The sequence below is a fragment of the Ochlerotatus camptorhynchus genome, unplaced genomic scaffold (assembly GCF_037179485.1).
Source record: "Ochlerotatus camptorhynchus isolate MF236.1 unplaced genomic scaffold, CSIRO-AGI_Acam_v1.1 ptg000462l, whole genome shotgun sequence".
NCBI classification, from domain to species: domain Eukaryota; kingdom Metazoa; phylum Arthropoda; class Insecta; order Diptera; family Culicidae; genus Ochlerotatus; species Ochlerotatus camptorhynchus.
Window position 1 is genome coordinate 1524 of NW_027040948.1, and position 64772 is coordinate 66295.

The following is a 64772-nucleotide window of genomic DNA, read 5'->3' on the forward strand; positions in this document are numbered from 1 at the left end:
GAGGTGGAACGTACGGTTCAATTTTCTTTGGTTCTTCTTCGTTTTCAGCACAGCATCCCAGGCTGCATCCCAGTATCGACGACGATACATTAGCCAGAAGACGCCTCTTGCTGCTGCTTGGTCCAGAGTTGTTCGACATGATTCTAGCTATCGCATTGATGACCTTCGCCGCCTTCTCACATGCGTAGTCGACGTGGCTATTGAAGCTTAGTCGGTCATCGAGTATCACTCCAAGATACTTCAGCACGTGCTTTGATGCAATGGCGTTCTCCCCGACGGTAATTTCTGCTCGCTGAACAGCTTTAAAGTTACTGACCAATAGCACTTCCGTTTTGTGGTGGACTATCTGCAGCTTCGCTCCTTGCATCCAGTTGGAAACCGTGTCGATCGCCTCGGTTGCCAGCATTTCCACCTCTTCCAACGTCTCGCCTACTACCACCAACACGACTCCTTTGGGCAACTTCAGCGTTAGCACGCCGTTGTACATCACGTTCCAGAGCGTTGGGCCAAGGATGGAGCCTTGTGACAGACCCGCCGTGATCCGGATTGATTTCTCTCCCATGTCCGTCTCGTAGACTAGAACCCGGTTCTGGAAGTAACTCCTTATAATGCTACACAGGTAATCAGGAATCCTTATTCCATGCAGTGCTTCGGCGATGGCCTCCCAACTGGCGCTGTTGAATGCGTTCTTCACGTCGATCGTTATCACGGCGCAGTATCGATCTCCTCTCCGCTTCTGTTTAGACGCTTTCTCGGCACTCTCGACCACTGTCCGAATTGCATCCACCGTTCATCTCCCTTTCCGGAATCCGAACTGCCTCACCGACAATCCATGCTCACTCTCCGTGCATTTCGTTAGCCTGTTGAGGATGATCTTCTCCAATAGCTTTCCGACTGTATCCAGCAAGCATATAGGCCTATACGATGCTGGATCCCCCGGCGGTTTTCCGGGTTTCGGCAGCAGCACTAGCTTCTGTATCTTCCATCGGTCCGGGAAGTGACCTTCATCCAGACACTTCTGCAGCACTATCCTTAACATGTCCGGAACGCCTGGATCGCCGCCTTCAACGCCACGTTGGGGATTCCATCAGGACCGGGAGCTTTCTTCGTCTTCAGTCTTTTCGCCACTGCTACGAGTTCCTCGTTGGAGACTTGTCTACCTTCGGTGTTGTCTGCCTCTGCCTCGCCGTACGGTGTAGGTGGCCAGGTCATTTGGTCGTGCTTCGGGAAAAGTCCCTCCACGATGACTTTCAGCTTGTCTGGGCACATTTCAACGGGCATCGTTGGACCTCTAATCTTTGCCATCGCGACTCGGTATGCGTCGCCCCAGGGGTTGGCATCAGCGTCTTGACACAGCTCCTTGAAGCAGTTTGACTTGCTCAGCTTTATCTCCCGTTTTAGAGCGGTCTTTGCTGCTCGAAACACCACCCTTCGCTCTGCTCTGTCTGCATCAGTTCTTGCTCTCTGAACGCGCCTTCTGGTTCGGAGACAACTAGCGCGGAGGGTGCTAAGTGCCTCGTTCCACCAGTAAGCTGGGCGCCGTCTGTTCCTTGGTTCCAATTTCCTCGGCATGGTTGTGTCGCATGCCCTCACTAACGATTCGGTCAACTCATCCGCGCTTTGGTCTGGGACGCTGCTGTCTACCCGGAGAGCTTCTACAAAGAGGTCCTTGTCGAATGCCTTCGTCTTCCACCTCCACTTGCTTACTTTCGTTTTCCACATTGCCATAGGTATCCGTTGGCCAAAGTTGTACCTAATCGCCTGATGGTCACTATGAGTGTACTCTTCACACACTCTCCAGTTCATACTTGTCACTAACGACGGACTGCAGAAAGTGACGTCGATAATGGATTCCCTACCATCTTTGCGGAAGGTGCTGATGGTTCCTTCGTTGGCCAGACAGACGTCCAACTTGGCCAGAGCTTCCAGCAGGCTATACCCTCTTGCGTTGGTACATCTGCTTCCCCAGTCCACTGCCCAAGCATTGAAATCTCCTCCAATGACGATTGGTCTCAGTCCGGTGAGCTCCCCGGTGAGTCCATCTAGCATCTGGTGAAACTGCTCCATTGTCCATCTCGGGGGTGCATAGCAACTACATACGAAGGTTCCATTAATTTTGGCGATCACAAAACCTTCGTAAGACCTCGTCACCACTTCTTGTATGGGATACCTGCCCATAACTTGTATTGCCGCCATCCCTGCTCTATCGGCCACCCAGTTATCGTTATCGGGAGGGACTCGATACGGCTCCGCAATCATTGCAACGTCGCACTTTGTTTCCGTTGTCGACTGCCACAACAGTTGCTGTGCTGTGTCACAATGATTGAGATTTATTTGGGTTATCTCCATTACTATTGGCCCGCTATTGCCTTTTTGTAAGCTGGGCACCTGAAACTTCCCGTCATATGACCGTTTCCGTCCTCCTTTCTGCAGAGCATGCACCTCGGTTGCTTCATACAGTCTTTAGCAACGTGCCCCTTCTCTCCGCATTTCCTGCACAGATCCGATCTATCAGGGCCTTTGCAGTTTCTCGCCTGGTGACCAAAGTTCATGCACTTAAAGCATCTCTGGTAACCCGAGGGATAGCTTTCAGGGGACATACTGACCACCCAACCTAGACTCGTCCTGTCTTCAGCAACTCGTTAGCTGCGTCCGTCGCAAGTCGTATCGACGCCGTTTGTGTACCACCGTACGCCTTCCTCAACCGGATTGTCATAGGCATATCTCCCAGATTGCCTTGCACCTTCAGCGCACATCGTACCTCGTCTTCCGTTGTGATCTCATCCAGATCCTTGCACTCGACCACTGACTCCTGGGATAAGGCTCTTACGTTCGCGTCCTCACCAAGAGATTTTTCGACGAGTTCCTTGAAGGCTGAACTCCTCACCGACGGGTCCTTCTTCAGCTCGAAGAGCATCTCGCCTTTCTGGGTGCGCCTGGTTTTCACCACGCTCTCGCCCAGTTGCTTCAACTCCGGATCCTCTCTCACTTTCCGGAGGAGTGCTGCGTATGTCGTTTTATCTTTCGCCTCGATAACCAGAGCGTCGCCCTTACTTCTCTCCCTACGATGCCTGGGGTTTTCCTTCTTCCTCTCTTCCGTCTTCTTCTTCTTCTCTTCCTCTTCATTCTTCTTTTCCTTCTCCTCCTCCTTCTTCTGTTCCGTCTTCCTTTTTTCCTCTTCCTTCAGTTTTTTCCTCTTCTCCTTCTCATTGTCTTCTCCATATTCTTGCTCCTTGTCCCCGTATTCGTCGTCCTTGTGTTTTTTGGGGTCCTCTTCGTCTCCTGGCGTTTCCCTATCTCTTTTTTCCGGACGTGGTTTCGTTGGTCCCTTCGGCGTCTCCTGCGCTACAGCCAGCATTGCATTCTCCTTGGCCTCAAGCAGAGCCTTTTCGGCCGCTTCGGCTCTTCTTCTCCATTCTTGCAGTTCCCGATCTGCCACAGCTATGCCGGATTTGATGACCGTCGCTAGTAGCTTGACCTCCTTGTGTATGTTGTTCTTATCCTTCACGAACACATAGAGTTCTTCGATCTTCTTCCTAACCTCCGTCATTTTGGTTCTCCCAAGATTTCGGTGTGAATATTTGGCATGGCACCGCACCTAGCTGCTCTCCTTGGGGTCCATGCTGTTCCACTTGGGGTATGCTACTACTGGGACTCGCTGTGGTCACCTGGTTTGACGCTGGTGATCTCTGCAGCTTTCCGCTTCTTCGTTTTCACTGCTGGATTTCGGCGTGAATATTTGGCATGACACCGCACCTAGCTGCTCTCCTTGGGATCCATGCTGTTCCATGCTGCTACTACTGGAACTCGTGTGTGTGTGTGTGTGTGTGTGTGTGTGTGTGTGTGTGTGTGTGTGTGTGTTTTTTCATAGTAAGGTTTAGGAAAGCTTCAAGAAGCCTGGCCTGTAGTGAAGTTGGCACGGTGTGGTATCCACTAGCTTCCTAGTGCAGCTCCACTAAAACCCATTCCTTACTCTCTCCTTTGCCTGGATCCCCCCTGGACCACTGTGAAGCGACTACTTCGGGGGGTGGCTGTGCTCATGCACTTGTCGTACTCTCAGCGCTAGCTGGCGTTGCTGTGTGTGTGTGTGTGTGTGTGTGTGTGTGCGTGTGTGTGTGTGCGTGTGTGTGTGTGTGTGTGTGTCTGAAAATCTCTACAAATTTCATTCAGAGAATTTTAATATGGGTTCCATGGGACATATGCAAGTCTTTATTATGCACTATGTATTATTATTGTTGTTCTTACAGAAAATGCTTAACCACATCTGCATTGAGTGGCCATTCAATTCTTAGCTAAGTCCATTTAGCGACTCCCTGGGCATAGAATTTGATTGCACTTGCCACACAATTATACTAATGCAAAAATGGCACAGGCATCGAAAGCTCTCAATTAAGTTGAGAGCACCCAATAAGCTACCATGCGATAAGCACTAAGCTTGGCCCTTTCAACAAATGTTTTTTGATCACTCTGGTATTCTGGTTTTTCCAGTGTTTGATTAAACGTCGGATGTTAGGATCAATCAATTTCATCTGCAACTGCAGGCACCCCCTGCTACCAGCAGTTTTCCATTGTTATTCAAGCAGTAATTGAGCGATACTTTATGTTGCAAGTAACTCATCAAGCTGATGCAAACACAGATAAAATACCAATCTACCTAATTCAACTGATGACAACCCACCCAGATTTCCGGAAAGCTCCTTCGGCTGAGTTTATGACTCGAATCGAACTGAATAAATTGCCAGTCTTAATTGCATCGGTGGTACAGGCTACCATTCAACATTGAGTACTAATTGTCTTCGAACGACTTCGATACGATCCCAAAGTGGCCCCAAGTTAATTTGATTGTTTAATCTTCAGTTTTCAGATCTCCTCCGTCTGTCCGTCCGTCCGTGCAAGTGCGGTTCGTTACCTACTACAACTGTTGTTCCATACATCGACCTAGGGCCTCTCTCATTCGCCTTCAAAGGATATGATGAAGCCCCCCCATCCTCCAATGAAGCACACAAATCGTTTAATTCTAATGAAATTTATATCGTTCCACATAGAGCTTGAAAGACATTTCTCCTGTCTTGTCCCGCTGACTGCCCGGACGACGAAGGATTATTATTGTAGTTGTTTAGGAGGAGTCAAACCGCTTGCCGATGGATGGCGTGGCACGCTTTCTCTTTCAATATCTGCGTTGCTCCGTCAGCGTGACGAAGCGCAGGAAGAGAGGTGGTACACACACGAATGTGCCATGAATAATCATGATGTCATGGGCATTTAAGGAGTGATTAATAGCACTCATTCATTTTCATTTACGAGCACCCCAAACGCTGTTTTTGCCACCGCCATCATCGTCGTCATCATCGTCATAGCTTCAGAGATCATATTTGTCGTGCACAGGGAAGCGAGAAGAAATGCTGCCTGGTTTGCCATAAACTATACGAGGAATTTGCAGCTCGGCAGCCAGAAGTCAGGGAATTGAAGATATACATCAGAGAGCCAGGGGATAAGAAACCCGAAGCCGAAGCCGGAGAGCTTCCTGGAAGCCACCGACGGCGTAGCATCTTCCTTCCGGGTTTACTCTGGGTCTCGGTCTGAGAATATATGCATGCGACACAGGAGCAAATGTACGGCCCACTCGAATGGCTGTGGAATTGTGGGAGTTGCCAAGTACCTAAATCATTCCGGCGGCCGATTGGAATTCATGACCCCAGTGTTAGGGCTCTCGAGGACATTATCGGACGGAGGATGAATGATGGATCCGAGTGATGTGGGTGAAGATGATGAGCTGTGGTGACTTTCCCCATGAGGCGTAACTGTATGTGAGTTGATTCGAAAACTGCAAACGGGCTGAACATTAAACGAAGAGCTGCTTATCGAGAAATTCAACGTTCCAAGAAGGTTGCCAAGTAGTTCATTTCGAAACTTTTCCTATAATCTAACCAAGGCTCGTTCTTCGATAAACTAGTCTATGAATAGTTAATTCTCTCCCAACAGTAGATCCACACATGCATGATCGGAAGAAGGGTGTATGACTGTTGAGGGGAAAAGTTTCAACCCTCATCCACACCCGGTCCCACACACAGGATGGCTAAAGCCAGTCGGATCTGGTCGTTAATTAAAACGTTTGCTCTCATCAAATTCACCGAAACCGTTGGTAACTCCGCTCTTCATGGGACCTTCCTTGCCCTGCGCCTGCTGTACAAAAGGATGACGATGTGTGACTGAAAACTGCCAGCGTGCCCATAATGGGTCGGACTCACAGTTTTCTGCGGGTTAAATCGTTATCCTGCGCAACCCTCATCCCCTTTTCAGCTTGGCTCGTCGCTAAGCTTCAGTTAATTAAATGATGTTTCACGCTAGTTTGCGCCATTCCGGAGAAGAGCATTCGTTCGTTTTGGTGGTGGTATAACGAGTCTGTTGGATTAACTGTAAATGAGTCGTTTGGTTTTGGTTCTCCGTATGGAAAGACCAAATAAATCAGAAAATTGGAAGCTTTTCCAGCCAGTTGCTGAGCTGGACGTGTTCAGGAAATGTTCCGACGAGCGTGTTAATGAAGTGCTTCGAAGCACAATGGCCAGTGGAAATAACTCCCGGTCACGCGAGGTACGGTTGGTTTAACGTTGAAGGTCTTGCAAACCTGGCGAGCGATTGAGGCGAGCTATAATTGGTGCTCTCGACTGGCGGAAGGACTTTTGCAGCAGAAGAAAGCGTGTTATTATTAACTAATTAACCTGATTTTTCAACATAAAATGCAAATCAAATTGTACTGAGTGTCAAACCAATGATAATTATGCAAATTTTCAATCACGAGAAATGTTTTCCGAATTCAATTATACACGATTCAAAGTTGCAAACTGTTATTGCGTCTATCATTCTAACGGGTGAGGCATCGAGTGGTATCCCAAGTAACAATTTTAGTTTTATGACGGTTCTGAAGACTATGATTTAGACGTTTAGGATGATTTAAAATCTCGATAAATCTTGCATTGTTTCTTGGGATGGAATCTTCTAAATTACCCAATTAAGTCAAGCTACTAAAGCACGCTAGTTTAAAAAAATCCAGCTGTAAATTCCGAAATATTCCTTAATAGCAGCAAGCTCCATTGAGTTTAATACGCCAGTCTCGAATTAACCTCGATTTTGCTAAGCACCTTGTATTATCCTTAATTATAATCTCGGATTTCACTATAACCCATTAACGCCCGAATTATTTCACATTCATAACAAACACAAATATTTTTTCTGGATTGCTTCAATATTGTCTAAGAATTCTTTTAACATTGATCACTATTTTTTTTATAAAACACGGTCTGTCATATACACCTAAAAATATAAAAAAATAGAAAGGTTTGTGTCTGGGGGCACAAACGGAAGCTTGACGTAGGACCGCTAGTGGACGGAACATGTGAAGAGCATTTAGTTCTTTTAATTGATCGATCATCTATTATCTTAACTATTTCCGTTTTTGAATTGTAGCCGTACCAAGTTTGTAGTATTTTTTTTCAAAGAGAAAGTTGATAAAGAGAATCGTTTAAAATGACTTGCACCCCTGCTTCCAAGATCAGACCGGAGATACGTTTGACACCGCCACGGTGAGCTAGACGACGGATGGCAGTTATCAAGAAAAACCTTGCGATGACACTTGGCACCTTCTTTACCAAGACCTTTTCCGCCTTTGTCACGACCAGTCATTGTTGCTTGTTAGGTAGAAGAGTGGACTACCTAACCTGCCACCACCTTCCTACTGCTGCTATTGCTGCTTCTGCTGCCTGCTCACCACGCCGTCCGAAGCGAAAATGAGTGCTTTTTACATCTTTTCAGGTTAAAGCAGAATGATGTGCAACCAAATGGTACTCGATTATGACGACTTGGTTTGGGAAGAACGTTTATTTCATGAAAAAAGTGATACAATTATCACTTTTTATTTGTACATGGGACATTACCACATTTTCGATAGTTTCTTGTTGAAAAAAAAAACCATTCGAGAGCATTGCTATTGATGCGTGGGAATATTTCTGATCGATTGGTGATAACATTATTGATATTGGTCCAGGGGCAGCTGAATTATTAATGTTCAAAACCTTTCAAAATTTTGTTACATGTTCCATTTTCAGTTTTCACAAATTGTACCCCCATAAAGAAATCACAGACGTGGTCCTTCGTAAAAAATTAGTCATTAAATCTGTTGACAGCAATTACATTTTTGAGTGCGCATCGATACATTTCAAGATTATTAATTGTAATTAAATAAATAAATAAACGAATAAATAAATAAATATATAAATCAATAAATCTATAGATAAATGAATCAATTGATGAATAAATGAATAAATAAATAAATAAACAATTAAGAACGTAAATAAATAAACAAATTAATTAATAAAAAACTAAATAAATAAATAAATAAATAAATAAATAAAAAAAATATACCAAAATTAATAAATAAATAACTTAATCAATAAATCGATAAAATAAATAAATCAATATATCAATAAACCAATAAATCAATAAATCAATAAATCAATAAATCAATAAATCAATAAATCAATAAATCAATAAATCAATAAATCAATAAATCAATAAATCAATAAATCAATAAATCAATAAATCAATAAATCAATAAAGCAAAGAAGCAATAAAGCAATAAAGCAATAAAGCAATAAAGCAATAAAGCAATAAATCAATTAATCAATAAATCAATAAATCAATAAAGCAATAAAGCAATAAAGCAATAAAGCAATAAAGCAATGATGCAATAAAGCAATAAAGCAATAAGTCAATAAATCAATAAATCAATAAATCAATAAATCAATAAATCAATAAATCAATAAATCAATAAATCAATAAATCAATAAATCAATAAATCAATAAATCAATAAATCAATAAATCAATAAATCAATAAATCAATAAATCAATAAATCAATAAATCAATAAATCAATAAATCAATAAATCAATAAATCAATAAATCAATAAATCAATAAATCAATAAATCAAAAATCAATAAATCAATAAATCAATAAATCAATAACAATAAAGCAATAAGTCATTAAATCAATAAATCAATAAATCAATAAAGCAATAAAGCAATAAATCAATAAATCAATAAATCAATAAATCAATAAAGCAATAAAGCAATAAAGCAATAAAGCAATGATGCAATAAAGCAATAAAGCAATAAGTCAATAAATCAATAAATCAATAAATCAAAAATCAATAAATCAATAAATCAATAAATCAATAAATCAATAAATCACTTAATCAATAAATCAATAAATCAATAAATCAATAAATCAATAAATCAATAAATCAATAAAGCAATAAATCAATGATGCAATAAAGCAATAAAGCAATAAATCTATAAGTCGATAAGTCAATAAATCAATAAATCAATAAATCAATAAATCAATAAATCAATAAAGCAAAGCAGCAATAACGCAATAAAGCAATAAAGCAATAAAGCAATGATGCACTAAAGCAATAAAGCAATAAGTCATTAAATCAATAAATCAATAAATCAATAAATCAATAAATCAATAAATCAATAAATCAATAAATCAATAAATCAATAAATCAATAAATAAATAAATCAATAAATCAATAAATCAATAAATCAATAAATCAATAAATCAATAAATCAATAAATCAATAAATCAATAAATCAATAAATCAATAAATCAATAAATCAATAAATCAATAAATCAATAAATCAATAGATCAATAAATCAATAAATCAATAAATCAATAAAGCAATAAATCAATGATGCAATAAAGCAATAGAGCAATAAATCTATAAGTCGATAAGTCAATAAATCAATAAATCAATAAATCAATAAATCAATAAATCAATAAAGCAAAGAAGCAATAACGCAATAAAGCAATAAAGCAATAAAGCAATGATGCAATAAAGCAATAAAGCAATAAGTCATTAAATCAATAAATCAATAAACCAATAAATCAATAAATCAATAAATCAATAAATCAATAAATCAATAAATCAATAAATCAATAAATCAATAAATCAATAAATCAATAAATCAATAAATCAATAAATCAATAAATAAATAAATCAATAAATCAATAAATCAATAAATCAATAAATCAATAAAGCAATAAAGCAATAAAGCAATAAAGCAATAAAGCAATAAATCAATTAATCAATAAATCAATAAATCAATAAAGCAATAAATCAATAAATCAATAAATCAATAAAGCAATAAAGCAATAAAGCAATAAAGCAATAAATCAATTAATCAATAAATCAATAAATCAATAAAGCAATAAAGCAATAAAGCAATAAAGCAATAAAGCAATAATGCAATAAAGCAATAAAGCAATAAGTCAATAAATCAATAAATCAATAAATCAATAAATCAATAAATCAATAAATCAATAAATCAATAAATCAATAAATCAATAAATCAATAAATCAATAAATCAATAAATCAATAAATCAATAAATCAATAAATCAATAAAGCAATAAATCAATGATGCAATAAAGCAATAAAGCAATAAAGCAATGATGCAATAAAGCAATAAAGCAATAAGTCAATAAATCAATAAATCAATAAATCAATAAATCAATAAATCAATAAATCAATAAATCAATAAATCAATAAATCAATAAATCAATAAATCAATAAATCAATAAATCAATAAATCAATAAATCAATAAATCAATAAATCAATAAATCAATAAATCAATAAATCAATAAATCAATAAATCAATAAATCAATAAATCAATAAATCAATAAATCAATAAATAAATAGATCAATAAATCAATAAATCAATAAATCAATAAATCAATAAATCAATAAACCAATAAATCAATAAATCAATAAATTAATAAATCAATAAATCAATAAATCAATAAATCAATAAATCAATAAATCAATAAATCAATAAATCAATAAATCAATAAATCAATAAATCAATAAATCAATTAATCAATAAATCAATTAATCAATAAATCAATAAATCAATAAATCAATAAATCAATAAATCAATAAATCAATAAATCAATAGATCAATAAATCAATAAATCAATAAATCAATTAATCAATAAATCAATAAATCAATAAATCAATAAATCAATAAATCAATAAATCAATAAATCAATAAATCAATAAATCAATAAATCAATAAATCAATTAATCAATAAATCAATAAATCAATAAATCAATTAATCAATAAATCAATAAATCAATAAATCAATAAATCAATAAATCAATAAAGCAATAAATCAATAAAGCAATAAATCAATGATGCAATAAAGCAATAAAGCAATAAATCTATAAGTGGATAAGTCAATAAATCAATAAATCAATAAATCAATAAATCAATAAAGCAAAGAAGCAATAACGCAATAAAGCAATAAAGCAATAAAGCAATGATGCAATAAAGCAATAAAGCAATAAGTCATTAAATCAATAAATCAATAAATCAATAAATCAATAAATCAATAAATCAATAAATCAATAAATCAATAAATCAATAAATCAATAAATCAATAAATTAATAAATCAATAAATCAATAAATCAATAAATCAATAAATCAATAAATCAATAAATCAATAAATCAATAAATCAATAAATCAATAAATCAATAAATCAATAAATCAATTAATCAATAAATCAATTAATCAATAAATCAATAAATCAATAAATCAATAAATCAATAAATCAATAAATCAATAAATCAATAGATCAATAAATCAATAAATCAATAAATCAATTAATCAATAAATCAATAAATCAATAAATCAATAAATCAATAAATCAATAAATCAATTAATCAATAAATCAATTAATCAATAAATCAATTAATCAATAAATCAATAAATCAATAAATCAATAAATCAAAAATCAATTAATCAAAAATCAATAAATCAATAAATCAATAAATCAATAAAGCAATAAAGCAATAAAGCAATAAAGCAATAAAGCAATAAAGCAATAAATCAATAAATCAATAAATCAATAAATCAATAAAGCAATAAAGCAATAAAGCAATAAAGCAATAAAGCAATGATGCAATAAAGCAATAAAGCAATAAGTCAATAAATCAATAAATCAATAAATCAATAAATCAATAAATCAATAAATCAATAAATCAATAAATCAATAAATCAATAAATCAATAAATCAATAAATCAATAAATCAATAAATCAATAAATCAATAAATCAATAAATCAATAAATCAATAAATCAATAAATCAATGAATCAATAAATCAATAAATCAATAAATCAATAAATCAATAAATCAATAAATCAATAAATCAATAAATCAATAAATCAATAAATCAATAAATCAATAAATCAATAAATCAATAAATCAATAAATCAATAAATCAATAAATCAATAAAGCAATAAAGCAATGATGCAATAAAGCAATAAAGCAATAAATCTATAAATCAGTAAATTAATTAATCATTAAATCAATAAATCAATAAATCGATATATCAATATCGCAATAAAGCAATAACGCAATAGAGCAAAGCAATAAAGCAAAGCAATAAAGCAAAGCAATAAAGCAAAGCAATAAAGCAAAGCAATAAAGCAAAGCAATAAAGCAAAGCAATAAAGTAAAGTAATAAAGCAAAGCAATTAAGCAAAGCAATAAAGCAAAGCAATAAAGCAAAGCAATAAAGCAAAGCAATAACGCAAAGCAATAAAGGAAAGCAATAAAGCAAAGCAATAAAGCAAAGCAATAAAGCAAAGCAATAAAGCAAAGCAATAAAGTAATGAAGCAATAAAGCAATAAAGCAATAAAGCAAAAAAGCAATAAAGCAATAAAGCAAAAAAGCAAAAAAGCAGTAAAGCAATAAAGCAATAAAGCAATATATCAATAAAGCAATATATCAATAAAGCAATAAAGCATTAAAGCAACTGTAACTAAGCGCTGTTCATAAACCGCTCAGACACTTTAAGAATCAATCATACATCAATAAATCAATAAATCAATAAATAAATAACCAAAAAAATAAATAAATCAATAAAACAATAAAACAATAAATCAATAAATCAATAATTTAATAAATCAATAGATCAATAAATCAATAAATCAATAAATCAATTTATCAATAAATCAATAAATCAATGAATCAATAAATCAATAAATCAATAAATTACTAAATCTTTTGATCAATAAATCAATAAATCAATAAATCTTTTTATCAATAAATCGATTAATCAATACAAAAAAATATAAATATATAAATAAATAAATAAATTTATAAATGAATAAATAATTTAAAAAAATTAAGGAAATTAATCATAAGTGTTGAAGTGACTAGCAGCGTCCAATAATTACGTAACGCTTATAGTCGAAATCTTTAACCTCTCTTCTCATTTAATGAAATACATATTTTTCAAAAATATTTTGAGATGGTATAACTTTTTTATTTCAAGCTAATTTAACATAGTTTTACTTCCTCCTCTCTTCTATGTAGCAATTCGTAACGATATAGGTGACTCTCTCCAGCCTATAAGCGTAACGTAATTTATGGGTGTCACTCTTTAATACAAAAATCGCTAAACTTCTTCTAAGTTCGTTAAGCAGCGTACTTCAAGCTGTACTTCTCCGAAGTTCTCTGAACTTCAAATAATATCGTTAACTTTCAACGAAGTTTCCTGCACCCTGAGGAGCTACGAAGTCTCTGCAGTTAATGAAAAACTCCGGAATTTCATCGTAATTCCCCAAATGTCTACTAAATAGGGAAAATGGATGTAATGTGGGCCGAAATGCCCCTAATTTTTGCCCATACATAAATGCAGCAATCGATTAAATTTTCAATAGTGACCAAAAATATCCATTAGTACCGTCCCAATTACGCGTTCATCTAGATACAATTTACAAATAGCAGATTTTTAGTGATGGGCCCAATCTTAAATGCAAAGGCCAACATTAAAGCCATTTCCCCTACACTAAATTTACATTTTTTGACAATAGGTCGAAAGGCAAAAAGTCGAATGACAAATGGTCCAATCACAACAGTTCTGAGGGAAGATGCTTAAATGACGTATACAATAGTTTAACGTTTGTTTACTTTTCATATAGCACCAACTTTGGCCACCCTTCTCCTTGTAGCGAACTTTTCTACCTGCCTGGTCACCATAAAATGCTACGTATTTATGCATCTTCCCTAAGGTGCAAAAGGTCGAATGATGTGAAGGGGAACATAAAGTCGATTGATGAGAAGAGGGACAAAATTTCGAATGGACCAAAGGTCGAATGATTCGAAGAGAGGCAAAAGGTCGAATGATTCAAAGAGGTCGAATGGAAAAAAAAACGCCGAATGACAAAAGGTCAAATGAACAAATGATCGAATGATTCAAAGAACGGCAAAAGGTCGAATGATCAGAAGGGGGACAAAAGGTTGAATGAAATAAAAAAAATCCTCATGATACAGAAAGGGACAAAAGGTCAAATGGTTCTACCGTAAAGTGGGTGACTTTGATGATACAACATAATGAGTAGAAATTTACTCTCTGAGCTTCTTCCGAAATAGAAACATTGGCTCCATATTGTAGCTTAGGGTATTTCCGTTGATATGGGGCCTTATTACGAGTGTCACTTCACGGTGAAAACGAAGTGAAGTGACCAGTTGTCACTCACGGTGAAGTGATTGCCGTGTAAATCAAATGGGAATCACTTCACCGTGAGTGAGAAGTTGTCACTTCACCGTGAAGTGACATCGGTAATAAGGGCCATGATGTATAGTTTTTATATATTATGTGTTACATATTTTACATCCATATTACAAATCAATTCGCCGGTTGGAAAAATCACTCCATCACTTATGCAATTTGTTTCCTACATAGCCGTCACAAATTCAATATTGTTTTCTTATTGGTTATGAGTTGTATGTTTCAATAACTTAATTATTTAAGTTTCACGCATTTCATTTACATACATTGAGCTTGATCAAATTAACCCCAAATCCAAATACTGATGTTCGGTCACAAGGCTAAAAAAAATAGTGCTAACGTTTTAATTTCCGTATAACTAAAGAATTGACTCTACTTGTTTTAATGAAAAAAAATTTGAAAAACATGGATTGAAAGATTCAATAGAAAGTTTATGACTAAACCTCCTAGAGTCTACTACCTGGAGAAACTTGAAAAAACGGGAATTCTCAGGGAATTTTATTTCTCATTAAAATACCTGCAAGTCTCAGGGAATATTATCAGTACTCAGGAACTTTATAATAAATTTAAAAAAATTAAAATAAAAACATTCATTATTCATCATCCACACATTTGAAATCGGAGCATCAGTCACCGCAATGTTATGATGAATACTTAAGGGGTGAAGAATAACTCCAGGAGATCTTCAAAAAAATTCCAGGAGAGATTGCCAAACAAATTAAGGTGAGAAATGTAAGATTTTTTTTAGGAAATGAAATAAATTCTTAGGAGGCTTTCAATGTGAGTATAGTTCCAAGGGAAGGAGTGAGATTTAAAAAGAAATCTGAAATGAATTCATCTCAAATTCTTTCCATAGGATTTCTTACTGAAGAGAATTTCAAGGCAATTCCTAGGAAAATTTTAAGAAAATTTGATTTGGAGGATAGTTGCCAGAAGTATTCTAACTATTTTCTTGTGGTATTGTTTAGAGAATTCAGAGAAGCGTTCCAAGTGAATTTCTGAAATAATTCCATGAGAGTTTCGGAAAAATGCGAGCCCATGATGTGGAGAACTCCAAGCAAATTTTCACGAGGAATCTCCGTTGAATATGTAATGTCTTCAGAACAACTTGAAGGTTCCCAAAATATTCCTGAAGTTAATGAAACTGCCTTGAAGTTCTTTTGTAGTTTGAAAAACTAGCCTGATGCTCGCAATACTTCTGATAATTGTTTTTAACTTCTCTAAACTTTTTCGGACTTCCTAAAATTTCCACAATCTTCCTTACGATCATGAATCTTCTCTAAAGTTTTAACAATTCACTGAATTTCACGAAACTATTTTTAAAATTGATGTAATTTTGCTGCTCTGGAATATCTCTGCTCTGAGGATATCTGTTCTTTCTTAGAGTCTTTGTTGTTGAGCTTTTTAGCGAGATCAATATCTTTCTTGAAGTTCTCGAAACTTCTCTTAAGTGTTTACAGTTCTCATGAAGCTTGTTGTAGTACCCTGAAATTAATTGAACTGTTCTAAAAATGTTTAAGCTTCCGTGAACTTTTGGGCTTACGTGAAAAGTCCTCTGAAAATCTTGGAGCTTCTTGAAATTTTCCGCTAATTTAGTGAAACTTATTTGAAATCTCCCGAAATGTCCATATAAGTTCCTGGAGTTCTCGGATCTTCCCGTAACTTCCATAGACTTTTATAAAGTGCTCGAAAAGTTTCTGAAGATGTCAGTACTTCTGTGAAGTTTTCGAAGTTGTTCTGAAATTTCAGGAACTTCTTTAAGCTCCCACAACGAAATGATTAATATAGTTCTATGAATTTCACTGCAGTTCTCAAGATTTGTCTATTTTCGAAACTAATTCATAGCTTCTTCAATAGTCTAGAGTTTCCTAACGTTTTTAAAACTGCCCAAAATATTTCTCGATTTCCTTAAAATTCACTAGACTGCCCTGAATATCTTAGTATTTTTTAAAAGAACACTCAATATAACTGGCGTTGAGGAAATTGCCTTTAAGTTAAACAATTTTCCATAAGTTTTATAAAGTTTATAAACGCTCACGGAACTTTGCCTTAAATCACTAATTTTCCCTGGAAAGTCCAGCTCTGAAGTTTTCTATACTAACCTTAAATTTTCTAAATTGATCAAATATTCCGGTGAATTTTCTGATATATATTTATAATTCCCTGAATCTTCGAATGTTTTCAGATTAATCATAGAATTCTTGGAATATCCCATAATTCCAAGGAACTCCTTGTAAGTCGCTGCAAATTTCCTTAAGTTTATGGGATTTTTGTGATGTTATCTGATCGTCCTCGAAGTACTCGGAACTTCACTGAATATAACAAAACAATCTAAAAATATCTAAAATTCTTAGAAGTGCTCTGGAATTTCTTGAAAATATCGGTGCTTGCTAAAAGTTCTAGCATTTTTTTTAAATTAATGGAGCTTCGTTGATGTTCTCTAAACAGCTTAGCTCAATTTTCGAAATTGTTTAGATCTTGAAATATCCATGATATAACACCTTTGAAATACTCTCACATTTTCCGGATGTTCATATAATTCCGAAGTTTTCGGAAATTCCCGGAAATTTTTTTGAAACTTCTTTAAGGTTTCTGTAATTTCATTGAAATTTTTTAACTGTCCTTTAATTCTATGATCTGTTTTTATGTTCTCGGAGCTTCCCTAAAGCTCTCAATTCTAATGAAGATCTTGGCTCTGTTTTAAAATAAATTGAATTCTGGTGAACACCATTAAATTTCCCTGGAATTCTCTGGATTTCTGTGAAGTTCCTGAAATATTTCTGAAGTTTTCATAAATATTCTGAAGGTCTCTGTACTGAATCTCTCGGAACATCTTAACGGTTCTCGATTTTATTTCAGCACATCATGGAATTAACCTGAATTTGTCAAAATTCACGCTTAAAGATTTTTAAACCAATCCAATTGTCTGGGCTAAAATTTCGGGGACTTTCGCTTATGATCTCTGGAATGTCCCAAACATCTCGAGATCTAGAACTTTTTCTGAGATAAGTAGAACTTTTTTAAAGTTTCCACAATTTTGCTAGTACGAAACTTCAAGACATTAAAAATGTTGTGATATTAGACTTACGAAAATGAAGTAAAGCTGTTTTTTTTAAACGTTTGCGTAAATTGTTGGTGTTGTTGTTTTACATTAAAAAATCATATTTTAACGCATTTCATAAATAGCTTTCTTATTATAAACCTGAAAATTATCCGTCAATGTTGTGTAAAAACCTGGAAAACTCAAGGAATTTTATTTAGCCAAATGAGTGTAGATAGAGAAAACCGATTAAACGTCAAAAAGCTCTATACAAGGTCGTCAACTTCAAATTGCTCAAAATTTAGAACCACATGTAGGCCTTTCCTACACACTGCAAGAAGAATGATCAATCTTGAAATAAATTCAAGCTAAAAAAAAGTTTTAAATAGTGACTGATTACAAGAAAAAGTGACCAAGTCACTAAAAAGTGACTCGCTACAAGCCCTGAAATAGTGAAAGTGAATAGTTAAAGTGAATAGTGAAAGTGAATAGTGAAAGCGGATAGTAAACTAGTGAATGTGAAAGTGATACAATAGTAGTAGAATTAAAAGGAAAAACAACGTAATAATCAGTTTTCTATTAGGGTGTAATAGATTATAGATTATAGATCGGAGCTCAAAATACAGAAGCAAAATTTGACAACACTGCTTACTAGCCACCTGCAGAAAATTAGTTCAATTCTTCAACTCTTCGAGGGATTCCTGTATTTAGAAAATATGAATCGAACATGAAGGTCGCTGAAAAATAAAAAAATTAAGCACATCTTATTTGGTACTTATAGGTCCTCGATGTGAACCGCAATATGTTCAGGATTTCTTCACCACTTCCGCTGTAAATTACCTCCAACAGCTTTTGTGATTCCCTCAAGCTCCGCAGGTAGACACTGGCCTTACACTAGAGTTTGCATTTCAGCTGGCCTCTTGTCCCGTTTATTAGATTGTTTTTGTACGAGTCAATTTAGTTTCGATCAATACACACGCCATTCAATGACCACACAAAATCCTCATCCCTGGATGAATGCACACCCGGAGCTCGGCTATTTCTATTCAACCGTCCCTTGTGTAGGTATTTTGATGCGTTCGAGTGCCAGCAAAACCTCCATTATAACTTGTCAAGTGCACTTGATCTGCATTTTTATTGACTTCAAATCGTGTTTGTAGTAGTTTTTCCATCATTCAACCCAGCGCTAGCGTTTCAATTTTTATTATAAATTCATTTCATAAATAATAGGCAACCGGCGCGAGCGTCACTGACCTGTCTCTGTGTCTGCCTCCATCTATCATCTGCCCGGGACCGCCCGGGACCGGGTAAGCACTTCAACCTGTCATATCTTGGCGCCGAAACATGACTTGACGTGCACCGAGCAATGTTTGATGGATTTGCGCCCGGTGATGTCCCGGACCCCGGGCGATGTCTGTTTTACTTGGATTAAATAAATGCTCTGCTGGTGGGGCTGCTGCATCGCTGCACTTTGGATATAAATGCATCGATTCAATTATTTTTCTGTATGAACATATTCGAACATAAACCAGGCCTCCCTGCATCCCTGGGCACGGCCCTCCTCGATGGAGGGGAGGAAAGAGAGAGAGAGAGAGAGAGACCGTCCCGTTGGCAGCAGTTTCAAAATTGGATGACTGCAGAGCTTCGGGGAGTGGAATTCTAATTCGATTGGATTCGTGTGCGAGCCCTACACGGAAGACTGGCTTAGAAGGGTAGCTGCCAGATGGGATATGAGCCACAAACTCGAAGTCACATCTACGATGTGACCTGTAACCTTTTTGTGCCAGGGTGATGATGCGTGCTTTTCTGTTCTAAATTAAATTTTTGTTCCACATAGAAACAATCCCCAGTGCAATAATTGGAAATGAACTGTATTGAGGCGGCGGACTGCTGGGTGACCGACGGACAAATGAGTGCTGCTTTGCGTGAGGGCATCGATATAATAATTAAACTGCAGTGAGTTTGACTTTTTTTTTCGGTCGCCCATATGCTGTTTAGTTCACACAAAGAAGCACACATACTTTGAGCGGGAATTCATATTCAACTCCGTGACAGGCTGTTTGGTTAACAAAATATATATCCATAGAGTACGTAGGCTGATGATTTTAGCTTCGTCCCCTTCCTCCTCTCCTCTGAGCTGTCTTCGTGGTTTATGAGGAGCCTCTAAGTTTTAGGTTGAATTGCGAATCAAAATCAAAACATGCAACACAACGTTCGATAATTCAACGACACAATCTTCCGAACCCCGATAATCCGAAAAGTGTCGAATCAAAATGTTATAAGCGAAGAGGAAATCGATATTGCACCGTGATAACGATCGACGTCAAGAATGCGTTCAACAGCGCAGCTGAAAAGCCTTGGCAATGGCTGCATAGAATGAGACTCCCTGACTACCTGTGCAGGATTCTGAGGAGTTACTTCCAGAGCCTGGTTCTGGTCTACGAGACAGATATAGCACAGATATCGATTAGGATCACAACGGGAGTTCCACAAGGCTCCATCCTTGGTCCAACGCACGCCTTTGCCTCGTAGCGCGTGTTGAAATACCTGGGAGTGATGATCGATGACCGGCTAAACTTCAACAGCCACGTCGAATATGTCTATCATGCTGAACATCCCTAGCTATTCCTAGGAATATCAAAAGACGTCTTCTGGCTAGATACTGAAGTATGGAGTGAACCTAGAAGTGTAGCAGAACCAAAGGAAACTGAGCAGTACGTTTCGGCTCATGGCCATGCGAGTCGTGAGTGCAGAACCATCTCAGCGGAAGCAGTATGCACTATCACCGGAATGATCCGTATCGACATCACCTGGCGGAGGACAGCGGGTGCTACAGTCGGAGAGAAGCCGGTAGAGTATGGAAAGTGGTGAAGGCGGAGTCTTTGGCAAAGTGGCAATAGGAGTGGAACACGGTGGATAACGGTAGATGGACACATCGGTTCTTACTGATTCTTTCACCTAGGTGAACAGAAAACACGGAGAAGTCAACCACCACCGGACGCAGTTCCTGTCTGGCCGCGGCTGCCTCAGGAAATACCTGCGTGGATGAAACACCGGAGCATGTGGTCTTCGACTGTCCAAGGTGCGAGACAGTGCGAAGTAAGATGGCTGTCCTTAACGTGGAGAATTTCGTCAATGAAATGTGTCCAGAAGAAAGGAGCAGCGATCTAGCAGCGCCAGCTAGCACTGAGAGTATGAGAAATGCCAGCCCCCTCGAAGTAGTCGCTTCAGCGTGGTCCCGGGGGGATCCAGGCAGAGGACAGAGTAAGGAATGAGCTTTAGTGGAGCTACAATAGGCAACTAGTGGATACCACCCCGTGCCAACTTCAATACAGGTCTGGCTTTTGACCCCCACCCCATTTTCTCTGCTTTGAAAGTTGATACATATTTCATTATCGTCAAAGGAAAATTGATTCAATAATTCTAATTATTTGATGGTTTAGAAGAGTTTTTACAAATAATAGCCATATGTAGGACAAGGTGGGGTAAAACGCACCCTGGCGTTATATGACCAACAGCGTTATTTCTCGTACTATTAAAAGACTAATTGATATAAATAATTTCCCAGATGACTGTTCTGCAGCTCTTCTAGTGATTATGGGTGAAACTCCATTAAATTTGTTTTGAAAAACACGTAAATAAGCGCTGATGGTCAATTATCCTATAGCACCCCGTACCCGATAAGGATTTCATTATTCTGTAATAGTTTTGATCAAAAAAAATGGGAGATATTTTCCAGATTTTGTCAGTTTCCAGTTTTTCATAGCCTAAAATTTGAGAAAGGGCTGACAAAATCGTGAAAACACTGTATACCGTTTTCAAGATATGATTTTTTGAAAAAATATTTACATTTTTACATAACCCTGTAGCGTTTGCCTCCCTTAGCTCAGTCGGTAAAGACGCAGCTAGAAAGCAAAGCCATGCTGGAGGTTGCTGGGTTCAATTCCCGGTCCGGTTTAGCAATATTTAGGGTTGGCAAATTTCTCGACTTCCCTGGGCATAGAGTATATGATTGTACTTGCCACACAATTATACTAATACAATGATGATGATGGTCCCACCTCTTACCCCTACAAAGGTTTGAGCTGGACGATTTATCTTTAAGATAATTGAATATGACATTTTAACCAGGTTGGCAAACAAAATCGAACTGGTTTCAGTTACAGATATAGATTCCCTCTAAAGTTTACAGTTGCTTCACAGCGATATAAATGTGGAAAAGCTCAGGCGTCCACCTCTTAGTTCGTCTTTTTGTCCACCTAAAATATTCATAAGTATTACAAGCAATCAAGAGTTAATGAACAATCAACAAAGCATCCTATTACACTAGTAACCCCGCAATCTGATGCTATCATAATTTTCAGCAGTGTCAGGAATGCTCACGAACCCCCAACATTTGCCAGAAAACTTACTACTAACTCAACTAACTAACTCAAGGTATCTTCCAAATAAGCTTCAAAGTTGCATTTTTTTTTATCAAATGTTAAATTCAGTCCTCTATATCCTTAATTCGCGCGCGAGGCTCAAACCTTTGTAGACTACTTTTTTTTTAATTAATCTACTATAAAATCATATATTAAAAATCCATCATCACCCTCGTGGCGAACAGAAAAAGTTTTTGCAGTGCCACAATAATTATTAAAAAGTCGTTATGACAGCTATCCATATAAAATAATCCGTTAGAGATAACTTCGTCAAGATACATAATTTGTCAATTCATAAAAAAAATCACTGGATAACTGCTCAATAAACAGCTTTTACATGTGAAATGCAGCGTCTCTTGAATTCTGTAACTGTAGTTGCACGCTTGATGTGTCTAGACATCGAATTGAAAACATTTATACCTTTGAAAAATAATGAATTTTGTGAAGCATTATTCAAAAGATGTGGTGTTCTTACTTCATCCGCGCTTCTAGTGTTATATCTATGAAAGTCACTTCCTCTTTCAATTCGATCACACAAATATCGAGGCAGCAAACCGTTAACTACTTTAAAAATGAACACCATAGTCAAATATACAATTCTTTGCTTCACCGACAACCATTGTAAGGCGTCTAACATCAAAGTTGAGGAAGTGAATCTATTACATCTCAAAATCAAACGCATTATTTTATTCTGCAAGCGCTGTAATCTCGATATTTGTGTTGCATTGGCCAGAAATAAAATGGAAGGGCAAAAATCAAGATGAGGAGAGATGATTGATTTGTATAAAAATGGTACAAGAATCAGAAGCTCTCAATTAATAACTGTGGAAGTGCATCGAGAAAACTAAGTTTGGAGCACGTAATAAGCTAATATGCGATAAGCAATAAGCTTGAAATGCGAAGATGAAAAAGTATATAAGAAACCTGTGTTGAAGTTCGGTGAACATTATAGAAGTTCAGCTAAATTTGTAGAAATTCAGCAAACTCTGTAAGAGTGTTTAGAACTGTATAGTAGTTCGGTAAATTTTGTAAAGTTTCTTCAGACTTTGTTGTAAAATAGCAAACTTAGAGGACTCTAGTGAATTTCGCAAAACATTAAAGAAACTTCGTTGACGATCAGGGATTTGTATTTAAATTCAGGGCATTTCATAACACTTCAGGGACATCGTGGAAGTTTAGGAGACTTAATAGAAATTCAGAAAACTTTGTAGATATTCTGGGAACTTCGCAGAGCTTCAAAGAACTTAGAAGTTCAGGGAACTTAAAAAAAAGTCCACGACTGAAAGTCTCGAAACAATATTGAAAACTACACTGCGAAGAAGTGGATTATTTGTCTAGGAAACTTCACATAAGTTCAGGGAAAATTATTTAATGTCACGAATCCTCCCATATGCAGGGATTTTTGTTACATTTATATGTATTTAAGGGTGTATTCGATAAAAATGGCACACAGAAAATCTTCTGTAACTTTTGAACCATATCAGTAAAAAACCTGAAAACTCGAGTAAATCTTATTCATAGTGCATTGTTAACATCTGTCAAATTTCATAGTTATTCATACAGTAGTTCCAGTCGATAAAAAAACTGTTATAACTACAACCCACCGATGGATCGCTAAATAGCTTGGAATTGCAAATACAACTGTGTCTCGTGTGATAAGAATCTTCTCGAAGGAAGGAAGGGAGTGGTCGTAAAAGTGATCCAATGCAAACATTAAAATGGCCAGGAAAGTGGGGCAACAGTTCAAGAACCGTCCAAACATGTCAATTCGAGATGTCTCTAAAAAGTTCAAAGTGTCAGTAGGTAGAAAACCATGAAGCGTGCTGGGTTACATGTTTACAAGGTGCAAAAAGCCCCAAACCCGAATAAAAAGCAAAACATCACTGCGAAAACGCCCGAAAGCGCCCGGAAGCTTTACACGAAATTACCCACCAAATCGTGTTGTAATGTGATGGATGACGACGCTTACGTCAAGGCCGACTTTCGTCAACTTCCTGGGCAAGAATATTTCGTTGCCAAGTCTAAGTTCGATGTTCCGAAGGATGTTCGAAGGAAGAAATTATCGAAATTTGCAAAAAGTTCCTCATTTGGCAGGCGATTTGCGGATGTGGTGATATAAGTGCTCCCTTAATCACTTCCGGACCAATCAATGGTGCCATTTCCACGTAAAAGTGCCTTAAGAAGTGACATTCATAGGAAGCACAAAGGATCAACTCTGTTTTGGTCTGATCTAGCATCCTGCTACTACGCTTGAAACGTGTTGGAGTGGTACCGAGCCAACGGAGTAAATTTTGTGCCATAAGATATGAACCTACCAAATTCACCGGAACTTCGCCCAATTGAAAAATTCTGGGCAATAATGAAGACGGAACTTCGCAATCATCCTTAAACTATTAAAACAGAGATAAAGTTGAAGAAAATTTGGGTAAAACCAACAAAAACATTCAGAAAATCAGTTGTACAAAATTTGATTGGTGGAGTGAAAAGGAAGGTGTGGGCATTCGGGATGGGTGAACTTGAATAAAACAAATTTTGTAAATCATTACTCATGAGTAGTTTTTCATTCCATAAAAATTTCAAGTAAATCCGATTATCGGTTTAATAATGGTGAGTAAATATGTGTGTATCATTTTCATCGAATACACCCTTTACTACTACTTCAGGGAAATTAAAGTTCAATAAGTTTCGTGGAGCTTCAGGAAAAAAAAAATCAACACAAATTGTACAATGAACAATGTAGGACAGTGAACTGTGTAGTAATGCAGCGAGCTTAGCAGCAGTTCGAGAAACTTCATAAAACATCAAAAAGTGCATGGAATTTTGTAAAAGTTCATCTAACTTCATAGATACTGATCAGAAGCTCAGAATCCTTCCTAAAAGCTCAGGAATTTTCGGAATAGTTCAGATAACTTCTTAGGACTACAAGGAACTTCGCATCAGTTTTGACGTAAGACTACGTCAGTTTTTCTACATGGGGATACACTTTGTGAATAGCGAAAATGAAAATGTGAAAACATGTAACGAAATTATGAAAGATTTTGAACGTTAATAACTCAGCTGCCCTTGGATTAATTTCAATAATTTTATCACCAATCGATCAAAAATATTTCTACGCACCGAAAACAATGTTTCCGACTGTTGATTTTCAACAAGAAACTATTGAAAAAGCGATAAATGTCAGGCATAAGAAAATCGTTTCTAGACGAAACATGTCGATGTAGCATTGCTGCTTCCCCAACACTGTCAGTCGTTAGTAGACGAAACAAGTCGAAATGGCATTTGCCTCCGATTTTCGGACGACCCCAACGACCACACCAGAGTTGTAATCTTGCAACCAAACTTGGAAGCAGGGGTGCAAGTGATTTTGATCGATTCTGTTCACCGACTTTCTGTTTCGTTAATAACTCGACGGGAAACACATTCATTGAAACGGTTGTTTGTTCTGGATGATAGAAGAGCTTAGCAGAAAAAGTGCGAAATAGGTTAGTGATGCCATGGTCATCAAAAGGGGAAATCGATGAAGAGAATTGACTTTCACCCCTCTACTTCTAAGCCCCTTCATTCACCCGTCATTATAGCAATAAAAACTAGCATCGCACCGCTTTTGGTTACACTTGCTGGTTGCATTTTCTGCTGTTCGACGTTTTCGAAGAACCACCAAAAAATATGAAAGTACACTATATTCTAAGGATACCTAAAAGCCCAATTATTTGATAAACGATTAATCGTCAAGATTTTTCCAGCTATTCGATTAAATATTTATCAAATTTCCAATTATTCGAGCTCTTGCAACTCGCCTAAAGTTTTTGCTATTGTCCTGAAATAACTGCCTTAAAAATATGGAAACTTCCCTGGAATTCTATAAAGCTGCCAAAATATGCTTGAAGTTTTCTTAACTTCTCAAGAGTTTGATCTACGATTAAATTCCCACGACTTCTTAAAGTTCATCAAAATGTTCCTGGAATCGATGGAGCTGTCTTGAATTTATCAAAACTAACGATTACAAATCTATGAACGTCTCCAACCAAATCAGGACTTTCCTGTTAAAGCTTGGGACTGCCCTTGAGGTCTCTGCGCGAAGCTTCTCTGAGGTTCTTGATTTCCCTTAAGGTGTTCGGTTAATTTTGATCCGTATTCGACACACCGATTTCGGAGGCATTTGCTTGCCAAATTTAAAATTTTTTGCACCCAAACTAATCTTTCGGGCTTAAATTTTGTGAATTCTGGCCACAAATCCAGGATTGGTTGGAATTGACCACCCAGAATCGGTGTCGGGATGATCAAGGTTTAATCATTTTTGTACGGGTGTGTTTTTAACAATAGGTGTTGTAAAATGCATCTGAATTGCTTAGAAAAGGCTGAATATGTTGGAACTTGCAATCAGAATGTACACCACTGCCCAAACACAGGCCACGGAACAGAACCCGGTGAATTTATAATTTTCATTGAAACAATTCGTGTGACACCTCAACATTCTTCAGAAGCGTCCAAACCTTTCGGTCAAAATGGAGATATTGAGTTTTCCACAAAAGATTCAGAGTCACATCATTTGACAGTGGGATTTGTGTCATAGTGACCCACACACTGTAGAAAAAATATTGAAATTCCACTTAGGATTTGGAAACCTCTGTAAAGTTCCTGCAATTTTCCTGAATTTGCATGAAACTGTCATTATGCTTTTTGATCTTCACTAACGTTCTAGAAATGTTCCTGAAATCTTTGCAACCTAACATTAGGGATCTTAAACCATTCCTGTAGTTATGGCCGTGCTTGTAGCTTTCGGAACAACTCCGAAGTTTTCGTAACTTCATTGAAATTCTTGGAATTCCGATGAAGTTCTCAGAACTTCGTGAAGGTAAATTTTCTGATGTTAATGGAACTAGGGTTAGTGTGCCAGTTTTGGCACTAGTGCTCCAGAAAAGTTAATTAGGGATATTTAAGATAGGTTCAATTAGAAGATCGCTAGGCATAACAACTGGCAGTTTTCAATATTTTCCTGAAGATCTCGGAACTTATTTTTTTTGACGTAGGACTACGTCTTTGATTTCTATATGGGGGTACACTTTGTGAAAACCGAAAATGGAACATGTAACAAATTAAGAAAGATTGTGAACGTTAATAACTCAGCTACCCCTGGTCCAATTTCAATAATTTTATCACCAATCGATCAGAAATATGGCTACGCATTGATAACAATGCTTCCGAATGTTGATTTTCAACAAGAAACTATTGAAAAACTGGTAAATGTCCAGCATTGTCCAAAAGCGTCGAATTAACTAACAAATCCACCAATTACCTACATGCATATGCTGCTTCCCCAGCACAGTCGTCAGAGAGTAGTAAGTAGACGAAACAAGTCGAAGTGGCATTCGCCTCCGATCCTCGGGCGCGTGCGAATAGGGAGGATGGAATTGCGTAATATTTTGCACACTCATATCGCCATACTTAGAACCACACGCTCCCAACGACCACACCACTGTGTGGTGGTGTTCGGTCGTCGAAATTAGTAGCAGCAGTAGCAGTGCTTTCGGTGTGTGGCGTTGAAAATTGTTTTCCAGTAACAACGAAAAGCTGCCTGCAAGCAGCGAGTTGCAGAGCCCACATAAGCAACCATCAAAGGAGGAAGAAGCTGCACCGCTATGCTAGGGATCGGAATCAGTAGCTCTTCGTGAGTCGCTGCGGGTCGGTCATCTATGTCAAGCGTGTCACCCTCGCCCCAATCGACATACAGCTCGACAGCCTCATCCGTGTTGAACACCCAGCTCAGAATTACTCAACCATCACTGCAAAACGGTCCTTTTCAGGGCCACCAAAAATTTGTCAAAGAGTATTATTTGGACATTGGTCAAGGTCATCAGTTCATGCAAGCAGCTAGCTATCAAGGCTCAACCTGTCTATAGAAGGTGTGGAATTGTAGGCCTGAATATATTGGTGCAATTAGTTTTTCCTCGGCTTTCATTCCGCACGATTCGTTTCTTTCGTTTTATCAATCACCCTTGTAGTGACGCTGAAAAGATTGTTTCAATCGGCGCTTACATATGAAATGTAATGTGAATTATAGAATTTTTTGTATGTTACCAAAATGTATGAATGGTTTGCCACTAAATGTTGAGATAATTTATTGATTATTGAATGATCACACTGTATACCATGAAAGAGCAGCCTGTTTGTGAGTTTTTGCCTGTTTTCAAGTAAGGAGTTATCATAAAAAACAAATCGCCAGCTGGTATTTCCCGGCGACTTTACAAATAAATAAGTGCAAACAAAATCATCATGCAGAACTAGCTAGGATTCGTTTTACTGCATATTTCACAAAATTGCTTTCGAGTGTTAAGACGTCGTCTCCCGCAAAGTTTACATTTTTCCCTCTACCAACACATACATCAGGGCTAGATAGATCTCCCCAGGATCTATAGAATCCACGCAATTTCAAAAAACCAAAATGCACAGCACTACGAAAAGAGGTCAGGTTTCGACCAATAGCAGATAGATTTTAATTCTAAACAAGCCAAACGATTGGAATACCAATCTGCTAAAATGAACACTCACTATTGAAAAATACCAAATAACCAACTGTTGCAATGGTAACCAAAATTATCACCGAATGTCTGAAAACAGCGCATTCCCTAACACAGACTTAAAAATCGAATTCCATGCGGTCACTCTGAACGGTGCTCACCGCGTATGCCAGCACCATACGATCGTCGTGGGGGATTTCGGTAAGGGACTTCAACCTATATGTGTTCGGGTACATCGCAACTAAAATCTTATGCAGAAATGTGGGGAGCATTTCTGGGTGCGCGCATTTTGAGGCAATTGTTCAAAAGTGACCAGAAGGAGGGACGTAATTATCGGTCAAACGTCAGAATTCAGGACGAGTCAGAACACATTATTTCAAAAATTGACTGGCTTGAAAATGCTTTGTACAGGAAAGTGGAACCAAAGTATGAGTCAAGGGTAATTCATTATTATTATCGGGTTAAAAGGTGCGTTGCGAGTTCTGAGGATGAAAAGAGTTTAAGGAGGGAACTTAGTCGAAGGATTGAGAACATTATGCAGCAGTATCAGTTTGGTCCATCGTTGTCTCCGTATAAGGAGCAAATTAATAACATTATTCAGAGTTTAAGAGGCGCCGTTGGTACGACGAAACAAGGTAAGGTTAAGCAAACTTCGCTGCCCGATGTTCCACGAAATGATCAGTGGGAATTTCCACCAGATCCCTCCAAAGGGGCAACTCCAAAGGCACCATGGGTGGATGTACCAGGGACAAACAACGAGTGCATGACAGGATCGCGGAACCATGAAGATACCATTGAAATACCTCGAACGGAATGGGAGGCTATGAAGCGAATGCTTTCAGAGCTGGTAATGAGTCACGGTAATAATAAGAATGGTCTTCAGAATCCGGAAAGGGCAGAAGGGCCAGAGCGTCTGAACGGCCGCAAAGGACATCGAAAAACTACAAACCGTCAACTAACGATCAATTCAAATGGCCAATCAAATACGGAATCCAGTGAAGAGGAACCACGGGTACCAGGACACAGAGCCGACGATTACAGAGGTGGACAGGACGACGATGAAAGGGACAGCTACGAAGACTCCTTATCGAGCTACGCCAATGGTAATTTCCGGCAACCTCGTGGACGGGATACATATCGTCACAGACGCTACGCTGGCCAGGGTCGGGTGGAGAAATGGAAGCTGAGATTCTCTGGGGATCCACGCGGAATTTCGGTAGAAAATTTCCTCTACAAGACCACCAAACTAGCTGAGCGGGAAGGCATACCAAAACATGAGCTGTTGAGGGATATCCACATACTTCTGGAAGGGGCTGCATCGGACTGGTTTTTCACTTATGTGGACGGCCTGTTGACATGGGAAGACTTCCAAAACGGAATTACTTACCGTTTCGGTAACCCGAATAAGGACCAAGGAATTAGATCCAGAATCCAAGAACGGAAACAACAGCGGGGCGAGTCGTTCATTGCTTTTGCATCCGAGATCGAGAAGCTCAACCTGATGTTATCGCAACCGTTATCAAGAAGACGAAAGTTCGAGGTCATTTGGGATAATATGCGGCAGCACTATAGATCGAAAATTTCGATCATTAGGGTGCGAGATTTGAATCACCTGATCGACCTGAACTATCGTATCGACGCTGCGGATCATCAGCTACACCAACAGACGAACGACACTCTCGTTCGAAGACCAATCAACCAAATCGATGCCGAAGATGAAACCAGCAATGACGAAATAGAGCAGTCAACAGCTGTGAACATGATTAGAAGGGAGCAGACGAGGAACAGACCACCGGTGAACCGATCGAATACCGAGGCTATTCAGCAGAACACTTCGAGTCGTCAGCAAGAGGATTTTGAACGAGTAAGTGCGAGATTAAGCTGTTGGAACTGTCAAGAAGCGGGCCACGGATGGAGACAGTGTCCACGACCACGGAACATTTTCTGCTATGGGTGTGGTAACTTGGGAAGGACAATTAGAACTTGCGAGCGATGTGCTAGGCCAGCTAACTCGCAAGAAAATGTACAGCAGGGAAACTGAAGAAGGGATGCGAGTATGGGGAATCAAGCATTCCGACTTTAAACGCAGTTCCCCAACCACAATTTGATCCTTTAGCACAGGTGTACCATATTAAACTTAGGATAAGTCAATGTCCTCACATCAAGGTGAAAATATTCAATTTGGAAACAGAGGCGTTATTAGACTCTGGGGCCGGAATTAGCATTTTGAACTCGCTAGATCTGATCGAAAGATTTCAACTCAAGATGCAACCAGCGGCGATTCGAGTTTCAACTGCAGATGGGGCAAACTACGGATGTCGTGGTTTCGTAAACATCCCGTTTACCTACAAGAATGTGACGAAGGTGATACCCACAATCGTAGTTCCAGAAATTTCACGGAAAATTATCTTGGGAGCAGATTTCTGGGAGGCGTTCGGGATCAAACCTATGATCGATCTAGGAGAGGGTCCAGAGATCTTGGAAACCGTTTCGGATGAACGGAATGAACCAATATGTTTCACGATCGAACCGACCGCGGAAATTTCGCAAATGTAACGCACGCCTCGCGGCCTGCAAGATCTCGACCACCGAATACGCTTCCTGTCTCTAAAACGAGTGGCTTAAGCGCCACCTCCGAAGAGGACCACTCGTCAAGTTTAATTTGCCCGGCAAGAAACCCAACCTCAGGGTGGGTTTATGAATGGAAGAGACCGAAATTTAGTTTAAGAGCGATTCAGCAGACTGAAATTCCATGAGGGATTGAGACCCTCACAAACAGAGGCCGCTTCCAACGGTCTTAAGCGAAAGTTGAAGTTAACCGTCGTTCTACCGTAACACAAAAACCCCACACACATTTATCATCACTGGAGGAACTTTCCCGTTCAGATTTCCTCCCCCGATCCTGACACGTGAGTGCGGAGACTGTTTTCCCAGGCAGTCCAACCTGGAGTAAATTCAACTACAACCAAAAATACTACAAGAAGATAACGCAAAATAGAACGACCAAAACGTGAAAAATCTAACCAACAAAAATTAACATTACGGGGAAAGCTTTTACTTTACGAAAATAACATTTATTTCATGGCTAAATACCGGAAATCATTTAGGATTTATTCGTGTTCCTAACCTAGGTTTATTCATGACTCTTGTTCCTTTCCCATTTTTGTTCGTTTGTTTGCTAGCTTTCCCTAAACGTGTGTGCAGTATCCTGATCAGTTTCTAGCGATTGCTAGCCTAACTTACTTATTTTCTTCGAGCTCATGTGTTTGTATGTGTGGAGATTCGCATGCGTTTTTTACTCACAGTCGTCGTTGTCGTCGCTGCTTCATCCGTGTCGGCACAGAAGCATCCCTTTGTCGAAGGGAGGTCGGCAAAGTAGCAGCCTATTCAAATGGTGGTGGTGTTGCACATTGCACCCCGGACTGATATGGTGCGGAAATTCCCAATCGAACCCTCGAATTGGTACTGAACCAGCGCCGACTGCCGGTGGCGCAAATGTCAACGAGGGGATCGTCGAAGACGAATAATGTACGTAGGTTCACGTGGTTGACATTGGCGGATTTGGCCAACGCTCTGCCGGAGAACAGTTAAACGGTGTCTCCCTTCCGAAATTCTCTCCCGAACCGGGAACCTTGAAGTTGAAGCGTGGGGTCTAGAGAGCGCGATTTATTTCCTCGATTGCGGTGTGCCGAGCAAAGCCATCTATCGCTAGAAGCGAATCGGTGCAAACTCCAATCCGCACAAACGATCCTACACAAAACGATCCTAAACAAAAAGCCGTCGAACGGCTTTCTATAAACTTTGCACACACAATAAATCGACCGCACGGAACTTTTTACATAAAGTTTGCACTCTACAGGCACGAAAAACACACCGCGACACTAAGTACCCTTAAGTACTAACTACTCGCACTCCCGCCTCTTCCACGGTTCAAGTCAAAGTCCGAGTAGAAGTTCCAGATACCCTCAGATAGGCGTGATTTCAACGGTCATCGTGGCCGGAAGTACGTCAAATTACCGAAGTAATTCAACGACCTTTCAAACGACAATTTCCATCATCTTTCTCTCAAGAACATTCAATGCTACATCTCTTTCCTTGTCATGCAATTTCAGTATACTATCTTGCTCCAATCTATTTTCGGTTATTCTTTTATAAGAGAGAACGGTTCGGATTCGAACCCCGGACTTTAACGAACAGGTAGCGTATTCGGGTCAAATGGAGTGAATTAGCTGTACTTATCGGGAACTTGTTGGTTATTGTATGACAAGTGTAACTGTACGTTCCTTGGCGGTGAATACATTTATGAACTTAATTGTAAAAACGAACGTACATGCAATATACTTAAATGTGAAAATTATATAATAGGAATTCTGTGCAATTAAATAATTAATAAATAATTAAATGGAAAAGCGTACTTGTTACATCATTCCCCACTAAAAATTACGAAAATTTGATTGGAATTGAACATGGAGATGTCAATAACCAATCAAATTTTCGTAGGCCAAATTACAAGTCGTCTAAAAAAAAACAATTTCGATTATCGGGGTCATATAGGTTCATCATTGACCTAAGTCAACTCCTTCTCTGTTTACAGCACAGGGCCCATCACAGACCCTGCCTGCCACTGACCATCAACGACCTAAGTCTCCGGTCTCCAGCGAAAATCTAATTATGCTTCTGCTAAACTACTTGCAAATTGACAAAAAAAAAAAAGTGGGGTATGCTTGAATTACTTGAAGATCCAGAAACGAAAAGATTTGAGGAAATGAAAAGTTCACGTGACCGAAATGTTTGTTGATGACCTCATTCACTCACAAAAATATCAAAACAACAGGTAAAAGGCTTAAACTCAGGAGTTTTCGACCATACTCCGAGCAAGCACACGAAAATGACGAAATGTTGTCTTTCTGCACCAGGACATTGCCGATATATGAAGACAACATTCACGAAAATTTCCACCTAAGTGGACGAAACCGATAAGTCCATTGGTTGTCCCTACCCCAACACATGGCGAGAAACGCGAGACACCAATATCCTTACCAAAACAGTTCCGTTTCGAATTCCAGTTCACCGCCACGGAGTAAAAACTCCGCAATTAACGTTCACTGAAATCACGAAACTTATAAGCTTCTTAAAAGAATTTTCTAACGCCAGGTAAACCGACAGCGAAAACTCTTAAAGAAAAAAAAACATTGCACCATTAACAAACATTCACTCACCCCTTGCACTCCAATGCACATCAGAATCCAACTCGAGTTGAACTCCGACATGCACTACGCTCATACGCGCTTTAACCGGTCTATCAAACATAATATGTCACCAACAAAAAGGAACTGTCAAACTCGAACGAGGACGGAATAAAAGTGAAAGTGTGATCGCGTGGAAGACGCTTCAGTGAAAAATAAGTGTGCGAAAACATTGAAAATTTCTGCGGAAAACGATGTGGAAACCAAATCAGAACGTCCTCTAGGACGTTCCGGAGTCATTCAGGATAGTGCAATTAATATTGTTCCAATTTATTGGGTGTAAGTTGTTTTGTTTTGTTTTTGTTTCTTTTGATTCTTCTGTAGGTGCGATAGCGATTGCCAGCCGGACCAAAGAAAGGAGTGGAGTACGAGTACGGAATCTAATTGGAACGAGTACGGAATCTAATTGGAAATTAACCGGATTATTGGTAGGAAGCGAATTCATGGATGGATAATAAAAAACGAAATGTCAACATAGGATTCTAACTGGAAAAGGATGTTCTACTGGAACCTATATACGGACGATGAATCAGGACATAAGGATAGGACAAACCAGAGGAAATTGAGAAACCAAAATGCGATCTGCTCAACAACAAAATTGACTTCAACGATGAACGGTACATATCAAATCCATGCTAATAATATGCTACATAAATAAATAAATACTAATTCAATACTTCTCTTTTAGGAAAATAAATGATGAATAAATACGAACTGAGAAGTTTACCCGGTTTAGATGAAACCGTAGACAAAAACAAATTTATGAAACTGAAAACTAGATCAAAGAAATTGTAAGTGGTATTGATTATTTATACTAAATTAAGCTAAGTACTAATATTACAATAAGGGCTAGGGCATTAGGAATACTAACAAATTAATATTTACAATATTTACAGTCCGCAAGTACGAGAAAGTCTCAGTACGGGTTTAATTTGTCTTGATAGATCTTCTCGCGTCTTGATTGTGTTTATCAAAGTGATTGTTTTGCCCTTCAAGGTGTTTTATCGTGTTCAAACGTTGTAGTCACTTTCGTTGCATAGCTCAACAATCGTTGTTTGTAAGGCCCAATCTCGGTACCCTCAACCCTGGTATATTCGAAAACTTCCCTAGAGTGAGTCCGTCGAGTATTGTCCACCAGATGTTGACCCCGAAGGTGTTTTGTCATCTTTAAAAGTTGTGGTCACTCTATAAGAGGTTCATAGCTAAAACACAGCAACTTACGCCACTGATTGGCTCAGATGAGGAAGCATCTTCTTCAGCCTATTGGCGAAATAGATTCCAATTCGCTTCCCCTGCAAATCCTCCAATTCGTACGTATTCGTTCCCAACTTTTTCCGCACTATCGCAGGTTCATATTTGGGTGCAAGCTTCTTGCAGAAACCCTTCCCCTTATCAGACAGGTCGAATGTCTGCTTTAACACCCTTTCACCCACCACGTAGGAGGGACAATTCGAGTTGGATCTAAGATTGTACGTTTTAGCGTGCCGTTGGTATGCCGCAGAAAGGTTAGCCTTAATGTCCGTAAACAGTTTTTTTCGTCGTTCTGCTACCGTGGTTCCGTTTTCCTCTTCAGGTTCATGGTTATCCCTAATCATACCATATTCCCTTCCGTCTGACACCATGTTCCGACCAAAGACGGCAAATTACGGACTGTACTTGGTGGAATCATGTACAGCGTTACGGATCGCATTCGCTATTTCTTGTACATCGTCTGCCCAGTGCTTATGCTCCTTTTTTAGGGTGGCACGGATCGCTGTCGTGATCACTCTGTTCACCCTCTCAGTGTTATTCACCTGAGGGTGGTACGCAGGTGTGAGCCAGTGAGACACGTGGTAATCCTCTAGAAGACCCTTGAACTTTTTTGATATAAATTGGGATCCATTGTCCGTCAACACGATCTCTGGTACTCCAAACAGCCGGAAGATCATGTTTTCTACAAAGTCGACTAACGAACTTGCCTTAGCCTCTCGGAATGTTTGAACCAACACAAACTTGCTGAAAACATCAGTCGCTACAAGTAGGCAGGTGTGCCTGTTTTTCCCACACGGGGGAAGAGGACCGACATAATCTAACGTCACAAATTGCCACGGGTACTCAACCGGTTTCTGTGAGCCCATCGGTGGCGTCACGTTCGTGTTACCTGCTTTGCTGACCTGACATTTCAGACACTCTCGACACAGTTTACGGACATCAGTGTTCATTTTAGGCCAATGATAACGTTGTTTAACTGTGTCTAATGTTTTCTCATACCCGAAATGCGCTTTCTCATGGAGTTTCCTAATAATTGATTCCTGTTCCGGTGCTGGGGGATATTGCTTCCACATAAATCGTGGGTCACTCAAACGATTTGCTGTCCTGACGTATCGGAAGATTCTTCCATCCACGATTCGGTAATCCTGGTACTTCAGCGGCTCCTGACGAATTCTGTCAAGTAGATCTTCGTATGCGAGGTCGGATTGTGATACGGTTATCACGTCCACCTCTATCGACCTCGAAAGGCAGTCTGCCGTTATGTTGCATTTGCCTTTACGATACTCCAGATCAAAATCATAAGCCTGAATTCTCAACGCCCACCGCATAAGCTTGGCGTTCCCTGTTTCGGCTCCGATGTTAAACAGCCACAGAAGACTTCTCGCGTCCGTCACTACTCGGAATTTGGTCCCTTCGACATAGTGCCGGAAATGTTGGATCGCAGACAACACCCCGAGGCATTCTTTCTCGACTGCTGAATATCGTCTTTGGGTTCGATTCAGTTTTTTACTGAAGTAACTGATAATCCGGGTTTCCCCATCATGTTCCTGTACGAGGGCTGCACCTAAAGCCCTATCCGATGCGTCCGATTCGATGGTGAATATCTTGCCAAAATCTGGATTTCCCAAAATCGGTGCCGCTGTCAGAATCGACTTCAGTTCTCTGAAAGCATCTTCTGCTTCCTTAGACCAGGTGAACTTTTTGTTGTCTTTGGTTAGCAGGTCGGTTATCGGTGCTGTAACCTTACTGTAACCCTTAATAAAGCGCTGGTAAAAGCCTGCCAGGCCCATCAGACGCCGAATGTCTTCTTGTGTCTTCGGTCTGGCATAATCTAAGATTGGTTGGATACGACTACTGTCAATCGCCACCCCGTGTTCGTTGAGTAGGTACCCTAAGTACATTACCTGTTTTCTACAAAATCGCGATTTTTCCAACGAAATTGTCAGTCCAGCTCTTTTTAAACGTTCTCCTACTATCCGTAACAGTCTCAGGTGCTCATCCAAAGTTTCTGACGCGATGACTATATCGTCGAGATATACGAAGACTCGCGGTTCGAGATCGAAACCAAGAGCTCTGTCCATCAATCGCGACATAGTGAACGGTGCGTTGATCACTCCGAATGGCAATACCTTAAAACGGAATACGCCTTCTGGTGTCCTAAACGCCGTGAAATTTCGACTCTCCTTATTTAAAGGGATTTGAAAGTAGGCGTCTTTTAAGTCTATGACCGAAAAGTATTTCGCTTTCCCCAATCGACGAAATATGTCTCCCATATTACGCATTGGGTAGGAGTCCTTCACAGTCAGCTTGTTTATTTTCCTAGAATCAAGGCAAACGCGTACCTTACCGTTCTTTTTAGGAACCGGTACGAGGGGATTGGTCCATTCGCTATAGCACTCCTCTATAGCATCCAACGCTTTGAACCTCTCCACCTCCGCTTTTATAGCTTCTTGCATATAAGGAGAGCATCTGTACATTGCCGGATTACGTGGTTTTGCTCCTTCTTTCAGGACAATTTCGTGTTCGATTAAGTGGGTTCGACCCAACTTCCCCGCTGCTGTAAGCTTGAACTCCTTAATGACGACTGTAAGTTGCTTTCGCTCGTCTACAGTTAGATCATGCTCAGTTTCGATAGACTCGGGGTCTGGAATCGTCTCCGTTGGTCCTTCGTATACCGGAATCTCCAACGTCTCGTCCTCTTCTTCGTTCTGTATTTGCGAAATTTCCGCGGTCGGTTCGATCGTGAAACATATTGGTTCATTCCGTTCATCCGAAACGGTTTCCAAGATCTCTGGACCCTCTCCTAGATCGATCATAGGTTTGATCCCGAACGCCTCGCAGAAATCTGCTCCCAAGATAATTTTCCGTGAAATTTCTGGAACTACGATTGTGGGTATCACCTTCGTCACATTCTTGTAGGTAAACGGGATGTTTACGAAACCACGACATCCGTAGTTTGCCCCATCTGCAGTTGAAACTCGAATCGCCGCTGGTTGCATCTTGAGTTGAAATCTTTCGATCAGATCTAGCGAGTTCAAAATGCTAATTCCGGCCCCAGAGTCTAATAACGCCTCTGTTTCCAAATTGAATATTTTCACCTTGATGTGAGGACATTGACTTATCCTAAGTTTAATATGGTACACCTGTGCTAAAGGATCAAATTGTGGTTGGGGAACTGCGTTTAAAGTCGGAATGCTTGATTCCCCATACTCGCATCCCTTCTTCAGTTTCCCTGCTGTACTTTTTCTTGCGAGTTAGCTGGCCTAGCACATCGCTCGCAAGTTCTAATTGTCCTTCCCAAGTTACCACACCCATAGCAGAAAATGTTCCGTGGTCGTGGACACTGTCTCCATCCGTGGCCCGCTTCTTGACAGTTCCAACAGCTTAATCTCGCACTTACTCGTTCAAAATCCTCTCGCTGACGACTCGAAGTGTTCTGCTGAATAGCCTCGGTATTCGATCGGTTCACCGGTGGTCTGTTCCTCGTCTGCTCCCTTCTAATCATGTTCACAGCTGTTGACTGCTCTATTTCGTCATTGCTGGTTTCATCTTCGGCATCGATTTGGTTGATTGGTCTTCGAACGAGAGTGTCGTTCGTCTGTTGGTGTAGCTGATGATCCGCAGCGTCGATACGATAGTTCAGGTCGATCAGGTGATTCAAATCTCGCACCCTAATGATCGAAATTTTCGATCTATAGTGCTGCCGCATATTATCCCAAATGACCTCGAACTTTCGTCTTCTTGATAACGGTTGCGATAACATCAGGTTGAGCTTCTCGATCTCGGATGCAAAAGCAATGAACGACTCGCCCCGCTGTTGTTTCCGTTCTTGGATTCTGGATCTAATTCCTTGGTCCTTATTCGGGTTACCGAAACGGTAAGTAATTCCGTTTTGGAAGTCTTCCCATGTCAACAGGCCGTCCACATAAGTGAAAAACCAGTCCGATGCAGCCCCTTCCAGAAGTATGTGGATATCCCTCAACAGCTCATGTTTTGGTATGCCTTCCCGCTCAGCTAGTTTGGTGGTCTTGTAGAGGAAATTTTCTACCGAAATTCCGCGTGGATCCCCAGAGAATCTCAGCTTCCATTTCTCCACCCGACCCTGGCCAGCGTAGCGTCTGTGACGATATGTATCCCGTCCACGAGGTTGCCGGAAATTACCATTGGCGTAGCTCGATAAGGAGTCTTCGTAGCTGTCCCTTTCATCGTCGTCCTGTCCACCTCTGTAATCGTCGGCTCTGTGTCCTGGTACCCGTGGTTCCTCTTCACTGGATTCCGTATTTGATTGGCCATTTGAATTGATCGTTAGTTGACGGTTTGTAGTTTTTCGATGTCCTTTGCGGCCGTTCAGACGCTCTGGCCCTTCTGCCCTTTCCGGATTCTGAAGACCATTCTTATTATTACCGTGACTCATTACCAGCTCTGAAAGCATTCGCTTCATAGCCTCCCATTCCGTTCGAGGTATTTCAATGGTATCTTCATGGTTCCGCGATCCTGTCATGCACTCGTTGTTTGTCCCTGGTACATCCACCCATGGTGCCTTTGGAGTTGCCCCTTTGGAGGGATCTGGTGGAAATTCCCACTGATCATTTCGTGGAACATCGGGCAGCGAAGTTTGCTTAACCTTACCTTGTTTCGTCGTACCAACGGCGCCTCTTAAACTCTGAATAATGTTATTAATTTGCTCCTTATACGGAGACAACGATGGACCAAACTGATACTGCTGCATAATGTTCTCAATCCTTCGACTAAGTTCCCTCCTTAAACTCTTTTCATCCTCAGAACTCGCAACGCACCTTTTAACCCGATAATAATAATGAATTACCCTTGACTCATACTTTGGTTCCACTTTCCTGTACAAAGCATTTTCAAGCCAGTCAATTTTTGAAATAATGTGTTCTGACTCGTCCTGAATTCTGACGTTTGACCGATAATTACGTCCCTCCTTCTGGTCACTTTTGAACAATTGCCTCAAATGTCTTTGTTTCCCTTGGATATCAAGTCGAAAAACTTCTTCTGGTTGACTCCGTATATCAAGCTCATAATCAATCTCTTCTTGATCGAGATCTTCCGCTCGAGGAAAGCATCGATTCATTTTGATGCTGGTTTTATTATTATTATTCTTTTTTAATATATGTATATCCTATCTTAAACGGTCAACAATCGTCACCAGAAGAAACGAAAAGCATTAATTCACCCGCACGAAAACTTAATTGTAAATTTTAAATGGATTCCTTTGCAAATATTTAAGGACGTTATTAATCAGCTAATTTAACGAACAAACAAAATATATATATGTATAGAAACTACCCTTACGAAAATATGTAATATTCTTTCAGTTACTAAGAAGCTTTATATGAATGAGCAATAAAATTATGTAAGCTTTATGAAAAGAAAAAAAAATGTACAAAATAACTAAACGAGAAAAATGTATCATTTGTAAATAAGTAAATAAATAATGTATGTAAATAATGAAAAAGACCAATCCAACACACACAAGTTCCGAAACACCAAAATCAAAAAAAAAAGCCTTGTTTTGTTGGGCGCCAAATGTAACGCACGCCTCGCGGCCTGCAAGATCTCGACCACCGAATACGCTTCCTGTCTCTAAAACGAGTGGCTTAAGCGCCACCTCCGAAGAGGACCACTCGTCAAGTTTAATTTGCCCGGCAAGAAACCCAACCTCAGGGCGGGTTTATGAATGGAAGAGACCGAAATTTAGTTTAAGAGCGATTCAGCAGACTGAAATTCCATGAGGGATTGAGACCCTCACAAACAGAGGCCGCTTCCAACGGTCTTAAGCGAAAGTTGAAGTTAACCGTCGTTCTACCGTAACACAAAAAACCCCCACGCACATTTATCATCACTGGAGGAACTTTCCCGTTCAGATTTCCTCCCCCGATCCTGACACGTGAGTGCGGAGACTGTTTTCCCAGGCAGTCCAACCTGGAGTAAATTCAACTACAACCAAAAATACTACAAGAAGATAACGCAAAATAGAACGACCAAAACGTGAAAAATCTAACCAACAAAAATTAACATTACGGGGAAAGCTTTTACTTTACGAAAATAACATTTATTTCATGGCTAAATACCGGAAATCATTTAGGATTTATTCGTGTTCCTAACCTAGGTTTATTCATGACTCTTGTTCCTTTCCCATTTTTGTTCGTTTGTTTGCTAGCTCTCCCTAAACGTGTGTGCGGTATCCTGATCTGTTTCTAGCGATTGCTAGCCTAACTTACTTATTTTCTTCGAGCTCATGTGTTTGTATGTGTGGAGATTCGCATGCGTTTTTTTACTCACGGTCGTCGTTGTCGTCGCTGCTTCATCCGTGTCGGCACAGAAGCATCCCTTTGTCGAAGGGAGGTCGGCAAAGTAGCAGCCTATTCAAATGGTGGTGGTGTTGCACATTGCACCCCGGACTGATATGGTGCGGAAATTCCCAATCGAACCCTCGAATTGGTACTGAACCAGCGCCGACTGCCGGTGGCGCAAATGTCAACGAGGGGATCGTCGAAGATGAATAATGTACGTAGGTTCACGTGGTTGACATTGGCGGATTTGGCCAACGCTCTGCCGGAGAACAGTTAAACGGTGTCTCCCTTCCGAATTCTCTCCCGAACCGGGAACCTTGAAGTTGAAGCGTGGGGTCTAGAGAGCGCGATTTATTTCCTCGATTGCGGTGTGCCGAGCAAAGCCATCTATCGCTAGAAGCGAATCGGTGCAAACTCCAATCCGCACAAACGATCCTACACAAAACGATCCTAAACAAAAAGCCGTCGAACGGCTGTTCGATACATTTCAGTTACATCTCCACACAAAAGACACTATTCACCTTACCTTTCTATAAACTTTGCACACACAATAAATGGACCGCACGGAACTTTTTACATATAGTTTGCACTCTACAAGCTAACGGAAAGGAACAAAGATGTAACATTAAAATCGGTCTTTTAGACTCCTCACATTTTGAACTTCACATACCACGAAAAACACACCGCGACACTAAGTACACTTAAGTACTAACTACTCGCACTCCCGCCTCTTCCACGGTTCAAGTCAAGTGAACGAGTAGAAGTTCCAGATACCCTCAGATAGGCGTGATTTCAACGGTCATCGTGGCCGGAAGTACGTCAAATTACCGAAGTAATTCAACGACCTTTCAAACGACAATTTCCATCATCTTTCTCTCAAGAACATTCAATGCTACATCTCTTTCCTTGTCATGCAATTTCAGTATACTATCTTGCTCCAATCTATTTTCGGTTATTCTTTTATAAGAGAGAACGGTTCGGATTCGAACCCCGGACTTTAACGAACAGGTAGCGTATTCGGGTCAAATGGAGTGAATTAGCTGTACGTATCGGGAACTTGTTGGTTTTTGTATGACAAGTGTAACTGTATATATATATGGACGTACGTTCCTTGGCGGTGAATACATTTATGAACTTAATTGTAAAAAACGAACGTTCATGCAATATACTTAAATGTGAAAATTATATAATAGGAATTCTGTGCAACTAAATAAGCGTACTTGTTACAGTGTTCTAGATGCACTTCCACAGTTATTAATTGAGAGCTTTCGATGCCTGTACCATTTTTGCATTGGTATAATTGTGTGGCAAGTCCAATCATACTTCTATGCCCAGGGAAGTCGAGAAATTTTCCAACCCGAAAAATTCCTAGACCGGACCGGGAATTGAACTCAGCCACCTCCAGCCATGCTTGGTATACACAGTTGTACACACCAACTGCTCATTTGTTAATAACTTTTCACTCAGTTGTTGAAATTTGTTTTTTTACAGTAATTGATTGATTAAGATCATAGTTTACTATATATATGCAAAGAGTAGGTAAATCTTAACATTTGAATCAACGCCAATGATTTTTTTACACGTAAAGTACGAGATGTGCAGCATTTCTCACTTCATTTTTATAACGCAAAAACAAATACAGTTTAATACTAGAATTAAAATCTACTTGTTTTTACGTATCTATAACAAGCTTAAATACTATTATATCTACTGCTTCAAAAAGAATTATGTTACGTCAACTGTGTGCGAAGTTATTATCAAATGAGCAGTTGGTGAGTGCAACTTTGTACTCACCGTTGCGCCCTTACCGACTGAGCTAAGGGAGGCTTTTTCTTTGTAACCGTATTGTTTATTCAGGATATGCATAGATTATGATCCAAACAAAAATATGCTTTGCTTAAATTAATGATGATCATACGCATAACTAGAATGAGCCATCAAAGCAAGTAATCTTTAAAAAATCATTTACAAATACTTAATAAAAATTTGTTGGGACTGAAAGTGTGTGTCCGCTTTATAACTTGAACAATCCTTATTTTCAATTAACACATTTCGGTTACGAAAAGTGTCAACAACTCTTTTGTGACTGAAATAAGTCGCATAACAATTACTACAACTGTTTGTCGACAAATTTGCTACTGGGGTTATTTTTTACAACTTTAGCTGCACGACAAATTATACAGCCAAAAAGACTAGCTGAGTCATTTCACGCCAAGTGATCACAAGAATATGCAATCGACCTCTTTGTATTTGATCCAAAATGAATTAAACTTATTGTGGGTCAAAATATACCTAAAATCATTTGATTCCCGAGCAGGAACGAATATCTCGATACCTTAAATTGGTATCGATGAGCCTGACATAAGAGGTAAAATACCAAAAAATAATACCAAAAAAATGTTCCCACAATACCATTCCGATACCAAATTTTGATAATGCAATACCAAAACAATAGCACCCAGGTATTCTTTTGGTATCCAAATATCAATTTTTGGTATTCACAAAGTATTTTGCATGTAATTTTTTGGTATTATTCTTTACCTCTTATGTCAAGAAAAAAAGTCTAGAAGAAGAATATTTTTAAAACTAAAACATCCTTAAAATCTCGATGTTGCCCTTATTTACGGAGATAATCGTGATTAAAAATTACTCATCAACTGAATAAAAATGACTCTCACTGAGTCTCAGCGGTAATATAAACTTAGGAGCAATCGAAATTTAAATTCCACACATTGTGTAGTACTAGAATAAGATGAACAACCGAGTGTATATGGAAGCATACCCTAAGGCGATATTAATAACCTTCACGGCCGTTCAATCTTTAGCGAACCCCATACGTTTCAATATATTGCCGCGAAGGGGAATCAGGGTTGATGCATATATGTCACGCGCTAAGGGGGGAGGGGTGTTCTAAGATTTTGTGAGAAGCAATGTATTAGGTATAGGAAAAACGTCTCAATAGGGGGGGGGGGGTGATTTTTTGCTCGATTTAGCGTGACATAATTAATGCATGGGCCCTTATTGACAATAATATTGATGATGTGAATACACAAATATTGTCAATACCGATGTATTGACGTCAATATAGAATGTATTGACAATACGATTATTGTCAATAAAAGCAATCGTGTAGGGTCTACTTTTCTCAAAGAGAAAATAAAGTTTTACTCAGATGAAAGAAATTTCTAAAAACGTGTTACACTGAAAACTAACCTTGCTCAGTGAGTGAGTCACTTTTACTCATTCGTATGGAGAAATTTCTAAAAGCGTATAAAAGTGACCTACACTTTTAGATATTTCAAGCTAAATATTGCATTAGGTCCTTAGTAACATTGACAGATTCTCTTCGTCGAGTTTCTCTTTGTAATGCCACGACCATGTAAAAACATTCCCAAGTATTTTCAGCACACAGATCGATAAAAGATGTTTTTATGTACCATCTAATACGACAAGCACAACAAGAAACGGTTATTTGCTCAATTTATTAACGAAAGAGAAAGTCAACGAAGAGAATCGATCAATGTTAATTAGGACCTAATGCAGTGTTCAGCTTGATTTCTCCATACGAATGAGTAACAGTTGCTCAGAACTGTGTAAAAGTTATTCACTTTGTGAGTTAGTTTCTTTTTTTACTGTATTCAGTGCTGAGTAAACTACACGCTATTTCAAAACTACTCTAATTTGGGTCAAAACTGAGCCCATGGTGGGTATATACAAGATGATACAGCTTTGTCACTATATGCGCGAAGAGATCGCGCGGCGGGGGGGTAGTGCGGTTTTAGAGCAAAGTGTAAACAAACTCGATCGCTGTCCCATACAAAAATTCAGTATGGCTGAATCATGAATTTGACACATTAGTACACCTATAATAGTCACCTTGAGAAACTATGTCGCGAGTAATAAGTTGACAAATGAACAAAGTCGATTGGCGTTGACGGCGGCTCTGTAGCTCTTTACTCCAATGGTAAACTTACTTACTTAAGGGTCCTGTGCACCACCAGCGGCGCAAAGGGCCAACGTGACAGACTTTCATCCTGGGCGGCTGCTCGATTTTGCCTTGACCTGGGCCCAGGTCAGATTCCTATCGACTTGCTTAATTTCCTTATTGAGGCTCCGCCGCCATGAGCCCCTGGGTCTGCCTCTGCTGCGATGTCCTGCCGGATTCCAATCCAGCGCTTGCTTGCAGATTTCGTTTCCGCCCCGTCGAAGTGTGTGGCCGACCCACCTCCACTTTCGCTCTCGAATTTCTATTGCTATCGGCTTCTGATGACAGCGACGTTGGAGCTCGGTATTCGAGATCCAGTTGTGAAGCCACCAGGCACGAATTATATACCGCAGGCATCGGTTGATGAAGACCTGCAGCTTTTGAATGTTCTCCGCTGATACACCACGTCTCGCTGGCGTATAACAACACAGATTTCACGTTCGAGTTTAAAATTCGGATTTTGGTGCGTTGACTTATCTGGTTGGATCTCCATACGTTTCGTAAACTCGCAAAGGCAGTCCTAGCCTTCTTGGTTCGTGCACGTATGTCGCTCTTGGTCCCGCCGTCCGACGCTATTTGGCTGCCAAGATATTGGAAACTTTCGACCTTCTCCACTGCTTGCCCCGCTACCGTAAAGTTGGAAGGGTTGCCCGTGTTGATATCCAACGATTTGGTCTTGTTTACGTTGATGGTGAGACCCGCCGTAGAGGAGCGTTCGGTTAGGTCATTGAGCTTACTCTGCATATCAGAGCGCCGGTTGTGCTAGTAGAGCAACATCATCAGTCAAATCGAAGTCGTTGAGATGCTCCATGGTGATAGGCTGCCAAAGCAGCCCACGCTTCGGTACACGGTCAATTGCACCTACCATGATCTCGTCGATTACGATGAGAAACAGTAGCGGTGATAGTATACATCCTTGTCTCACACCAGCGACTATCCGGATATGGTCGGACAAGGCTCCGTTATGCAGAACTCTGCACGTGAAAGCCACATACTGCGCTTCGATGACGATTTTATCCGGGACTCCCTTACGTCTCAGGACGCCCCACAGATTCTCGTGATTGAGACGGTCGAAAGCTTTTTCGTAGTCAATGACTACCAAATAAAGGGACTCTTGGAATTCATTGACCTGCTCCAGGATGATGCGGAGCGTGACAATATGGTCCACACAAGATCTTCCGGCACGGAATCCTGCCTGCTGCCGTCGAAGAGTCGCGTCGATCTTCTCCTGTATCCGATTCAGGATAACTTTGCACAGAACTTTGAGAACAATACACAGTAACATGATGCCTCGCCAATTGTCGCACACAGTCAGATCCCCCTTCTTTGGGACCTTCACTAAGATGCCCTGCATCCAGTCGGCCGGAAAAGTCGCGGTGTCCCAGATATTACAGAATAGTTGATGCAACATTTGTGCGGATAGCATGGGGTCAGCTTTGAGCATCTCTGCTGATATGCGATCGACCCCTGGAGCCTTGTTGGATTTTATGCTTCGGATAGCTGCTTCAATCTCCTGCAGTGATGGGGCCTCGGAATTGACGCAAGTGATGCACCGCACCCTAGGCGGATCATGCCGGGATGTTGATGGCTGGTTGGCCGTCGAAACTTGACGAAGTTGTTCGAAGTGCTCAAACCAGCGTTTCAGCTGGTCAGTGGGGTCGGTAAACAATTTTCCAGTCGTGTCCTTCACTGGCATCCTCGGGTTCATCCTTGCTCCACTCAGGCGTCGTGAGATATCGTAGAGGAGGCGTATATCGCCAGTGTTTGTGGCTTTCTCCCCTTCGTCGGCCAGAGAGTTCACCCACGTTCGCTTGTCCCGTCTGCAAGAGCGCTTGACTTCCTTCTCTAGATCCGAGTACCGTTGACGGGCTTCGTTCTTGGCTCCTCTGGTTCTCGCCCGCTCTATCGCGGCTTTTGCTTCTTTACGCTCCTCAATCTTCCGCCAGGTTTCATCTGTGATCCACTCTTTCCTCTGGGTGCACAGCTCACCAAAGTTGTTCTCGCTTGTTTCTATAAAGGCATTCTTGATGGCCGTCCATTGTTCTTCTACGCTGCCACCTTCTGGAACGTCCGCAGATCGAGTCTCAAGTTCTTCAACAAACGACCTTTTTACCGCTGGATCTTCAAGTCGGCGTGTGTTGAACCGCCGCCCGAGTCTCTCCTCCCGTCGCTGGATCCGCGCCATGCGTAGGCGGATTTCGCCGATTAGAAGGTGATGGTCAGACGCGATGTCGGCACTGCGTTTATTCCGGACATCAAGAAGGCTCCGTCTCCATTTTCGGCTGATGCAGATGTGGTCGATCTGATTTTCGGTATGTCCATCACGGGAAACCCACGTGACTTTCCCAAGTAACAATTTCCAGTTGAAGAAACGCTTTCGTTTTGATTTTGTTCAGCTGCATGTTGAATAATAATTGCACAATGTGTTAACCACAACTTTTATAAAACCCTTGTTTACACTGGTTTGGAGAACCTATACAACTGCAACACAAAGGTGTTGTCTAACGTATTCAGTAAAACGTTTATCCAAAATCAATTTCTTGTTGAAAAAACGCTTCCATTGTGATTTTATTCAACTGCATGCTGAATAATAACTGTACAATTTGTTTATTACAACTTCTGTAAAACTCTTGTTTACACTGGTTTGGAGAACCTGTTCAACTACAGCATTATATGTATACGCGGTATAGGAGTAGAAGCAACTTTTATACAACGTTTATAGATACATATTTAAACTCAAGCTTTATTATTTTGGTGAAAGCTCTTATACAACGTTTGTAGACACTTCTTGACAGCTGCTTTGAAATTTAGTAGAGAGTAAACCTGAGAGGCGTTTGTTGCACTCTTTTATGACTCCTAAATAATCATTGTACAGCAAGCGGTGAAAAGCGTTTATAGCACTTTTCAATGACTCCTTTGTGGGAGAATATCATTGACCACCTATCTACACACACCTTGGTAAGGTAGTTGAATTCGAGATACTGATCTGATATTTTTCAGTGTGTAGCGATGTTTGTTTTATTTCTTTCAATAGCAGACAACAACTCGTGTATGTTGGACGTAAATATAATTATGTAGTACTGTAATCGGTTGTTCTAAGTTTCATTATCCGAAGTTCCTTTTTCGTCCTTTTCCGCATGTGTTGCTTCCTGTTGGCTGGTTGTTTTGTCCACAGGTTATGGGCCCAGCGCAGGAGAAGTGAAGAAAAGTGCTGAACTGAAAAAGAAACTGTTCTAGTGTTTTTTATTTTATTTTCTCGCGGACTCTAAACGTGTGGTAGCCGGTTTTTTTTTCATAATGGCGGACGGTGCAAAAGTTTCATTCCCCAAGTTGAGTCAAACGAACTGGGCTTCTTGGAAGCAACGAATGGAATGGTTGCTCGAGAAGGAGGATTTGTGGGATGTCATAAGTGTTGCAAAGCCGGAACCGGAGACGGAAGAATGGAAGAGTCGCGATCGGAAAGCTCGTGCGAACATTGGACTTTTTCTCGATGAAAGTCAATTCAAGTTGGTGAAGAATTCAGACAGTGCTCGTGGGATGTGGAATGCTCTACGGGAGCACCACGAAAAAGCAACAATGTCCACCGTTGTGCATTATCTAAACCAACTGTGTAGTGCAAATATGGCTGAAAATGGGAACATGGAAGAACACTTGAACACGATGGAAGAGTTGTTTGATAAGTTGATTGCTGCGGGGCAAAACTTGGACGAGTCGTTGCAGATAGCAATGATTTTCCGTAGTGTTCCTCCGTCGTATCGAAGCTTGGTGCAAAGTTTACAGTGCCGGGCAGATGCTGATTGGACAGTTGTGCTGGTAAAAGCTCGCCTTTTGGATGAGTACAACCAACGGCGGGAGAGAAGTGATGTTTTGTCGAACGATATGAAAGCGATGAAGCTCGATGCAGGTGAAAACAGAAGAGAAAAAGTGTGTTATTTCTGTAAACAACCCGGTCATTTTCGAAAGCATTGCAAGAAGTTGCAGTCGAAGAAGAATATTTGTGAAGATGAGAAGAAACAGTGGCATCGGAAGGATGATAATTACAGAGGTGGAAATCCTAAAGCAAAACAGGCCCATAACGCGGGTGGTTCTGGGGGATCCGTGTGTTTTATGGCTGGTGATGCGATGCCGGGCTGTTGGGTAATTGACAGTGGTGCGACGCGTCATATGACGAGTGATCGATCGTTTTTCGAGTCAATGAACGCTAGTGACTATTCGAGAGTTACGCTTGCCGACGGTAATAAAACGAAAGTGTGCGGTGTCGGTGAGGGCGTCGTTTTCGGTGAGAACGGACGTGGTGACCGGGTAGAAGTAACTTTGAAAAACGTACTGTACGTGCCGGAACTGGATGGTGGTTTAATTTCGGTGAGTCAACTGGCTGCGAATGGATTCGCGGCGAAATTCGATGCAACGTCGTGTGTGATCCAGAATGAAACGGGTGAATCAGTGCTAGTTGCAGATAAAGTTAGCAACCTATACCGGTTGCGGATTTATGAACGTTCAATGAAAGTTGGCGGTGAACATCATGAGCGGTGCCAGCATACTTGGCATCGTCGGATTGGCCATCGAGACCCTGATGTGCTGAGGCGAATAGTAGCAGATGAGCTGGTAAGTGGTTTCATTTTACATGATTGTGGGGCTCGCATCGTCTGCGAGTGTTGCATGAAGGGCAAGCTTGCGCGAAAGCCTTTTCCTCCTGTGACTGAGCGGAAATCTTCACAGCCCCTGGAGTTGGTTCACACGGATCTGTGTGGCCCAATGGAAACCACTACACCATCGGGAAATCGCTATCTGATGACGCTCATTGACGATTTCAGCCGGTACACAACCGTGTATCTGCTGAAGAATAAATCAGAAGCCTCAGGAAAGATTCAGCTGTATGTTCGGTGGGTGGAGAATTGTTTCGGGCGTAAGCCACGCGTCATTCGATCCGATGGCGGAGGCGAGTACGTCAACCGTGAGCTGCGGGAGTTTTATGAAGCTGAGGGCATAAAGGCGCAGTACACCATGCCGTATTCTCCGCAACAAAACGGCGTCGCCGAGCGCAAGAACCGATCAATACAGGAAATGGCGATTTGTATGTTAGCAGATGCTGGATTAGGAAAACTGTATTGGGGCGAGGCTGTCTTGACGGCAACTTACCTGCAAAACCGGCTACCATCCAGGGTTGTAGTGAAGACACCGTTCGAACTTTGGACAGGACGCAAGCCAAGTTTTGAACATCTTCGTGTATTTGGATGTGATGCTTATGTGCACATACCTGATGCAAAACGATCTAAGTTAGATGAGAAGTCTATTAAACTAACTTTCGTTGGCTATTCTGAGGACCATAAGGGATATCGTTTTCTCGATTTGGTTACTAATCGTGTGACCATAAGCAGAGATGCGATGTTCATTGAGCTTGGTAATGGATCGGAACGATTGGGTGAACGGAAATCTGAGGTTGTGTCAGAGGAGTTGGATGATTCCGTTGTTATCCCGATCAACCCGGTGACGACTGGTCGAAATGCTGTAGACGATGATGTTTCTTCTGATGACTTTGAAGGTTGGAGTTCTGCGGATGATCCGTCAGAAGAAGATTTTCAAGGTTTCAGTGATGAAGGTGATCGCCAAGAGGAGGAGCAAACATTGCAGCGTATTCAAAGGAGAACTAGAGGTGTTCTACCAAAACGGTATGACAATTTTGTTGTGGGTATCGCTGAGTTTTCTTCATTTGAACCAACCGATTACCGGAAGGCGTTGGAGATTTCGAAATGGAAGGAAGCGATGGATTCGGAAATTGGATCACACAACTTGAATGGAACCTGGGAGCTGGTTCATCTACCGGAAGGAAGAAAAGTGGTTGGGTCACGGTGGGTGTTCAAGCTAAAACGTAACGAAAGTGGGGAAGTCGTGAAGCATAAGGCAAGACTGGTGGCGCAAGGCTACAATCAACGCTACGGTGTTGATTACTTGGATGTGTTCGCTCCGGTAACGCGGCAGGAAACTCTACGTGCGCTTCTGGCAGTAGCAGGGAAGAAACGTATGGTAGTGCAACACATGGATGTTAAAACGGCGTACCTACACGGTACCATCGAAGAGGAGATCTACATGCGACAGCCCCCCGGATATGAAGTTGCTGGTAAGGAGAACATGGTGTGCCGACTCAGGAGGAGCATCTATGGCCTCAAGCAGTCAGCACGATGCTGGAATCGTGCATTACATGCGGTGTTGATGAAGCTAAAGCTTGAACAATGTGAATCAGATCCCTGTTTGTATGTTCGACGTGATGGTTCGAAGACGGTATATCTTCTTGTATACGTCGACGACATATTAGTTGCGTGTACGCAAACAGCAGTTATAGATGCTGTGTTCGAAGCACTTCGGAAGGAGTTCGATGTTACAAACCTTGGAAAGGTGAAGCATTTTCTTGGTCATGAGGTGCGCTGCAATGGAGGATTCTACAGCCTACGCTTGACAAGTTACATCGATGCTTTGATCGAGAAGTTTGGTCTCAAGGACTGCAACCCTTCTAAATCACCAATGGATCCGAGCTATGTCAAATCGGATAGCAACAGCAAGCCGTTTGAAGATGTTACTCTGTACCGAAGTTTAGTAGGTGCCCTCCTTTACGTGGCGGTAAATGCTAGACCAGATGTGGCAGCAAGTGTATCTCTTCTTGGAAGAAAAGTGAGCAATCCTTCAGAAATAGATTGGAAAGCGGCGAAGCGGGTAGTCAGATATCTAAAGGGAACAAAAGACCTTAAGCTGGAATTTGGAGCTGGAAAAGGATGGATACTCGAGGGCTACTCAGATGCAGACTGGGCAGGCGACCAAGCGATTCGGAAATCTACAAGTGGGTACATGTTCTTCTTTGGAGCTGGACCGATTGCATGGGTGAGTCATAAACAATCCTGTGTAAGTTTATCTTCTATGGAAGCGGAATATGTGGCATTAAGCGAGGCGTGCCAGGAGCTAATCTGGCTGCGTCGATTGATGGAAGATCTTGGGCAAGTTCAGCAGTGCACAACAGTCTACGAGGACAATCAAAGCTGTTTGAGTTTCATCAAGGCGGAACGAACAAGCAAGAGATCCAAACACATTGATACAAAGCAGCATTTCATCAAGGATTTGGTAAATCAAGGCGTTGTGAAATTGGAGTTCTGTCCATCAGAGATGATGATAGCTGATGCACTAACAAAACCGTTGGGAGCGACCAAGTTTCGACAGATGTTGGAACAAACTGGATTCATCGGATGAATTTCTGCGGTGATCATTGAGGAGGAGTGTGGGAGAATATCATTGACCACCTATCTACACACACCTTGGTAAGGTAGTTGAATTCGAGATACTGATCTGATATTTTTCAGTGTGTAGCGATGTTTGTTTTATTTCTTTCAATAGCAGACAACAACTCGTGTATGTTGGACGTAAATATAATTATGTAGTACTGTAATCGGTTGTTCTAAGTTTCATTATCCGAAGTTCCTTTTTCGTCCTTTTCCGCATGTGTTGCTTCCTGTTGGCTGGTTGTTTTGTCCACATCCTTAACAACCGGATAGAAGCAACTTTTATACAACGTTTATAGATACTTATTTAAACTCAAGCTTTATTGTTTTGGTGAAAGCTCTAATACAACGTTTGTAGACACCTCCTAACAGCTGCTTCAAAATGTATTAGAGATTGAACCTGAGAGGCGTTTGTTACACTCTTTTATGACTCCTAAATATTAATTGAACAGCAAGCGGTGAAAACCGTTTATAGCACTTTTTAATGACTCCTTAATAACCGTTGTGTAAGTACTCACAATATTCACAGATTAAAATTAGTTTAACAATTGTCGTGGTACGCCAAAATAATTGCTTGTACAGTTTTTATTAATTTAATTTATTTGTGCACATTGAAAAAATATTTAATTATGCCATAATTCACATTCTGTGATCATGGAGGAAGTAGTAACAAGCATCTGTTTAATCTTTGATTGATATTCTTTCAATTAATCTCTCTAATCATTAATTGAGAGAATTTATCTAGAAATGTTATCGTTGATTATATGATATATGTCTTAAATTAATGTTTGCATTTATTAATAACACCTATATATAATTTACCTCTACTCCACCAAAAGTTTCTCGAAGCAAGATTCGAACTCATGATCCCGGATTGCCAGCCGCTTCTGTTTCCATCTGCTCTATTCTTGAATACATATTTTGATCATATGAGAGAAGTATATCAAGCTCATCTTGAGTAACTTCTCTTGCAGTCGAATAATCATTGCCTTATGATTATTTAAACATGCCTATCACTTGTGCTATTTTTAGCAACAAAATTGTGGTTGGTCGAACGTAAACAATCATTTAAGAGTGCTCCAAGCAGTTTTTGAAGCTTTTAACCAAATGGCAATACAACTACATTCTTGTACAACTCTGGAAGCTATTATTCAACGTTTGATCAACTCAGGTGTTGTATAAGAGCTCCCAATGGTTTGTTTTGATGCGTTTATTCCACATCCTATATGGCTCCTGTCAAACAGTTTAACCGAATGTAAACAATCATTTAAGAGTGCTCCAAGCATCTTTTGAAGCGTTTAACCAAAAAGGCAATACATCTACATTCTTGTACAACTCTGGAAGCTATTATTCAACGTTTGATCAACTCAGGTGTTTTATAAGAGCTCCCAATTGTTTGTTTTGATGCGTTTATTCCACGTTCTGTATAGCTCTTGTGAATCAGTTTAACTAAGGTGCTATAAAAGTTATCGTAGGTCTTATAAAGCATATAGTTAAACCGAACGTAAACAATCATTTAAGAGTGCTTCAACAGCTTTTAAAACTTTTAATCAAATGGCAATACAACTACATTCTTGTTCAACTCTGGAAGCTATTATTCAACGTTTGATCAACTCAGGTGTTTTATAAGAGCTCTCAATTGTTTGTTGGGTTGTGCACTGGTTGATGGGGGAAGAGCGAGACCCCGATCACCATGTCGTTATTGCCACAATATTCTGCATGGTAAAACCCAACAAAAAATTCAAAGTCACAAATAAGCATATATATTGAATAAATGCTGTATTACAGTGTACAATGCTTAATAAAACAAGTAGTCGAGTTATGTGCTGAAGAAACCTCATTGAGATCGATAGATGACCTCATTGAGATCGATAGATGCACATTTATTCCACTGTTTGCTAAGATCTGATTAATTTTCTTATTAAAAGCTGTATAAACGTTGACTGTCTTCTCAAATCAACGCCAGAAGTTTGATCTAATGAAAAACTGAATAACTGTAGTTTGTACATACATTGACACTTTATTTCGACTGTTTTCAATTGATAACATGCTTTATTAGACGTCTAATAAATGTTCTGTAGCTCCATTATTAGATTTCATTGCATTACTTTACAATATTGCTGAATAAAGGTGGCTACGGGCAGCATAATAGCTCTTATACCACTATGCGTCCATGTTTTTTTTTTTTTTTTGTAGAAATATTGTTTATTTAGTTTTTAATAATAAATAACACATTCAAACAGATAAAAAAAAATATTCTGCTAGATCAAACTCTAGCTCACCTACAAGTAAATTGATTCTTGTCTCTGTTGCAATTGTACCCAGGATCGGGCGTAGAAGGTCTTCGAAAGTAGGCCTTTGCCACCCACCGAGTGTCATCGTCATCCTTCGTTGCACGTACGCCCATGCCGCGGTTACTCGAGGGCACTCACTGAACTTGTGTTGCAAAGATTCGGTCACCACCATGCAGTGCTGACAATGCGGGTCGTTTGCACGGCCGATGATGTTCATCAGTCTGCGGTGCTCCATTTTTTCGTTCACTAACAAGTAGAGATCGCTGCGCTGGATCGATGACAGTCTTCTTGATGAAATGTTTGCCCATATCTTCTTCCAGTTTAGGCCTGGCTGGTTCCGTTCCACTTTTGGTATCTCGGTTTACTCCAGATAGAAGCGGTGAATTTGATCGCTGGTGGGGATACAAGGAAAATTGCTGAGAGAGGAGTTTTAGGCAGGGAAGATCGGCAGGGGGAGGAATATTTTGGGCAAGAAGGGACTGATAATGGGGAAGGGAATCGATCTCTTGAAGATGGCGATTGACGAGAAGCGCTTGATCGCTGGCAATATCAGTTTTAGTCCTCCATGCTCTTTACTGCGCGCCAGCTGCTGCATCGGGACACGTGCCAATCCTCGAAACAGGAAAGTCCCCATTGTCGCTGTCAGCTTTGCCGTGTGGATACATTGCGGTGGTATTATGGAAGAGAGGTACCACACCTTCGCTGTGATGAAGGTGTTTAGTAATATTACCTTTTGCTGCAGGGTAAGGGAGCGCATGTTATGCATCCATATAAGCTGCCGAATTTTGTTTATTAGCGTATCTCAGTTTAGCTTCACCATCAGCCGCACTGAGTTTGCAAAAATAACACCCAGAACCTTCACCTTCTCTGTATTCTGTAGTCGTGGAATCAACAGTGGATCTCCATTGATGAATCCGACATCGATTGCCACTGTTTTATGGCGATTTAGTTTTGCCCCGGCAACGACTACAAAGCTGTCGAACAGCTGAAAGATCCGTTCAATTGTTTGCGTTGATGTTGCTATCACCGTGATATCGTCAGCGTACGCAACGCAAAGATCACCGCCACACACACGCTCCACCCGTGTGGGGAGGGGATGGAGGTATAGCACAACGAGCAGCATCGACATCGGATCTCCCTGACGTACGGATCGTTCTATGCGGATCGACTGTGAAAGGTGCCCATTCACTTACTGACATTATCACGACGATGAAGAGGTATCGGCCACTCGAGAGAGCCAGCCGACGAAATCATGATTGATACCCAGAGAGAGAAGGGTTCGATGAAGAAACTCATGAGAGACCCGATCAAACGCGTGGTCTAGGTCGAACGAGATCAGCTTCCCTTTCTGTTTTCTTGCGATAAGCTGAGCCACACGATCCTTGAGCGAGAGTGTAGCTTGAAAAATAGAGCGGTCGGTGTTGGCGCATTTTTGAGCGTCACTTAGAACTCGATGTATCTGCAGCACGCGTTCCAAACGGGCCTCCATCACACGGCTAAGAATTTTATAATCGACGTTGAGCAGGCTAATCGGACGGTATGCTCTCGCTGTCCCATCGCCACACTCTTTTTGACCAGCACGATTGTGCCATCGGTGAATTCCGACGGGAGCTCATTCGTCATAGCCTCATTTATTACGAAGTACAGCTCCCGATAGATGACGTCGAATGTTCGTAGGTAGAACTCTACCGGTAGGCCATCGGTACCTGGCGATTTTCGTTTCTGCGATGTTCGGATGGCATTTTTCAAATCGTCAATAGTGATCTCTGCCATTAGAGCATCCTTGGATTCGTCGTTCTCGGGTACGACTCTCTCGTTTATAAACGTTTCTTCCCCAACCTGCCTCGCCTATAGTCGCTATATTCATAGTCTGGCGGATAGAATTTCGATCTATCAAAAAGCGGAACCAATTCACTATATTTTAGACCAACAATTGAAATGGTACTATCAACTTTTATAAACATTGATGATTCCTCGAACGCAAATTATCGGTATCATCTGATAGGGAAAACTTTCCTCAACCTAAGTTTGCGTAGGCGCGCGTTGAGTCACGAGAAAAGAGTTATAGTCGCTATATTCATAGTCTGGCGGATAGAATCTCGGGAACCAATTCAGCTGTCAAATAGCGGAACCAATCGAGCAAATCACGACCAACAACAGAAAAGAGCACATCAGCTATTGCGAACAAAACTTTGGAAACTCTTTTCTCGTGGCTCAACGCGCTGTTAGAGCCTTGTGGTCTGAAAATGAACATACGTGCGTGGCAGCGCTTCGCAGATGCTCGCATAGCATAGCGCTGACATACATACGGCATATTTTCCATACTAAAACGTGAATGTTGTCAGGAAGGGATCGAAAAATTTTGATTGATTTGGCCCAATGTCACCCCAAGTACGGTACGTCCATACTAAAGAGATTGAATAATTTCAGCCTCTTCAGTCCATACTTTACTTTGAGAATTTTAGGGGTACCCATAATTTCCTCACGTACAGGGTTAATCCACATTTCCGAAGAGATGAAATGAATGAACGTAGAATTGCACTCATTTTCTGGCATTATGCCTGGATTTATTACTGTTAAATACATTGTAAGTTACCACTGAACGATTACAACTCTATCGTTTAGCAAAATGGTCATTCATGGCCCCACCCGACCGCTGAATGTTATTACGATTGGATTTAATGCGTTTTTCCACCGTCTCGTGGTTGGCAGCATGTTTGAACTGTTTGGTGACGAAGTCCTTATCATACTTCTTTGCACGCTCCTTTTCGTCCTGCTTTCGTTCTTCGTCTTCGTAGCGCATCACATTCTGCTTACGCTCTTTATCCCTCCAATCGGCATTACTCAACATTGCCCTACGTTTGGCTTCCATCTCCTCTTCGGTTAGTGGTTTTTTCTTCTCCGGACGACTCCACGAGGCCTTCTGGCTGGACTGGTGGGCCTTTATCTCCTCACGCTTATACAAGCGCACCTCATCCCGTTTCGACAGTTCCAGTTTCTTACCGGAAGCAGAGACCAAACCAAAATTTTTCGCGGCTGGTCGTCGCCTCTCATCGTCGGAATCATACTGATGTCTCGAAGGAGGCGATTCTGAGCTTGAACTCGACGGAGTCGGCGATTTACGGCGACGTTCTCGCTCGTTCGAACGGGAACGCTTCCGATCTCGACTACGTGAATGATGTCGATCTCTTCTCTCCTCAGTTGGCTTCCTACGATCCTGAACGGGGCTTCTCGATCGATTTCTGAACCGCCTTTCCCGGTCGAGGCTTCGCGATCTGTTACGAGATGATGCAGGCGGTGGCCGCCTCATATCTTTCGATACAGATCTTTGTTTTCTTTGTCGGGAATCATCAGCAATATTCGAATCAGAGTCTTCCTCGGAACTACTGCTTCCGTGCTTCTTCTTCTTCTTCGACTTCTTAGGCTTGGCCATTTTGTTGAGCTCCTTGGACAGCTTCTGATATTTCATAGTCAAAAGCTTATCCAAACCAACCTCTTCACTCTTCTCAGACCCCATGGAGCTTTGAACCTTTTTGTATTTTTCGGCCAGCAATTTGTCCAAGTCTTTACCTTTATCATCATCATCATGTGACTCTGAACCACTGCTAGAGCTTCCTCGCCTCTTATGCTTCTTCTTCTTAGATTTTTCTGAAACAAATGAAGAACATTAAATATTTAACTTCTCTGAAAATTAATTCAGCCAAGGTTGCAAATAATCATTTCGCATTAAACTTTTTTTAATTATGAAGTGATTAGATATTATTGTGCATTGCGTACATTGCAAATACGAAATCGCTTTAAAAGTGTGCTTTTACAATAAATTATTTTGGAGTCATCTCCTCAGTTCCAGTCCAGTTTCAAATGCAATATATAAATTATATCAGTGCCAACATTTCAAAGGGGCGTAATTGCATTTGTAAACAATGGCTTTAGCCGTCGATTTCTCGTAAATAAAAGCTCACTCATTAAAAATAATGACACCAGCAGGTAGAGGAATGTTTCCTCTACCAGTTAGCATTGTCATTTGGGAGAGGTGAGATTTCATTCGCGAGAAATTGACGGCTAAAGTCATTGTTTACAAAAGCAATTACGCCCCTTTGAAATGTTGGCACTGATATTAATATTTTTTTATCAAAAACCTAAATTATTGACAGGTTTTAAAAGTAAAAGCCAAACACATACTAATCCTTTACAAACATGTGATCATAACATCTTATGATTTAATTATTCCATATTTTTATGCTCATTGAGCATTTGCAACCTTGAATTCAGCATCGCTACTTACTCTTTTTCTCCTTCTTGTCTTTCTTTTTGCCCTTCTTCTCCTTGATGCTCTTATCATTCTTCAGCAGCCGATGCAACTCTTTCAATTTGACCGGATTCTCGAGAATCTTCTGTCGGCTTTCAATTTCTTTCTGCTTGATAGCCATCAGCGGATCCTCCATCAATTTGCGAACCATGTCAACCTGTTCCGTTCCCTCCAGCCCCTTGTACTGCCGGATCGAAAACGGAATGCACTCATGCTCCACATGATTCTTCGGCTGCGTGATTCCTACACTGGTACCAGCTTTCTCCTGCGAATCTAGCTTTTCGAAATTCTTATCTACCGCACGACCCATCAAATATTCGTCCCGATTGACCTGCGGCCCTTTGTACATCCATTCAAGCTTACGGTCCCCATCAGTATCCGGAAGCAATCCAGATTTCTTAGCGATGCTCTTCAGTTCCTCCCGATTGCGTTCCTCGTTGATTTCATGCTGCAGTTCAGCGAGTTTCCTCTTCTCCGCAGCATCTGCTTGTTCGGCTTTCCAGACGCGTTCTTGATTCTTGAACGTGTTTGGGTGCCACGATTTCTTCGTGTTCTAAAAAAAAGGTTGGAAAATAATTGCTGAGTGTCTCGAAAACCGCAACTAATGCTTACCAAATCACCGCCACCCATTGTACACTATTTTCAAGCAATGAGCTGAAAATAAAATGAATTTAGCGCACAATTTGTCCACTTTTGCAAAACAAATGCTGCACAAAATGCACAGTTTGTTTTTTTCGATCCCTGAAGCTGAAAGTAAAGAATATTGTATACACGATCGAGTATTTTCCCTCTCAAGTGAGTAAATGCTGGTGCATATTGGCGTTGACGAGAGCTCTGTAACTCTTTACTCATATGGAGAAATCTCATATGTAACTGTCAGTCTATGTGTGAAACATGGCGGACTTTTTCTTACTCTCTCACTCCAACGCAAAACCCCATAAGGAACTGTCAAAATGTGTGTGAAGAAACGTCACTTCGGGACTGGTGTCAAGGCGAATTGCATAAGTTTCCGGGTTTTGTGACAGATAATGCCTGGGCTAACTGGCAGGTTTTTTGACAGTTAGCCCATGCATTTTCTGTCAAAAAACCCGAAAATGTATATATCAAGCATAACTTTTCAAAAGGACGTATGTAACATTGGATAGAAAATTAGAAACATTGGATAGCAATGTCTATACACACAAAGAAAGGTCGTTTATAAAATTTAAAAAACCATTGGTACACGGATAGAAATCTCCTTATACCTTTTGGCAAATTTCCATTGCTGATTATTCATAAAATGTATAAGTCAACTAATAAGCAGACGCCTTACTTACCTTACCAATCAGGCTAAGGCCTTGTTGTCCTCTGCTGTCCGAAGAAGTCGTCTCCACTCTACTCGATCCATGGCCACAGTTCGCCAGCCTCGTAGTCTGCGAAGGGTCCGCAGGTCACCTTCTACTTGGTCGATCCACCTTGCCCGCTGCGCGCCTCTTCTTCTTGTTCCTGTTGGGTCGCTTTCTAGAACCATTTTCACTGGGTCGTCGTGCGGCATTCTTACGACGTGCCCAGCCCACCGTAGTCGCCCAATTTTTGCAATGTGGACGATGGATGGTTCTCCCAGCAGCTGGTGCAATTCGTGGTTCATTCGCCTCCTTCACGTTCCGTCATCCATCTGCACTCCACCGTAGATGGTACGCAACACCTTCCGTTCGAAAACACCAAGGGCGCGTTGGTCCTCCACGAGCATAGTCCAGGTCTCGTGGCCGTAAAGGACCACCGGTCTAATCAGCGTCTTGTAGACAGTCAACTTCGTGCGGCGGCGAATTTTATTCGACCGGAGCGTCCTCCGGAGTCCAAAGTAGGCACGATTCCCTGCCATAATGCGTCTTTGAATTTCTCTGCTGGTATCATTTTCGGCGGTCACCAGTGAGCCCAAATACACGAACTCATCGACCACCTCGATTTCGTCACCGTCAATCTGAACTCGGGGTGGGAGGCTAACATTGTCTTCCCTAGAACCTCTTGCTTTCATATATTTTGTCTTTGATGCGTTGATGGCAAGTCCAATCTGTCTAGCTTCAGCCTTCAGTCTGATGTACGTTTCCGCCATCATCTCAAAGTTCCGTGCCATAATTTCAATGTCATCGGCGAAACCAAGGAGCTGGATGGACTTCCTGAATATCGTGCCACTCGTGTCTATCCCAGCTCTTCTGATCACACCTTCTAACGCGATGTTGAACAGCAGACACGAAAGTCCATCACCCTGCCGTAACCCCCTTCGAGATTCAAAGGGACTCGAGAGTGTCCCCGATACTCGAACAACGCACGTCACTCGATCCATCGTCGCCTTGACCAATCGCGTCAGTTTATCCGGAAATCCGTACTCGTGCATAATCTGCCATAGCTGATCTCGATCGATTGTGTCGTATGCGGATTTGAAATCGATTAACAAATGATGTGTGGGCACGTTGTATTCGCGGCATTTCTGCAGAACCTGCCGAATCGCGAAAATTTGGTCCGTGGTAGCGCGGGCACCCATGAATCCCGCCTGGTATTGCCCCACGAACTCTCTTGCATATGGTGACAGACGGCGGCATAGAATTTGGGAGAGTACCTTGTAGGCGGCGCTCAGCAGTGTGATCGCGCGGTAGTTGCAGCAATCCAACTTGTCGCCCTTTTTGTAGATTGGGCATACGACACCTTCCATCCACTCCTCCGGTAATATCTCCTCCTCCCAAATCTTGGCAATTACCCAGTGCAGCGCTCTAGCCAGTGCTTCACCACCGTATTTCAATAGCTCACTTGGTAGTTGATCTACACCAGTTGCTTTGTTGTTCTTTAGCCGACCGATCTCCTCCTCAACTTCTTGAAGATCAGGGGCCGGTAGCCTGTCGTCTTCTGCGCGTGCTCCAAGGTCTGTTGCCGTGCCACCTTCGTTTTCTGCTGCTTCACCGTTGAGGTGCTCGTCATAGTACTGCTTCCACCTCTCAATCACCTCACACTCGTTCGTGAGAAGGTTACCGTCCAAGTCCTTGCACATATCGGCTTGCGGCACGTAGCCTTTGCGCGAACTATTTAGCTTCTCGTAGAACTTCCGTGTGTCGTTTACGCGGTACAGATTTTCCATCGCCTCGCGATCTCGATCTTCCTGCAGACGCTTCTTCCTTCGGAAAACCGAGTTTTGTCTGTTCCGCGCTTGTCTGTATCGCTCCACATTCAATCTCGTGCGGTGTTGCAGCATTCTCGCCCGTGCTGCATGCTTCTCCTCTACTAACAGTTTGCATTCGCCGTCAAACCAGTCATTTCTTCGGTCCGGGATTGCAGTACCTAGTGCCGCTACAGCAGTACTACCTATGGCTGAACGGATGTCCCTCCAGCCATCTTCAAGAGAAGCTGCGCCAAGCTGCTCTTCCGTGGGTAGTGCAACTTCCAGCTGCTGCGCGTAGTCCTGGGCAACTCCGGTGTCCCGTAGTTGCTCAATGTTGGGTCGTGGCGTTCGACTTCGACGTGTGTTATGCACCGTCGAGAGTTTTGAGCGCATGCATACTGCAACTAGGTAGTGGTCCGAATCTATGTTCGCACTGCGGTACGTGCGGACGTTGATAATGTCGGAGAAGAATTTCCCGTCGATTAGAACGTGATCGATTTGGTTTTCTGTGTGTTGGTCAGGTGATCTCCAGGTGGCTTTGTGGATATCCTTGCGGGGGAAAAAGGTACTTCGAACTACCATACCCCGGGAGGCTGCAAAGGTCACGCATCGTTGGCCGTTGTCGTTCGATACGGCATGCAGGCTGTTTGGCCCGATTGCCGGTCTATACATTGCCTCCCGTCCTACCTGAGCGTTCATGTCGCTGATGACGATTTTGACGTCCCGTTGCGAACAGCCGTCGTACACCTGCTCCAGCTGCGCATAGAACGCTTTGTCTCGTCGTCGGGTCTCCCTTCGTGTGGGCAGTGCACGTTGATGATGCTGTAGTTGAAGAAACGGCCCTTAATCCTCAACTTGCACATCCTCGCGTTGATCGGCAGCCAACCAATCACGCGTTGGCGCATCTTACCCAGCACTACAAAGCCGGTTCCCAGCTCGTTGGTGGTGCCACAGCTCTGGTAGAAAGTAGCCGCTCGATGCCCGCTTTTCCATACCTTTTGTCCCGTCCAGCAAAGTTTCTGCAGTGCTACGACTTCGAAGTTGCGTGGTTGAAGTTCGTCATAGATTAACCTATCGCAACCCGGGAAGCCGAGCGATTTGCAGTTCCATGTTCCGAGTTTCCAATCGTAGTCCTTATTTCGTCGCGTAGGTCTGTGCCGATTGTTCCGATCCGTATTTCTTTCTTCGGTATTTGCAACTCTGTTTTTTTCCAGGGCGGCTTGTTGGGCCTGCCCCAACCCCCTGTCTCGCCGGGGGACCATCGTGCACAGCTCTGTTTAGAGTCCCACGCTGGCACTAGGACGGTGATCAGCCGCTCCTAACATGGAGAACAGACGCCGTTTTGAGCCGCACCTCCATGGTGAGCAGACGCTCAGGTTTGGTGCAGACGCCTTGCAAAAAGTTAATAAAGATCATGTGTCAAATGAAATGTATAAGCGGTCACACATACCTTTCATGCATTCTAATAGGACCTATGTAGTTTGTTTTATGGAATGTATAAGGCTGATGCTTTGGCAAAAATGTATAAGTGAAACACATGAATTAAATAATTGATTTCCGTTTCGTGTAGATTTAAAAGTTTGCATTGGTTCTTTTTGGTAGAAAGCGGTTAGCTTTCAAAATAAAAGTCAACCAACCGTCAATTCAAAAGTTGTCCGCTCGATACTTTTAAAAGTTCAAATTTTCAAATTGAATTGTAGAAATATATGAGATTATTAAATGCTATTTAAAAGTTAATGCTATTTTTTAAATCTATTTGTGCTATTAGTTGGATAAAGGGATAGCGTTTAAGAGAATTGTGAAAAATGTCGAGTTTTGCAAACACGGAAAAGACTTTTGATAAAACAAAGTCATACACCTTTTACTTGTGTACTACTCACATACACCCTGATTGATTCGTCGGTATCACACCTTGATTGTTACATACACCCTGCAAGATTCGTCTATTTGACAGAAGGGTTTTCACATACGTCAAATCAGATACACCGGTTTTTGTTTTGCAGTGAAGATACGTCGGCAGCTCGAAAAGCATTGAGGAATTGTCGGTTGGTTGGTTTATTTACATAACTACCCAGAGTTGTGAAATAATCGATGTTAAATGCGGAGATGAGAGGGTCTGTCAGATGTTATACGTTTTGTGTTTTTATAATACATGGGCTAACTGTCAAAAAACCTGAAAACGTATCTATTGTGCGCCGGCCTTAAGAATCTACTCACTTTCGTTAAAAGCCACTATAGACCTTTTTGACGTTTAATCTCGCGTTTAATCGTCTTTCTCTATCTCTATCACACATGAATGAATGAACGGTTTGTTTTCCCATTCCCGATCTTTTTTTTCAAAAAATCAAAAT

General features: G+C 40.7%; 1 protein-coding gene across 1 annotated transcript; it reads right to left on the bottom strand.

Moving 5' to 3' along the window:
- Positions 1–57535: 57535 nt before the first annotated feature.
- On the bottom strand, positions 57536–60006 carry LOC135712186 (pre-mRNA-splicing factor CWC25 homolog). Its single transcript, XM_065235151.1, has 3 exons — positions 59904–60006; positions 59268–59844; positions 57536–58630 (listed from the first exon to the last, which is right to left on the bottom strand). The coding sequence occupies exons 1-3, from the start codon at positions 59919–59921 to the stop codon at positions 57597–57599; spliced, it is 1629 nt and encodes a 542-aa protein (XP_065091223.1). The 5' UTR covers positions 59922–60006; the 3' UTR covers positions 57536–57596.
- Between the last annotated feature and the right edge of the window lie 4766 nt (positions 60007–64772).

What these genes read in the sequence shown, in the direction of transcription:
- LOC135712186 (XM_065235151.1), bottom strand. An exon ending in AGACAAGAAGGAGAAAAAGA is followed by an intron (nt 58,631 to 59,267) that starts GTAAGTAGCGAT and finishes CATTTGTTTCAG; the next exon opens with AAAAATCTAAGAAGAAGAAG.